Below are 72,089 nucleotides of genomic sequence, written 5' to 3'. Positions count from 1 at the left end.
TCCGCTCAGTTGCCCGAAAATGTTCGAAGCGCTTCAGTTGAAGCAGACGAAAAGGCCGGAACGGCGTATTAAAAGGGCCCGCGCTCCTTGCAACGCTCGCCTTGGCGCCTTGTGACGCTTTCCACTGCAGAAGACAGATGGCGCTTCCTCCGCCCTTCAGCAAAAACTCGGTGTTTTGGGTTTCGGCACGCCGATCTCGACGCAGACGATTACGATTTGCATCATGCACGGCTCAACTAAGTAAGTACAGTTGTAAAACTTGCTACGATACAAAAGTCACCATAATACGCAAGCTCTGTGTGCAGTTTCAGCGCAAACGAGCCAGCGGTTGAGGTAAGAAAAATTTTGAAAGTCTTTACGATAAAAACGCACAATACGGTACTTTCCGCCCAAGATTCGATTTCCTGCTCCAAAACGATGTACTCACAGGCATCCCATCTGGAGTCGAACATCTTTACCTCACCCTGGACATCAAGGGGGCATTGGACTACTTCACGCACACAGCCATCCTGGACGGCCTCAGTCATAAACTGCGGCACCCGCATCTATTATTACATCCCCGTTTTCCTCCACAACCGCACCGCCACAATCGGCATGGGCACCACGCGATCGCAACCCTTCGACACTCCTAATAAGGGCACCCTGGAAAGAGCTGTCCTCTCATCTCTCTTTCTTAATATCTCTATGGCCTCCTTGGCCCACCAACTAAAGAGGACATCGTCTACACCATGTACCATGTATGCGGACAATATTACCTTATGGTGTACGTGGGACTCCCTCGCGGCTAAGGAGGAGGCTCCTCAAAAGCCTTCCTAATCATCGGGGATTTCGTCTCCAGAAGCGCCATGCAATGTGCCCCTGAAAAAACATGCCCCTCTGAACCCATGACCGCCTCTTTGAGGAACGCTCGCTTATCCTAGGTTCAACCCGACGGCAAACCCACCCACACCCTCCAGAACATCCGGAGCTCGGTTCTCAATATCACCCCCATGATCCGCCGCATAGCGGGGCGCAGAAAGGGCATGGGCGAAGAAGACATTTTCCAACTCGTCAGTTCCTTGCTATCAGCCGCATTAAGTGCATCCTTCCATACTTCGACCTCAGCAAGACCTATCAATACAAGGCTGAAGTCCTCATCCGCACTATTTTCAAAACCGCTGTAGGACTCCTGATGTGCACGTCAACATCTCGATTGGTGAGTGGGCATCTAAAACACCTTCGATGAAATCTGAGATGCGGTCCTCTCCTACCAACGGACGCGCTTACTTACTACCTCCGCGGGACGGGCCATCCTCCAACACATCGGGGATCCCCAAGTAACCCAAACACTCGCCCTCACAGGAATACTACGCCTACCACCCGCATCCACCTTTACCCAAGCTCTATCCCCAGATACATGCACCATGAACTCCAAAAGGTCAGGAGACAAGCCCGACTCCGGCATTCTGCGAAGACAGTTCGGGCACGAGTCCACTGCTGTCTACATCGACATCGCCTCCTATGCCCACCCACAAACATATCCTGGGTTGCCGTAGACGGCACCAACACTCCATTTTTGGCAGCCTCTGACCGAGCCCCAGACACAACCGCCGCTGAAGCGATCGCCCTCGCCATAAAAATCAGTGACGCCCACTCCAACAGCGCTCACATATTTGCAGACTCTCAAGCCGCCTGTCGAGCGTATACAAGCGGCTGTGCCCCACGACAGGCGCGCACTCTCCATCAAGACCACGTCATCACCTGAGTTCCCGCCCACGAGGGCCTTGAAGACAACGTCAGGGTGGACACCTTAGCTGCATTCGATTCAGCTGTGATTCACTGCACCACCTGCACCGGTTCATGGTGCGCTGCACCAAAGCCGCGGTAGCTCAGTGGTTATAGCATTCGGGTGGTGACCCGAAAGACGCGGGTTCGATCCCGGCCGCGGCGGTCGAATTTCGATGGAGGCGAAATTCTAGAGGCCCGTGTACTCTGCGATGTCAGTGCACGTTAAAGAACCCCAGGTGGTCGAAATTTCCGGAGCCCTTCACTACGGTGTCCCTCATAGCCTGAGTCGCTTTGCGACGTTAAATCCCATAAACCAAACCAAACCAAACCAAACCAAACCAAAGACCTCAGTTCACAACGCCCTCTGAACCGCCGTCCGTGATTGATTTGGATGCAGCCTTGGTACCGCCTTGGGGCAAGGAATCACGGCACCAGCTGCCAAGGAGGTGCAAAAAGTTGCGCACATGCAGACGGCTTTCAGCAGATGACGCGCAGAAGACACATGCCCGTAAATATTGAAGGTGAATAGAAGGTGGGCGTCACCTTCACGTTTGCCACAAGATTAGAGTTTCAACCGCACTCAAATGATCCTTCCAAGTGTATTTGGTAGCTAGATTGCTATGTAGCGGTGGACATGTTGAAGAACACCCAGAAGCTTTCTCATAAGCTTTGGGAATGTGGCTGCTGCAGTCTTAGACAAAATGGCTTGAATCGAAAATCGAATAGGCCGTTAGCACGCGAGAAGGCTATTTTTTTTTTGAACCTTCCTCCATAGTGGTCGGCCAATACCCTTTCGCGAGGTCGAACTTCGAGAAAAATTTCTTTTGTGAGACGCTCGTAAACACCACATAAATACTCAGAATGGGGTCGCTATCAAGGATTAAGACGCTTTTAAGCCGCCTGAAGTCGACACACAGTAGATTCGGGCCATCTTTTTTACTCACGACAACGAGGGGTGACTTATAGGCGGACTCTATGGGCTAAATTACGCTCAGCTAAGAATCTACTCTACTTTTTTCTCAATTGACTTATCTGTAACCACTCTGCCGTGTAATGGGCTGGTCGGTGGTCAGGCGCGGCTTCACTGAAGAACATTCGCTTTTCCTGGCAGGCTGAGAAAACGGTGTCGTATAGCTCTAGTAGACGCTTGACTTGCGCCGTCTTTTCGGCATCTAGAGCCGGGTTAACCCCGTGTGTTCTGGCCCAGATGTCTTTCTTTAATTGAAAATGGGCACTTCTCCGAATTCGCCTTCTCACTGATGACCATGCAGGCGATCATCTGGTAAGGATTAGGACTCCTCGCTTCATACCTTTTCACCATGTTTATGTGAAGATCTTTTTGTTTCCTTTTACGAGCAACTCGTAGTCTACTTCATTCTTTCCTGTTACAAGAAATGGACCCTGACATGCGCAGTGAGGTTATTTTTGTCACCTGGTAGCACGATTAATGCCTCTTCTCCTGGCATCAGCTGTCGATTCACCGATTTCTTCAAACACCGGTCTTTCAAACTAGTTCGACAATCTCGATGCGGACTACTTTGCTGTTTTCGCGTCATTTGTTTTGCTGCCGTCGTATGGCGTTCAAAAGTGGACATGCAGCTGAGAGCGAGAGGTAGACCACACTACTCAAGAACTAACTCCAAGCCCTTTATTCCCCACACCCTACATCTCGGCTTCAGCCGTCACTAATGAGCGGAGTGGTGGCGACCACTGCAGCTACCTCGAAACCTTTCACTGAAACCTGCGTTTAAGCGGATTCTCTGCAGTATTGTTTTTTTTCACCTTATCATAATCTGTCTACTATGATGCGGGAATTCTTCCGAAAGCTGTTAAGGTCTCGCCCACCGCAAAAGGCTCAGGGCCGTTGCCCACTCGCTCTCGTTCTGTCCTTGCCCTGCAGCTATTCTCATAAAGTGACGCAAATAGGCATCCAACCCATCACGCTTGTCGTCAAAAGGGGCCATCAGCTTTCTTGGACAGACAGCTGTTGGGCGTAGTGCCGCAACAGCTGATAAAAATCTGTCTTACCTCTTCACCGCAAGTGTTACCTAGTGAAGACAGCTACGTCGGTTAGGCATCTACAAATCATCTAGGTAAGACATCCAAGATGTCTGTATGACAGCTAGCTAGATGTTTTAACCATCCATTAAACGTCTATGAGACGTGTTTGCAAGACGTTCAAGACGTCTAGTGTACATCTTGTCAATGCTTTTCAAGATATATCAAGCTGTTGAGTAGTCGTCTCATAGCTGGTCTAACACTCCATCGATTTCGGGTTACAAGACATTTTGCAAGATGATCTGTAACTGATGTGAGGGGGCTAAGGCCTCGTCAGGCTTCCAAGCCTTCAGCCTTATGCCACCCGCAGGGATTCATTTGTATTGTTTCCTGCAAATAAAAAGCCAATTCAATTAAATTCAATCTTGTACATGCTTCATGGATGCCTACTACTTGTCTACGAAATGAATTATGACATCTTGTAGCTCTTTATTTCTAAGCTAATGCACCATTGTTTTCCGTTTAGATGATGGCTAGGAAAATCTTGCGAAGTTGAATTCAAGAACAATAAAGATCATGCTTGACAATTTTCCTCATATAAAGGACCGCAACATGAAAGCCTGTTGAACGTAAGAACAGTTACTGACTAGCTTGCATCTGTAACTTTTATTTATGGCAATTGACAGAACAGTCGGCTAATTACACACTGTTCTAACGTGCAAACCGGTTTGAAGGGTCAGCACACGTTACGTTGTGCAAGCGTTTGATTCAGTGCTAATCAAAGATGAGACGAAGCATTTTTATTTATGTTCCCAAGGATTCAAAGAGGGCATCACATAGAGAGGATTGGAAAAAACGAAACTATCACCATACTGAAAACTGCGCAAAAAAAACGAAGACACAGAACGAGAAGGCATGACACGGGCGCAGACTATCAACTGAATTTTTATTCACATGAAGAGGCCTATATAAGTATATTGTGTCCCCAGTGAGACAAGCACAAAAAACACAACAACCGCGAAAATCAACCCAAAACACAATCACTCACTATCCCTTCGCGTGCACCGTGATGCAACCGTCAATTACTCTTCCAAAAAACTGCGCACAAACAAAACCACGACAACCTTAACGGTCACGCTGATATCACGCCAAAGACCCATATCGCCTGCTCGCCTTAAGAAAACTGGCCAAAAAGGTTATCTCCTTATCAAGCAAGGCCACAGATGGTGATGCCACACATGAATCTGAGTCTTTCTTGATTAGGTAAGCCTCCACCATCTTCCTGCATACCTGATCGCTATGTTTGAACAAGATGCTGGTCCTGTTCAAATGAGGGTAACATTTTTCGCAACCCTTGCAATGCACGGCGAGATTGGAGGAAGCCGCGCCCTTCAACGACCTACAATGCTCCGCCATCCGCTCGTTTACACAACGACCCGTCTGGCCGATGTACTTTTTTCCGCATGAGAGCGGCACTTCGTAAACAACTCCAGTGTTACACCCTGTGAACCTAGTTTCTTTCCTGTGCGCTACCGAACAACCACTTCCAGCACGACTGCCCTCAGACTCTAGCTTTTTACGCACAGCACTAGAAATCCGCGCAAGCTTATTTTTGGCCGTGAAAATCACGTCCACTCCGTACCTCGCCCCCACTTTCTTGAGCCGGTGTGAAATTCCATGAACGTACGGAATTCCCACCACACGTCTCCGTCCCTCGTCCTGCTTGTTATTGGAACCACTGCTCCCTTTCTTGGCCAGGATCCTTTCGGAGATCTGAGCCAACAACTGCTCCGGAAACCCGGCTTCCTTCAGCCTCTCCACCTGTGCCAGGAAGCTAGCCTCAACTTTGTGGTTACAGGATTTCGCAAGGGACGCTTTTAAGCAGGACGTGGCTATACCAGCCTTGACTATTTTGGAATGCCCCGAGCTAAAGTTCAACAGTGGCTTCTTCGTTCTAGGGTGATATTCCCAACACACACCATTATCCAGGTAGTCGATACTGAGGTCTAGAAACTGGAGGGTATCCGAGCTGGGCATCTCGAAAGTGAATTTGAGGCCGCCACCAGCATCTTTGAACATTTTTACGACGTCCGGGACCGCCCTGGGAGAGTTTGACTTCAAAATGGTCAAAAAATCATCGACATAGCGGAAAACTCTTAGCGCTTGATCACCAAGATCCTCCGCCAGTTCCTGATCCATCCTGCTCAGATAAATATCGCTCAATACAGGTGCAACCCGAGAGCCGATGCAAACACTCGACTTCTGGACGTACACCTTACCGCCCCACCCAACAAAGGTCGATTCCAAGTAAAAAGAAAGCAGTTCAAGGAAACTCTCTGTTGAAACACCGCATTCCGCCATAAACACCAACTCGTCATTGTCTTTAACAATGCAGTGTTTCACTCTCTTCATCAGCTGAGGATGGGGCAGCGAATAAAACAAGTCTTCCACATCGATGCTGAAGGCGCAGTACTTTTTTCTGTCCAGCGCTGACAGGAACTCAACCACATTTTCAGAGTTGTTCACCAAGAAGGGGTCCAAAAGATTGAGTGATCTCAAGTTCCTCGGTAGAAACCCTGACACAACATGCTGCAATGTATCCCGCTTTACGGCAAAGACTCACAAGCCGGGGGTCCCTTTCAGGGCAATCATTTCGGAGCGGGATACATGGCAGGACTAGCGGAACAGGACCAGCGTCTTGTTCAAACATAGCGATCAGGTATGCAGGGAGATGGTGGAGGCTTACCTAATCAAGAAAGACTCAGATTCATGTGTGGCATCACCATCTGTGGCCTTGCTTGATAAGGAGATAACCTTTTTGGCCAGTTTTTTTAAGGCGAGCAGGAGATATGGGTGTTTGGCGTGATATCAGCGTGACCGTTAAGGTTGTCGTGGTTTTGTTTGTGCGCAGTTTTTTGGAAGAGTAATTGACGGTTGCATCACGGTGCACGCGAAGGGATAGTGGGTGATTGTGTTTTGGGTTGATTTTCGCGGTTGTTGTGTTTTTTTGTGCTTGTCTCACTGTGGGCAGAAGATACTTATATAGGCCCCTTCATGTGAATAAAAATTCAGTTGATAGTCTGCGCCTGTGTCGTGCCTTCTCGTTCTGTGTCTTCGTTTTTTTGCGCAGTTTTCAGTACGAATTCCTCCCAACTAGCCCAGTTTACCGTTCTTACTATCACCATAGTTTAATAAAATAGTACAGTTACACAAAGCTGCCAGAAAACAACACTCTTAAAAACAAAACCTGAAGAAGCAAAACAGAAATTAAAAGGTGACAATGAGTTATGCACACACAAAAAAAGAAAGGCATTGAAATTGAAAAAGCAAACCAAAACTAAACTGTGAACACAGTAGTAAGTCACACAGCGAAAAACTTGGTTTACAAATGAGTATAGCAATGGTCTCAATGCTTTTTGGGCGGCTGAAGATAGCGTCCTTAACACTTTTGTTCGAAAGCTGATGCTGTCTAGTAGGTGGCCTGCGTGACGAGTTTCAGTTGGCTGATGGATCCGGAGGCACCCTAAGCTTCCTGCAGTACGAAAAAAATTTAAATTCCATGTAACGCGCTACAAGATCATCAAAATGAGTGCCTGAAATTTTGTTCCCGCTCTAAAAACAGTTTCTCTGTACTGCAAGCGACCTTATGTGAGAATAATTTTCTTTGCCCCGCATGGTGACATTGTCATGTTTAACAAAAACTAACACATCATGAAATTTGAAGTGAACAGTCCTCACAGAAGGCCTCATTAGAAACTAACGAAGGATGCGTGAATAGTGCTTTACCGAAGCTGAAGTCAACAATATAACTTAGCTACTTAATCAAATACGGATAGTGTATAGATAAAATCAAATCGAATAGTCAAAACCGAATTGAATGTCCCCATGATTTTTTATATTTGTGTGAATATTGTTACAAAATGAATATTCATGAGAATTAGCAAAGTGGCTTGGAGACGTACAGCTGTAATTAAAGGCGCAACACGACGTTAGTAGATTTTGCTCTGTGACCGTGAGATCATGCACATTGCACAATTATCTTCTGATACAGTCGAGGACAGCCACCAAACTAGTGCTACATCTCAGTTGATGAGAGGACGTGAGTAATGCGCCATGATGTCCAGTATCGGGCATGACGGCAGAGTTTGCTGAACCTTGCCATGTCCCAGTCTTGGAATCCATATGTATGAGGATCATGAATGCCACTGCATGAATGGACCGCGCAGCAGTTTAAATGGCACTGACCACTGCTTCCTGCACACAGCAACCCCAGTAGCACGCTGTGCATTGCCGAAGTGGGCTGCGTTTAGAAACAGTCACAAAAAAAGTTATGGTGTGCGCTACTCATTGCCTATTATTCAAAAGCTGAGTTACTCAATTTTTTATTTAAAAATTTCGATTTTAATAAGCTTTGGCTTTATGTCGGCAAGAGATAAAGAATGTATGTACAGGAACCCTGAGTCCTTGCACACTAGACAAGACCAACATCTGATTGCCGGTCACTGTGTTTAGATAGCATGGAACTACACTGCTATACAAAATAACACTGTTGTCTTCCCTTTGCGGTGTTCAAAAACTACACATTTCGTACGTTTTTAAGTCCTTTAACAGAGGGGAAGGTAGAAAGACTGTGCCATATATTATACAGGGTGTTTTACCTAAGACTTTCCACAATATTTGAAAATAGACTTTTTGAGTTAGAAGAGCGCTTTTTCTGGATAGAATTTTCAACGGTTTAGCTAGTTCACCAGAATGCAGCTAAGACGTGCTAACTAGAAGGCTGGTTAACTAATATTGAACAGTTGACTTTTTAGCCATTACTGTCAGGCCTTTTAATTATTCACAGGCGTACAGCCCACCGTAATTAATACTCATAACAGTTAATAATTTTGAAAACGCGGTTACTCTCGGCACTGTGGCCCAGCAAATTTGGGCTATTTCTAGGAGTTACGTGCACTGGAGAGGTTGCTTTGCCTGCAAGACTCTTCAAAACGCATTTACTTTGGCGCGCTCTAGCCGAAATTTGTTGGCTCACAGCACCGAGGGTAACCAAGTTTTCGAAATTTTAAAACCTGATATGAATATTACTTGCGGGAGGCTACACGTCTCTGAATAATTAAGAAGCCTAATCACAATAGTTAAAAAGTGATGTATTCAGTATTAGTTAACAAGCCTGCTAGTTAACATGTCTTTGCTGTATTCTGATGCGCTACACCGCTGACAATGCTATCTGAAAAAGGGCTCGTCTAACTCACAAAGCCTGTTTTTAAAAATTGTGTAAAGTCTTATGTGAGACACCCTTTATGTCTTGGTAACACTTCCTACAAGTACGTTGAACATAAAAAGAAATGCCACATTTAGTCACTGCGCCTGCTACAAGTTATGCAAACCAAAAGCAAAACATCGCCTAAAACTATAGTTTAGGGCGAAAGAAATACTGTGAACACCAAAAAATGGTATTTATTAAAATAGCTTACGAGAGCTTTTGGAATACTTTTGTTTTAAAATTCATCGGCAAACAATGAAGAAAGACTGCTGTCGCAAGAACAAACACATCAGAAAGGACTGTGGCATGGCTTATAATTGTTATTTAATCTATTCCCTTGATTGCAAGCCAGTATGCTTCAGTATCATTTTACTTCAGTAGACAGTCCCTGCAACCTGATAACTTTTTAATTTACAGCGCACAAAGGTAATTACATAGCTCTTCATCCATCAAATAGCAGATAAAGAAATCCTGGCGAAACTTCAGGGAGTTGCACGGCGGCATCAAATTTTTGCAGTCAGCCTTTGCCTCATATGGGGTTTTCACAACGTAAGTGTGGGCAAACTGCTGAGTCTCGTCTCACCCCTGACAAGAATCCTGGGGTTTACACCTGGCGATAGGGATGAGAGAGATGAACGGAAAGGCAGGGAGGTTAACTAGGCGATGCCCACCAGTATGCTACCCTACACGTGGGAAGGAGGATGAAGGGAGAGAGGAAGGTAGATTACTTTTTGGCGTGTCCGTAGTCTGTAACTAACAGGGTACTCTGGGCACACGCTGAAAGTTTACAGCCTCGAACTCCATCCTGAATCTTTCAAGAGTTTTAAAAGCGCCTTCACAGCTGTCCTCTGGGATTTCGGTTCAGTCTCAACTGAAGGCCCGTAAAACACGAAAATCTATGCAAATAGTTACAGCGCCTCCGCTCTCTTTGAAAAGCGGAGCTACTAACATGAGAACAGTTGTGAAAAAAAGTCACGTGAAACACGAGCATAAGGCTGCAAAGCACTGAAGAAGTTAAGTCTATCTCTTGGCTTTTCTCGAAAATTCTCAGTTGATGCATGCATACAAGTGTGTAATATTGCATTAGCATAATCTGCATGTCCTTTCTTGGCATTCGGCATTCAACAGCCATGCAGAGAGCCCTTTAGCTACCCTTTAATTCCGGTCTGAATACCTTCAAGTGAGGCAGATCGCTGCTCCTTCTGTAAAACGCAAGCCGTAAAATGCATCATCCTCCTGAGTACAATATAACAGCACGCACATCTTGCAGCTTAAGAACCCATCGCTGCCAACAAAATTTATAATTTGTAAGAAAATGAAGTATGAGTTCTCTGACAGATATGAAGAGTGTTCGATGATGTAATCAAGGATTTTGGGAGGGTACTGTATGGTCAGGAATTGCAATATGGAACACAACACTGGCAAGCAATTAGGAAACTCAACAATAAATTTTTGAAGAGCCCCACAGTCCTTGTTCACCGTCAGCTGGATGAAGTCAACTTAGCGTGCATTCACTAATCTTCCTATAGATTTTGTATTGAATCGAACATGTGCTGCCTTTGGTTAAGAGGTGTGTTACAGGATAACTTGATATAATCAGTGACTGGATATAAAGTTGATGCTTTCTGTTTTGTTTCCAGCAATTGGCAATGCCATCCGCATTCATGTTTCATTTATATGCATGCATATCATACCGATGCTGTCATGGTTATTTGCATGAAATTCTATATGCAAGAATCAAATGGCTTGAAAGAGGACAAGAAATGACATGACCAGTGTTGATCTCAGCTGAACTTGAGTTAGATACAGAAAATATATAGCTATGCTAAGCAACAACAAATGCACAAAATGTACAAAAAATTCATGAAAACCAAAAGTCCATGTGAGTACTACTGACCACAACCATGATTTCGGTGACAAACCCCCTGACCGAGAGAGAACAGAATTGGTTACGGATACTAACGCAAGAAAAGTATATTGGTCAAATGTTTAGGGGAATCCCCCAAGGTGGAAAGGATTTGTAATAATGAAGTAATTACTCAATGGCATCCACCTGAACGCAGCCGTACGGCTTGCTGTCCCGGTTAGCTCAATTGGTACAACGACTGCTCCGGTGAAGCGGCGGTCGCGGGTTCGAACCCCGGACCAGGACGAATTTTTCTTTAACTACGAAGTTTCTGAGGAAGCTGTGTAGCATTCCTTTGTAGACGTATGGCTGCGCTCGGATGGATGTCGATGAGTAATTACTCCCTTATTGCGAGTAAATTATATACTAGAAAAGATCGACAAGAAGAAATGGAAAGGCAAGGTAACCGATGGTCCCTTAGGGCGACGGAGTTGATTCCAAAAGAAGGCTAACAGGGGCGGCAGTGAGTTAAGTGGGCAAGGTTGTTATCGGGAAGTTTGCAGGGATAAGGTGGGCGCAGCTAGCGCAGGATAAGGTTAAGTGGAGGTCAGTGGCAGAGGTCCTGCAGTGGAGTTAGCGCGGCTGATGATGATGACAACGATTAATGGTTTGGTTTGGTTTATGGCGTTTAACGTCCCAAAGCGACTAAGGCTATGAGAGACGCCGTAGTGGAGGGCTCCGGAAATTTCGACCACCTGGGGTTCTTTAACGTGCACTGACATCGCACAGTACACGTGCCTCTTGAATTTCTCCTCCAAAGAAATTCAACCGCCGCGGCCGGGATCGAACCCGCGTCTTCCGGGCCAGCAGCCGAGCACCATAACCACTGAGCCACCGCGGCGGCGACAACGATTAATGTTGCCGACGCTGCTCAGCTAACTGCCCAGAGCGTGTGCTCTATTTTATGCTTGTGTCCTTGCTGTTTTCATATTCATGCAAAATGTTCTTCGTGAAGAAAAAATCAGGATGTAAAGTATGTTCTGACCTGTACCGACAGTTTTCATTTTCGTGAGTGCTCCGGCACGGGTGAATCTTACGCTGAGGCAAGCCAGGCAGAACACCTTGCAGTTCCTTCGACGCATCCACGTGGCGCGCAGCCTCTGTGCTGTAGCTTGATCAGCCATACTTAGACAGGTATGAACTTGAAACTTGATTACCGCAGTGTAGACAGCTGTGTTAGACATGTATCTTACATCAGAGTATTGAAGAAGCGTAGCTTGTGGGGCCAGTTGGTGCATGGTACGTAGAAAACCAGCGAAAAGGGCGCATTCACAAGGAGGAGAAGTACACAGGACAACGCTGGAAACACAACTGAAATTTCTTTACTTGGTGGATCGCCAACATCAGAACAGGGCGCACAAGCGCGAGAGCACCACAAACGCTATCAAAACAGCAAACACAAAACTGATTAAGCGAGCGAAGATTGCATGTGGCAATCTTCTTATGGGACATAGGTTGCCACATGCAATATTCGCTCGCTTAATAAGTTTTGTGTTTGCTGTTTTGATAGCGTTTGTGGTGCTCTCGCGCTTGTGCGCCCTGTTCTGATGTTGGCGAAGTAAAGAAATTTCAGTTGTGTTTCCAGCGTTGTCCTGTGTACTTCTCCTCCTTGTGAATGCGTCCTTTTCGCTGGTTTTCTACGTTACATCAGAGCGTTGAAGTCGAGAGTGTGACAGAATCCCGTTTGGCCGGGGGGATACATTTAACAAAACAGAGACGCCGACCAGTAAAACGAAAATTGAAATTAACTTTCCGGCGCCCAGAACGGGAGCCTTGTTCCCAATGGAATCACACCAACAGGGTTCGTCTTTAAAAGCTAGAGTAATCGCCGTAAGGATTGCGCGTAAATCGGGTTAAGATTGCCCTCGTTAGGATTAAGCGTGTGTGACGGTGTCTGTATCACCAGGGAGTCGAGATGAAGCCGTGATGCTATCAGTTTTTCTTTCTTGATGATTCGTGCCTTTTCCCAATCGATTTTGTGATTTTGCGTCACTGCGTGCTCTGCCAAGGCGCTATTACGAGTATTTTCATTCTGCTCATCACGAGCATGTAAGCGCTTCTTATAACTTCCAGTTTCGCCGATGTAGACACCGTTGCAATCTGCGCAAGTAATGGCGTAGATAACTCCTGGGAATTTCTCTTTTGGCAACTGGTCTTTGACGTTCATCAGTTGTCGCATTTTCTTGGCGGGCACATGGGTTACTTCCACGTCATATTCTCGTAATACACGGGCGAGACACTCACTTGTTTTCGGCACATATGGAATAGCCGCACGTTTTTTTGGGGGGAAGAGGGGCATCAGGTTGTCGAGGTCGTGACAGCTGTCGTTCTGTTCACCTCATGAAATGACTTGGATAACCACAGCTAGCGAGATCTTTCCGTGCCCTTGATTTGTCCGCAGCCGCGTCAATGGTGCTCGTGCATCTTTTCTTGGCCCGCTGCATTAAACTGCTCACAACTGCTCTTTTGTGGGCGGCAGGATGGACGGAACTGAAATGCAGGTAGCGGCCTGTGTGTATAGCCTTTCTGTATACGCTAAACGACAACTTTCAGCCTTCCCTTGAGACGAGGACGTCCAGGAAAAGTAGACTGCCGTCCACCTCTTCTTCCAACGTGAACTGAATGGCGTTTTCGTGGCTGTTCCGGTGTGTCAGAAACTGACCGCGTCCTTGTGAAAAATGCAAAAGCAGTCGTCGATGTAACGGAGGAAAATCTTGGGGGGAGGGTTAAAGGAGACTAACGCCCGTCGCTCCAATGATTCCATGGTGAGATTAGCGGCCGTCACCGAAAAAGAACCACCCATGGGAGTCCCGTGGACTTGCTTGTAGAAGTTTCCCCTAAAAAACTGGCAGTGGCTTAGCTGTGGTTAAGCCTAGATATACAAGCGAAAAGCTGCAGTTATGCTTGGTTTGACGTCTTGACTGTCGCAGCTCGCGCACAATGCACTGGGAGCACCACGATAACGGTGGAGGCGTTCGGCCGTCCACACACTGCCTGTACGGAGGCGGAGGAGGAGACGCGCGTGTAGTGAATACGGTGCTGTCTTAGAAGGTTGCTTTGGAGAATGTACTGTGGTGTCTATTTCTTTCGGGTGTACACCAAGATATGAGAGACAGGCATTTTCTTTCCTTAAAACCAATTTTCATTTCATTTCATTTTCCTTAAGGCCCTTACGGCGTGGTTCAGGTATCCACTGAGATATGAGAGAGACAGGCGTCGTTTCCTTTCCTTAAAACCAATTTTCTTTTCATTTTCCTTCCCTTACGGAGCGGTTCGGGTGTCCACCGAGATACGAGAGTTTCCTGGCGCACTGTTTGTCTTTTATTTATTTTTTATTCCTGATATTTTATTTCATTCATTTCTTTTATTCTCGTTTCTGTGCATATTTTTATTCTTTTTTTTTATTACGGAGTCGGCGGCCACCTGCGCTGCGCGTGACGTCGCTCGGTTTCGCGCATGCGCAGAAGTGGCAAATCTGGCCTCCGGCTCACGCGAAGCGCGGTGTTGACGAGCCTAGTGAAGCTTTTCGCTTCAAAACAAAGTAGGTATTGCTCAGGCAGGAAGCAAGGAGCCGGCGTTACGATTAGGCTTAATCGTAACGAGGGCAATCTTAACCCGATTTATGCGCGATCCTCACGGCGATTACTCTAGCTTTTAAAGGCGAACCCTCTTGGTGGGATTCCATTGTGAACAAGGCCCCTGTCCTGGGCGCCGAAACGACAATTTCAATGTTCGTTTTCTTGTTTCTGTTTTTTGAAACATCAGAGTGTTCTATGCTATCTTTTGTCTCCTTCCAGACGGAGACAAGTGATCTTGGACTGGCTAATGGACTGACGCTTCCTTCCCGTCCCTTGTTCATATTGTGCTGTCAACAACTGACGTTCCCTGGCCACCTTCTACGGACGACCATCGCAACAGCGCTTTGTTTACAACCGCAAAAAAAAAAATACCGATCACGTGAACAATATGAAGAAGTGCGATTTGTATTCTGAAATTGAAAGCGTATTGAAGTACGTGATTGGATCGAATTATCAGCGAGGCAGTTTGGAAGGCCAAAGTGCAGTTGTCGGTGCCTGCCGTTTTATTTTGTTGTTGTACCTAAGCTTGTAAAAATTGCCGCAGTGTCAACGGTATCCTATATTTGCAGAGCATTAGTTTTCGGGAAAGGCTTCAAAGTCGAGTTTGTGCGAAAATCATTCAGAGCTTACTCCCTTTTTTTTTTTGCGAAGGAGCAGTGTTGGAAAGAGGTGCTCGAAGAAAGGAAGGTAACAAATTAAGCACCCCACCCTCTTGTGCTCTTTGGCGTCGGCCCCTGGAAATATTCCTTCATCCAACTGTTCGGCGCAGTGCACCCGAATAGCACTGAGCACAGCCTGGCGGTGAACTAATCAGCTGCTACTAGGGAGTCCCGAAAACCATTTCGTTGCCCTTTTCTTCGGCTTACATTAAAATAGGGCACTGACTACAGGCGCAGGCAGCGATCTAGCCCAGGGAGACCGCTTGGCGCCCCTATTATCTGCGGGAAAACTGGAATGAACTTTAATCTGCCTCACAGCCCCCCGCCCCCTTTTGCCAGAGCACTCAAGTTTTACCCGTTCCGGCAACCTTAGCAACCATTCATTCGTGCAGAATTCCACTGGGACTGGCGCACCGAAGCGGCGTGCGCACGCGCAGCCGATCGATGCGGCGGAGCGCGGGCAGCGCTGGGGGCAGCGTCGCGGGACCGGCGACGAGCAGGTGAGCCCCGTTTTTCGACTATCGTCGCGGGTATGGGCCACCCTTGCCATAGGCACGCGTGAAACGCGGGACGTGTGGAGCACACACAAGGTACCCCTCATGTCTGCACCCTTAGGCGTGGGCGTGGAGGCGACATGCAGGTCCCACCACGCCGGCGCCCCACCCACCTGTTTTGACGATGCTCGTGGATAACGGCCACTTTAGGTTTGTGCTATTTGAGTGTCGACTCGAACAGTAGGGTAATACATTTCCCACATTACAAGCAGCGCGACATGGGGCATGAAATTCATGGGCTCTAGGTGCCGTTCGATAATGCTCGCGTGGCGCCGAAACCGGCTCCCTTGCTCTCCTCGGACCGGCGGCGTCGTTTCGTGCCCCGGCGCGGGCAGTGCTGCTTCTGTCCCAGTCAGCCGCTCCACTCACGCCGTCATAGGGGTATGACGCTTTCAATTTCCAGCTTTGGTAGCACCATTGCTCTGGCTGTGCACTCGCAGATAGAATGATATTTGTTGTGTCTGGGGCGTATATTGGCGTTTAAATGCTCGCCTTTGCACTGAAGTATGCCGTATTTTTGTTGACGCTGCGATCAACACTGTGTCTCAGGGTATGACTGTTCCGGCTGTCAGTGCGTCATAGAGAATGTAGTGTGGGATGTGTATTCACAACTTCCAAGAATGTTTGCGCATGCACTGGTGTGGTTGTATGAAATTAATCCACGCAGCGCACTCACGCCCCAGCACAACCTGAATCCGAAGTAAATGAGGCACTGCTATGCATTATTCTGGTGCTTGCTGTTTCTGTACTATTCATCAATGTTTGTTTAACCATGCCCTATAATATATAACTATACAATTGTTTGATTCGCTTTTAACAAAAGGTGCCAATAATAAAGTTGGGAGGAACGTTTAGAAGCACCCCAGTGCAGCTTTTCTGTTGACTTGTTTTGCATGGTTCCTTTTCCCGGCCAATGGAGAAAGCCTGCCAAATTTGAGACGGACACTGCAGATTATTTCACACATTGCGTTTCATGCATGTTTTGTTGTTAGCGTTTTCCACGCTCTCCTTCAACTTGTGCGACCTCCGTAACTTCAATGGCCTTTAGAATCATGCTAGCTTAGTAGTTTCGAGTGACAGAAGCAAGGACAGAAGTCATAGAGTTTCTACCTGAAGGAAAGCTCGTGAAGATGGCAGCTACCGATTCTGCAGCGCAGCTGTCGATATACAGAATCCACATTTTAGGTACAGCACTAGTCAGGTGAAAGAAGAAACCTCGTATTCCCGAAATTTTCGCGGTGGTGGATGAAGCAGGAGTTATAGCTGAGCCAGCAAAGCGGTCTACATCAGTAAGTCGCCGTCTTGGACGTCATCTTGCAACACATTACTGTGGTCAGCACAGTTTTTTCTGACTAAGTCGAGGATGGGTAATGTTTGAATTTGAATCCGGAAAACTGCGGTAGAGAAAATAATCGCATGCCACTCTTACGCGTATTTTCAATGTTTTTAAACATGTTTAGCATAATAATTGTGGTCTTTTGTTTTAATATCTGACGATTGTGAACGATGTTCACCGCTGGAGTTTCTCGGTTTGAAACTTCTGCTTTCGAGCCTGGTTTCGTATTCCCGAAATTGCTTAAGGGAATTGCGCCGTCATGCACCGCGATGCCACCTTGTATACGGGGCAAAAGCTCCAAAAGGATCACCTGTGAGTAAACGTGCCAAATGATGCATTTCATGACAGCTATGTTTTCTGAAAAAGCACGTGAATGAGAATCTCCCGCACTTGGAACTCTTTTTAAAGGCTGATTGCACCAAGCGAATCAACCTTGCTGCTGTTTACTTTTTCATGGCATTTGGCTTTCTTAACGACATTGCCTCAATCTGCTTGACAGAATACACATTGGTGCTGGTTACAAACGATAGCGGTGTTCTCACTTAAACGTGTTTCGTATTATGTTTTGCAGCACTAATTCATGTTGTAAGTTAAGGTGACACTGTTTCGTACGAGCATTTCTGCCTTCATCTAGCTGCTACTCGTGCACACCGGAAAACTGCTGTTGCAGTCATTCATGACGGAGCTGTGAGCGTTGCTATGGACAAAAAATCCGATTTTGAGCTCGTCCTGCGCCAGAAAAAACACGGCACTGTCGTCCTCGGCGAAGGATAAAGATTAAAATATATGCGTGAGGCCCGCAGCCGTTTAACAAACTTTCGACATTTACTAAACGAACGCTGACTATCCAAAATAAACTAGGCAGAGCAGTTTCTCTGGACATCGGCGCCATTTTTTAGGGTATTGTTTTCGTCCTCTTGGGGTCAAAGCAAATTTTCGAAGTGTATTTGCAGTCGGCAACAAAGGACATGCATAATCCCGTGCGCTGGACGGGCAAAACACACTCCAAGCGTGTCACAATCGTGGTACTTGCCTTCAAATAACAATTGAGAGGAAACAAGGCACCCCTATGAAGTTACAGTAGGTATGCGACCCTGCACACCATCGGAAATGCTTCAAACGCTCGACAATTTTCCCGTTATTTACAGCATGTTTACAGCAGCCGAGAGCTACAATGTATGCCGCCATCATCCCACAGACTACGTTGCCAGGTTCCAACTCCGTTCTTTGTCAAGATTTAGCAAGTGTCTAAACAGCTGGCGCCCCGCCGCGGTGGCTAAGGGGTTACGGCACTCGGCTGCTGGCCCGAAAGACGCGGGTTCGATCCCGGCCGCGGCGGCTGAATTTCGATGAAGGCGAAATTCTTGAGGCCCGTGTATTGTGCGATGTCAGTGCACGTTAAAGAACCCCAGGTGGTCGAAATTTCCGGAGCCCTTCTCTACGGCGTCCCTCATAGCCTGAGTCGCTTTGGGACGTTAAACCCCAATAAACCAAACCAAACCAAACCTAAACAGCTGGCAACACACAAACCACTGGATCATGGCTGCGTTCATTTGTTGCCCACTGGCTTGTATGGGCCCAATGCACAGCTTTCCTTCTAGAGTCAGTATATTAACTCTATGGGACGAAGGGCTCTTTAAGAAACTCGCATAGACGATGGCGCAATATTTCCCTCTGGTTAATGTTGAGAAACTCTTACAAAAGTTATCCGCTTGGCTTGACCTGGTCAAACGCTGGCTCATCTAGGGTCATGGGATGTCCAGCAAACCAGTGTTTTTAGGGGAGATGCTTATTACATAATCTTCCAGAAGGAAAACCTCTTAGCGCATGCGCGGCTGTCACACAGCAATTTATGCATGTGATATCTGCATCCGGATCACGTCACCTTCGCGCTATACTACCCAGCAGCGTCTTCAGAGGGCATTGCTGAAGATCTCGTACCTGGCTCCCCCGAAGTTTTCGTCTCTCGCCAGAGAAGAGCGCTGGTTCTTCTCCGTCAAAGCTGACACAACACTACACACAAGACCCGACAATCAGCCTCTCTCGATCTCAGCCTAAGACACCTCTACGCGACAGGACGATCAACGAAAGGCAGCAAAACGGAAGCACTGAACAAGACATCACATGTACACTGATTCCGATGCTGTTTGGGGTCATCAAGGCTCATGTCGGCGCCAACCCCTCGTGACGAGGTCTCACAGAAGTAGCAGCTGCCCTTGAATACAGCCGTAGGTCTCGGCCTCCTACGCTCCTCAAGAGCGTAATACCAGACATCAATAATCATGGCTTCAACAGCGACAGCTTCACCACAACTAACCATACACAGCATCTTTTGCACATGCACCATTTTCCAGTGGAATGCTCGCGGTTTACTCTCGAAACTCTCCGATTTCCGGTGAGCGTACCACTGCCCTTTTATAGTCATTTCTGAATCGCGCGTCGAGGAAAATTCTCGACTGCAAGGATACTATTGTCATCATTCACAGCGACCAGATGAGGTCAGCAGATTGATGATTGCTAATAGGCTTTCGCAAGGATATCCCAGCCTCCTTGGTTGATGGCCCGCCTCACAGTGAAAACGAATACGTATGCGTCGTAACACTAATTGGCAGACTTGAGTACATTCTCATTGGAGTATATCTTGAGACAGGCAGACCATTCGACGCTTCGAGGCTTGAAAACTTCATAGCAAGGACGCCCTCTCCGCATATTATTGTGGAGACTTCAGTGCTCACAATGAAATTTAAGGCAGCTCACATACATGTGCCCGAGGTGCCAAGCTTGCAGAACTCTCAACACATTCAGTTGAACCGCCAAACGACAGAATCTACCTCTGAGGCCTGACGACTACCAGCAGCATCGACGCGACCTTTGCAACAAGTTCAGCTGCCCACAATTTTGGCTGGTGCACGGATTTGGAAACACGTGGAAGTGACCATTACCCAGTTCTCATATCAGCTGTCCGCTCGCAGACGGCGCCAAAGACATTCCTTATAAAAGCTACAGACTGGGAAGCGTACAGGTACGCTGCAAGCAGAGGGATTACTGCCGGAACCCGGAATGAGGAATTAGTATCGGCAGTGGCTCATTGCCTGAGAGAAAGTACACGAATTACAGCTAAAAATGACAGGCAACCCTCAAATGATGAGGCATTTCAGTGGTGCTGTGCGCTACCCGCAAGCGAGCTAAAAGAAAAAATCTTTGCGCACAAAAACTTTGAAGACCTTCGTGCCTGCCGACGGGCACAACGTCACATTCAGCGCTACCTGAATGAACTCAATCGGCAAAGATGGTGTGACATTTGTTCTACGCTGGATGTGCGCCAACCAGTAACCAAAATGGCGGTTCGTTAGAGGTATGCGCACGCCACTGCAACAGCTTCGCCCCTTCACTGCACTCTCTCTGCATGAACAAAAATCCATAAAAGAAATCTTAGAAGAGTACTGCTGACTACAGTCAGCGGGGTCAGGGCCTTCGGCACTCTCCGCAGATGGCCAATCAGACATCCCACAGGCAGCAGTGGAAGCGTTGGACTTGCCTTTCAGAATTGAAGAGCTATCCACAGCTATCGTGGAATCAACAGAAAGACGACTCCAGGTCAGGGTGAAGTGACCTATGACCCCACCGCAAAGCTACCCCACAACTCCCGTCTTCCACTCCTGGATTATTACCATTCTTTCTGGATGACTGGTGAGGTCCCCACGGAATGGAAGCTGGCGAAAATTGTGCCTGTTTTGAAGCCTCGCAAGTAGCCAACAAGCTACGTGTCCTTCCGTCCCATCGCCCTGCTTAGCTGCATAGGCAAGATTATGGAGCGAATGATCTGCAAGCTCATCATTTGGTTCCTTGAAAGCCGAAATGAGTATCCTCAAGAAATGAACGGGTTCCGTCAAAATAGGTCTGCAAGTGATAATGCCATTGCCCTCGTTCATCACTTGCAGAGTATCTTCATTGTGGGTGCATCCCGACAGCCGTTTTTCTTGACATTAAAGAGCGCTTTTACTGTTTTTCAACATGCAATTCTCGCAGCCATGGCCAGTCTTGGTCTCGGGCCAAAGCTGTACAAGTAGATTGGACACTATTTAAAAGAACGGCAAATTTTTATGAGCACTTCAAACTGTCCAACAATCTTTCACGCAGTGGAGAGGGGTGTACCTCAGGGAGCGATGATCAGCCCTCTACTGTTCAATATTACCCTTATACACATAACAGGGAACCTCCCGCGAGGAGTGCTCATAAGGATTTATGCAGATATCTGCATATGGAACGTGTCACGTTCGCGCTATATTGCCCAGCAACGTCTTCAGAGAGCGCTACTGTACATCTCAATCTACCTGGCTCCCCGAGGTCTTCGTCTCTCGCCAGGAAAGAGTGTTGCCATGGCTTCCACTAGAAAAACGATGACTCGATGTCTGCTCTTCCTAGGTGGACGGTCACTATCTTATGTACGATCTCCGATCTCAGTGATTCCTAGGTTTTCTGATAGAAAGTGAACTCTCGTGGTCACATCAGATAAAAAAACTCCATGGTAGGATCACTGAAACATCGCAAGTTTTCGGGCTCATGGTGGGAACACAGTGGGGCAGCAACTGCCGATCGATGGTCAGCTAGGAAAAGCCTACGTTGAAGGGACCTTGCGCTAGTGCCTACCGGTGCTTCAAAGATAATCTACAACAAGCAAGAAGGTTCTCGAGGCCGCGCGGAACAACTGCCTGCGGATATGCCTTGGCCTCCCAAAGGGTTCCTTTGCATCAGGAACAGTAGAGGAAGCAGTCTGTCTCCCGCTAGACGTGATTTCCGCCGAGGAAACTATACCTACCCATCTCCGCCATGTCGTCCAAGGGAAGAAGCACTTCCTACACCGTGTCCACCTAACTCTCTGCAACTCTGGCTTTGGCCAAGCTATGCAACTCCTGTCTCTCCCTCTTACTAACCAGCCACAAAAACTACCTCTGACCTTTCACCCCAGGATACTCTCGCCTCTAAAGATGAAGAAGTTTGTTCCAGGAGTGAATGCAAAGAGCCGCATGCCACAGCCAGCGCTTCTGACCGTGCGGTGGTCCAGGGACCCAAGGGGGGTCTAAACACACTTGCCGTAATAAAGTTTTTCTCTCTCTCTCTCTGCAAGCTACTCTGACCTACTTAACCGAGAAATATATGCAGCGTACCCACATCTTCACTGACGGTTCAGCTACTCAAGAAAATTCTTCCTGCGGCATTTATGTGCCGTCAACAAGCCATGTCCCTTCTTGCGGGCTGTAGCGGAGGACATCCTGTAGGACAGCTGAGCTTCACGGCATTAATTAAAGAAGCTGTTTCGTTTATCCTGGGCCGAACCCCCGGACGATAGATTATCTTTACCGACTCCGAAGCATCTCTGCAGTCCCTGTCCAACCTGCTGAAGAAAACCAATCATGTGCCCATTTTCCTTGACATCGGGTATCTACACCGTTTGGCTTTTGCCGCAGGCCACCGCATAGCATTTCAGTGGTTACTAGCACACTGTGGCATTCTGACCAATGAAAAAGCAGAAGAAGCGGCCCGTAAAGGCCGCCAACATCGGAGATGCATTCGGACTTACTTCATGAAGACAGACACGTCTTGTCCAAGTCTCTTCTCTGTCCGTGTTTTTTTGCGCTTGTACGTGTCTGCTATGAACCAACTTGCCCAAAGGTCTGTGCTCCTGTTACTTCATGAAATTGGACGCATCCCAAATGGCTAAATTATTTGCTTCCGAAGAAACGTATCGGCTATGGAGCTTGCCGACGTATCCCTACCAATTTCTTTACTCAGCCTACCCACATCTATGGTCAAGACGCCCACCCAGAATTCCTCGTTATCTAGAAGCACTTTATCACCGACTTCTCCTGAACGTTGCATTTACAAACGGCTTGCGATACCGTTTCAGTCAAATGAACAGCCCGGTTTGTGACAACTGCGGCTGTATCGAAACTGTGGAACATATCCCGCTTTAGTGCCCTGCATATGCTGACGAGCGTGCGTACTGTGAACATTGCATGGGAAAGCTCCCCCCTGTGCCTCTAACAATGGACAGTGCTTTAGATCCCTTAGACTACCCCAGGCAACAGATACATGCAAATAAATTTTTGTTTGCATATTTAAAGGACATCGGACATCTTGACAAGCTCTGATTTCACCTTGCATGCTATCGTCAACCATTCTTCACGCAGTGAACTTTCTTGGCCCATTTGTCGGACTAGTAGAACGTCAAGTTGGGCGAGTTGGTATAGGTTCATGGTTGAAAAACAGCGCACAAAATACTAGACACAAGAGTAAAGGCGACGACAGGACAAGCGCTGAACTCACAACTAAGGGTTTATTGCGAAAACCTGGGTATGTAAGGAAGGCATAATACATGAAAACAAAATTGAACAAACAAAACTATGACAATGATAAAACTAGCGTGCGCCCGAAGTTCAAAATCTGCCAAGAAACGTGATCTCGTTATCACTTAAAGCAACAGAAGGTTTGCTATCGCAGCCTTGTTGCTCCTTTGCGATGAAGTATGCTTCTGCTACTTCCCGCGTGGTTTGATCTCTGTGAGAATACACCTTTGCTTGACTTAACAAAGCAGTGCACTTTTTCTTCTTGCTTTTCATCACTACGCACCCCTTACAATGAATAACAAGATAAGATTGGTCATTGCCTTTATCTAAATTGTTGTTCTGTTCTTGCAAACGCTTGTTCAAGCAACGGCCGCTCTGTCCGATGTAGTGGGCTCCGCAGGAAAGGGGAAAGCTGTAGACGACACACGTGCGGCAGTTGACGAACGGATCCGTGTGCGCGACACCGCAACCTTTTTTCTTTTTCGACACTTTCTTCCTTTCTATCGCAGCACACACTTGTTTAAGCTTGACAGGAGCAGACAGCAATACATCAACGTTGAACCTTTTTCCTACATTTTTCAGTCCGTGGGAGACCTGGTGCAAATATGGCACAACTGAGGTGCTTTTCTTTTCTTTTTCCGGACAGTTGAGTGGTGCATTCAGGGCCATCTGTCGCTTGAAGCACTTAAGTAATCTTGAGCAAGCCTCGTTCACCATTGCATCTTGGTAGCCGGCATTCTTTATCCTCATGAGCTGTGATCGGAAACTGTCAGCAACACCGTGGTGGCAGGATTTTATCAATGCATACCTCAGGCAAGAACTTACAATGCAATTCTTCACCAATTTTGAGTGCCCCAATTGAGAACTCAGCAACGGCTTTACAGACCTTGGGTTGTATTTCCAGCAGACATGCTCACGGGCGAACCGCAGTTGCAAATCTAAATACTGTAGTTCATCGCTCACGGGCAACTCGAAAGTGAACAGCAATCCAGACCCGCACTCTTTAAACACTTTGACGATGTCAACCACACTCGCATCGAACCGATCGCGTTCAGTGAAAACCAGATAATCGTCCACATACCTAGCGGTGGTGTGATGTGTGATGCGGACTATGCACGTCACAATTTCATCGCTACATCATTACTCGCCGAAGCACGTCTAATGGCCGCATTTTATCTTCTCCCCTTTTTAGTTCTTTTATTTTTATTTTACTTTTTCCGCGTCGCTCTACTTCCGCCTTTATCTCCCAAATTCCCTTCCCCACGCAGAATGACATTGCAGTGATTTTAAATGCCGGCTAAATTATGTTTTTTTCATTAAAGGGTTTCTCTCTCTCAATTTTTTTTCCTGCGCCCCGCGCTCCCGCTGCGCCGGCTGTCGGCGCGGTAGAGACGGGACTCAGCGAGAAATACGATTCTGTGGTGCTTTAGCGCAATGAAAAAGGATGCATAACCCAGACGTTGTGATATGCAAGTGTGGAATGGGATGGAAGTAAGAGCTGGAGAAAGCTGGCCGCGCAGGACCTTGCCCCATCTCTTCCCAAAAGCTTGCAACTGGTATACATGCGTGAAAATAAATGACCGAACTTAGTAAAACTGCACTCTCCCACAGTACATTCATGTATTTTTGGCATGATTATGTGCTCCGCCTATTGTGATTTTTTAAGCACCGTGTGCCCAGCTCTCTGAATCCCTACCGAATGCAAGCGCTAACCAAACAGCAGCGCTATTCCTCACCGCCATGAAGTCGCTTGGAAAGTGACCGGCCCCTTCTCCGATGCCGGAGGACCAGTGTTACTTCAGGCGCACGAAGGCGTTCTCCGTTCGGTAGCATTCGCGAGCCGTTCGTTGATGCCGGCAGAGAGGAACTACTCAGTGACACAGAAGGAATGACTCTCGCGATAGTTTTTGCTCTGACGATGCATCGGTGATCCCACGGCACGTTGCAGGAACGGGCTAGATTACGTCTTCGAACACTGTACCGACTTTATTCACATTACACGGGTCAAAAACTCTGGGCCAGAGTGGCCAACGTGAGCTGATCTCTCGTTCACAAGCACCGGCTCTCCTGTCAAATTTTGCCACAGCGAATATTTTTGCCGTCCCCCCCCCCCCCCCCCCCCCGGCACATGCACACAAAGAAAAACACCGCCTAATTACCCATACGTCTGAACAGAATTCTGGGCCCCATTTCGTCAACCAGGTTTAGACAAGCTCCTTTCAGTCAACCGCTTGGTTTCCATCAAAATTGAACTAATCAATCATACGCCGGCGTCCTCGAAGTTCTTGGCCCGCAAGCACCACGCGAACATTCCACGAAGCCGCTTGAGCCTTTAAAGTGTTAGTTCTTTCGTAACTGCCGCACCTGAGTACCGCGTTACTGAGGTTCGCTTTCTCTCAGTACGAAACTGCTGCTATCTATAACGAAACACAAGATGTTTCCATATTAAAAAGTTTTACGTGTGCAAGACACAGGGTGAAAAGGTATAGGCACATTTGCGCCTTATGTAAAAGCCCTCCCCGCATCGTTGTCCTTAGAACTGTTAGGTTTTGAGCTTGACATATCTTTCGAGCTTGACATAACCTACCCCGTATACATTTATCTCTCAATGACGACAAACCCGGCCGTGAAGACGGCTCCAGCGGCAAAGAACACCGCCTGGCCATCTTTGTCTGGCCAGTACAACACTACAAATGCGTTCTCGTCCAACTTATAGTTACATGGGAGGAGAATACTGTCCGGTCCTAGTGCTAGTCCAGTTTGCGACGCTTGCAGCGGGGACACCTTGGAGGAGCCGGAGCTTGCTCGAGGAAACAGCGCGCTGCTACTGCGCAGTAATTCTTATCGGGGACGTGTGCACGCTCTTGGTGCAGAAAGGAAAACGAAGTGATACAAGCGGTTAGGGACTGACTGCAGTTCCATTAGTCCCCGAAGTTACTTCACCGTTGGAGACTAACAGCCACTGTTTGCACTCAGTGGTTCCCATTTCTAGCGCAAAGTGAGGCCCCGGCCACATCCTGGCTGACTTTGCCCGCCCCCTTTTCCCTTGCAGTGTTGGCATGTGGGGCGGAGAGCCCCCGCCCGCGTCGCCCTGCGCGCCGCCGGAGGCCATGGCGCGCTCGCCGAGCCGCGAGTCGTTCGGCACTGACCTGTCGCTGTTGTCGCTGTCCAGCCTGGGCTCGGACCTGGGCCGGCTGCGCGTCGGACAGAGGCCCAGCCGCTGCCTGCTTCAGGTAGGGATCGATGGGCCAGATTCTTGGACACCGAGATGCGTGTACGGCATACGCGTACAGGATCTGTCGCTCATAGCGGGTACATTTACGCTCGCACAACACGAAGCGCGCCAGGGGATGCGCAGCACGCGTTCAAGTTTCCCCGCCGTGTGTGATTGTAGGTACACACTTGAGTGCGGTTACTTTACCTACTGCGCCCTAAAGAAGTGTCTTAATCGTCACTTGGGCGTTTCCAAAAAAGAAACGCCGTGAGCGCATTGAAGAAAACAAAAATGATGGGGACGCTTGAGAAGAGTGGACTGCGACAGCTTAGAAGCAGTATTGCTGCTGCATGTTTATGCGTCTATGTCACTTCATTCGTTCCATACACAGTGTTGCAATTGGCATCGTATCTTTATTTGCACACGCGTAATCATGCTCTGAGTGAGTCCGCCGAGAACCTGTTCGAAGCTGCTTGTCTCGCCCTTTCCCGGTTAGGCGCTGCCGCCTTGTTTTTCAGTTCTGAATTTTCGCGTCGCGCTTGGAAGGTGGCAGCTGAATTTAATTCAACTGCATTAATTTATTGCCACCTGGGATTGAAGCAGCACGCGAAATCGCATGGTGCTTAGTCTGTTGCATCAATACGCTGCAACATAGTTAACTATACTCAAGAACGCGGGGGAAATGCTCGGCAAAGAAGACCCTCCAGGCAATGCGTTGATCGATTGTCATGAATCATGATGTTGCGAGCCCCTTGCGATTTTACATTAGCAGATCGGCTGGAGGGCTTCCTTTGAGATCCCTGCTGGAGTTTGTTCTTTTTTTTTTTTACAGCTTGCGACGCAAGTGTTCGCAGTTAATAGTTGCACATTTCCCATATACGTCGCATCTTGTGGTGCACCGCTGCAGCTTGCGCCAGTTCCCCGTCGGCTTCGTGAAACAATTGGGCAAGCAAAATGGTTGTAATATAGGCGCCAGGAATGCGTACTGGAGGTCGCCGAGCTATGAGACTTTAATACTACAGTGAACGGTGGAAATGACAAGACGAGAAAATGCGGTTACACTGATGTATAGGTTAGCCATCTGAATTAAGTATATTGTTATTTCATGACCTTACAAATTTCATGGACTTCTTTAGGATACAGACCACGAATTTAGCTCTGCTCGCGGTCAGCTTCTTTCGTCTCATACCAAAATGGTGACAGTTGTCACACAGCCAGTTCGTATAGCCCCAAACCATTTTACTTACTTCCCCAACGGTTTTTACTCACCTAATCCCCTTTTTTTATCCGCCGCGGTGGATCAATGGCTATGGCTCTCCGCTGCTGAGCCCAGGGCTGCAGTATCGAATCCCGTTGGAGGCCAAATGCAAAACACGCCCGTGTGCTGTGCGATGCTAGGGTGATCGAAACTAACTGGGAGCCCTCTGCTGCTCCGCTGTTACGCCAATCATTCCACATGTGTAATGGCTTACCCCTGGCCGTTTTCGAAAGGTACCCGGCGACCTGCTGAGCGCGCGGCGGCCCATATCGGGCGAGGTGCTCTTCGAAGAGGACGGCGAGGCGGCGCGCAGTGGGGGCTGCTGCGCCGCGGCACTCGTCAAGAGCTTCAGCACGGGCGACATCCTGCACTCGGTGGCGACGGCCGAGCCGCTGCGCGCCAGCGTCTCCGAGCTGGCGTTGGCCGAGCTTCCGGCGCGCCTCGAGTCGCGCTCCTGCTCCACCTGGGTGGCCGTCGGTGACGTTGCCTCGCAGCTGCCCTCGCCTCAGGTCTCTACTTTTTCCCTCATTTCAGTCCCTTTCGATGTGCATGCCAAAGAATCCCGGGTGATGGAGGTTATCTTCAGGCGTCCACTGACAGTTACTGCGCCTTTCCCCATGTTGCAGACGACGATTCTTGTTCAGCCATTTTGTTCAAGAGAGATTGTCTACTCTATGGCCGAAACGCTGCCATGGTCTTCGCCATGAGAGGCCATTCGTCCCTGCCTAATCAGCTGTTTCTGGGGAATTTCTTTTTGTTTCTGTAACAACTCGTGCCTCCTCAGCAGAATGACGAAGGCAGCGGTAGTCATCGCGGCATGCCATAAGGACCCAAGTGGGCCCACCTTTAACAAAACCCGGTCGGAGCCAATAACGACACCTCCTTTCACTCTGTGAGAGTTGTCAGTGTAGAATGCATTGAGCACTGATATCGATTGCGCCGTTAAAATCATGTTTTTTTCAGCGCAAACAAACAGGCGCCGTGTTTCAGCTAAAGGTAAAAACAAAGGCTAAATTTACGCACAAAAACGCAAATCATGCTAGAACAATCAAAAGCAGCAAAATCGAAAGCCAGTGCAGGAATGGCCTGTGCTTGTGAAAGCGATTACGAATGAGGAATCGAAATGATCTTTGGTGACAGAATGGAGGTCTTACAATCTGGGAAGCTCCCGCCATTTCGTGGGAGCGTTAATTAACGCTCCTCACGAGGATGGAAGGTGATTCGCAGCAGTAGCAAGAGTGACAGAACTGCGGGCTTAGCGCGGGTTTTAATCGGCCGAAGAGTTTTATCAGGCAGATTCTGACACACCGTCCCCAGTGGCCAATGTACTGATGTCATACTCATGAAATATCAGCCATTGAAAAGGGTGGTATGGTTAGTTGCTACCCTGTCGAACTCCGCCAACATCGGCGCTTCTTTTAATGGCCGCGTAGAGATTTTGTAAGTTTTTTTTTTATGAAAACACGAAACAAAACAAAATGACGACTTTTAATACTTGTAATCGCTCTTGTCAAAACGATGAGGTAGTGAGCACAACTGTGTAATTTTTGTGCTTAAAGGGCAACTGCAGCACTTTTTTGAGAATTTCGCGATATTCAAGGATTCAAATCTATATAGATTGTAGGCAAAGCATGCCAAGTGTTTTCGCACTAGCATTTAAAATAGTGACGTAATCGACGATTGAATTTTGCGCTTCTCCTCAATGCATTGGAGGTGTGCAGAGAAATTCTGCGTGACGTCACGGAAGGTATGATTTCAAATTACCGCTGTCGTCAGCCACACCCTGCCCTGACTCGTTAGACGCTGCCAAACAACTCTCGGCAGGGTTCGCCTTCGTTGGCGTTAGTTTTTTTTCCTTCGCAGCAGGCGTTTGTGTGTTTGAAATGTACCGCTGCCTTCGATGACGTCATCATGCGCCCCCCACTTGGCGTTGTGCCCTGCGGAGAAGCTTGAAGGGCATCCGGATTTTAATTGGCGATTACTTCACTATTTCAAGTGCAAGCCCAAAAAGACTTCGCATGCTTTACTGGCAGGTTTCACGCATTCGATCCTCTTAAGCTCGTTGATTTCTAAAACCTATGCAGTTCCCCTTTAACGAATGTCTATATGAACCTTATTTTCTGAAGCAACCATTCAGTCAGTGGCACAATAAGACTGCCGTCTGATGGATGCGCGTGAACAGTGCGCACGTACGGCTTTGACAAAGCGGAAAGAAGGAATGAAATGGCCAATCAACTTTTGCAAACTTATAGTCCGACCAATTTATTTATTTTCATTTTATTTTTCTCTTTACCCGCAGCGCTATTTTGGTTTGACATTACAGTGGGGAAGGGGAATTATTACATAAGCAGAACAAAAAAGTTGGGGGTAAAAAGAACATAATGCAGGAAATACAATGCAGCATAATCTGAACCTAAGTAAGATTAAATATCACAGCAATGAGAAAAAAAGATTCGTTTCCAATTGTGGACACGACTTCTTGGGGCAACTTATTCCACTAATTTAGGGGTGTGCGAATATTCGAAATTTTCGAATATAATTCGAATATTATATTTTTACTATTCGTATTCGATTCAAAATCCAAGTATTCGTATTGTTTCGAATATTCGACCCGACGCGAATATTCGTACCCAGCCGAATATTCTACTGCGAGCACCGTCGTTCATATCGGTCCGCAAGTCCTATTGACAGAGACATAACAATATGGCGGCGCCCAGAGCAAATATGAAATAAAGATTTAACTATACGAAAGGGTTAGGACACAAGGGAGACACATCCACGACACTTGGAAGCGCGCTTCTAAGTGTCAAAGCTGTGCTTCTAAGTGTCGTGAATGTGTCTCCCTTGTGTCCTAACCCTTTCGCGCAGTTAAATCTTTATTTCAGAAATGAACCAACTAGCCCGGCAAATCATTTTGCCCAGAGCCAATTGAGAGGGCATTTTTGTGGCTGGAGAAGTTGCTTCAGCTAGAAGGGAACTAACTACTTCTGCCTGACCATGTGGAGCAGCCGGTTTTCCTTCACGGCAACCTTTTATGTTCCACTCCTCTAAGAATAATGTTCGAGACTTTGATACTTTTGGTGCATCCACACACATCTTTTGTGTTTATTTCATCACTCATAGTTGAACTGTGATGTTCTGGGATGTTCAAATAATGTTTTATAGTGGTTAAATACGTCTGTCCTTGAGTATTCGATATTCGATTCGATATTCGGAACCAAGTATTCGTATTCGATTCGTATTCGAAAAATTTGATATTCGCACACCCCTACATTAATTTATTGCTTTTTTGAAAAATGACTATTTTAATAGATCGGTCCTGCATTTTATTTCTTTTACTTTAAAAGTGTGGTCATTTCTTGCTGAAATGCAGTCAGATCGAAACAACAGCACCACTGTACACGCCTACTCTAGCGTCCGAGGTGAAGTCACGGGCTCCATTTTGTGGTGTAGAGCGTAGCTTCAGCAATGCAAAACAGAGCAATTGGCGACAAACCGATTAGATATGCTACCCAGCCTTTCGTCGTGCTATTATGTGCCACAAAATGGCCACCGTTGCATACACCCCATAGGCCTTACATCAGCAGTGTACAGGGCGTTTCACCTAAGAGTTTACACAATTTTTAAAAATAGGCTTTCTGAGTCAGAAGAGCGCTATTTTGGGCACAGCATTGTCAGCTGTGTATTACATAGGAAAACAGCTAAGGCGTGCTAACTGACAGGCTGGTTAACTAATACTGAATACTTAACTTTTCAACTATTACCGGTAGGCTCCTTAATTACTGTTAAGCGTGTAGCCCTCCATATATGATATCCATATCAACTTTTAGAATTTCGAAAACGCGGTTACCCTCGGCGCTGTGGCCTAACAAATTTTGGCTACATCGCGCCAAAATACATGCAATATCGGGAAGCTTGCAGGCAAAGCAACCCCTCCAGTGCACGCAACTCGTCGAAATAGCGAAAATTTGTTGGGCCATAGCAGCGAGGGTAATCACGTTTTATAAATCCTGAAAACTGATATATAGTTCAGTAAGGCATGTTGACGGGCTAGTTGGTTTTGCATCTTGAAACTTGGAAAAAACCACCTAGGCGCAAATAATTTCACAAGGACAAAAAGAGACGAGGAGACAACGGACAGGCGCCAACTTCCAACTGTTTATTGCTCGAAAAAACACATACATTTGTAGCCTCAGACAACGCCCACATTTACGCACCACGTGCCTTATCGCAGCCGTGACTTATCGCCTAGCACAAACATTATTGCACAGAAAATCGTACTCCGCCGAATACAACTTAACTGACGTGTCACTCACGCACAAGGCTGCCTTTTTCTTTATGTGAAAGGCTTCCAATAAAAGCCTCGCCTGCTTGACCTTGCTTTTGCCCATATCCTCGCCTTTTCCAGTCGAGGTGCACACTTGCACGTATTAACATGGCTCACCAAAGTGGCGTATTTATCTTCATTATTCCCTACCTTTTTGTCATGTTCCCCAAGGCGTTTGTTGATGCACCCCTGACCTGTGGAATGTTCTATATAGGGCAAACGGGGAGGTGCATCAACAAACGCCTTGGGGACATGACAAAAAGGTAGGGAATAGTCAAGATAAATACGCCACTTTGGTGAGCCATGTTAACACGGGCAAGTGTGCACCTCGACTGGAAAAGGCGAGTATTCTGGGCAAAAGCAAGGTCAAGCAGGCGAGGCTTTTATTGGAAGCCTTTCACATAAAGAAAAAGGCAGCCTTGTGCGTGAGTGACACGTCAGTTAAGTTGTATGCGGCGGAGTACGATTTTCTGTGCAATAATGTTTGTGCTAGGCGATAAGTCACGGCTGCAATAAGGCACGTGGTGTGTAAATGTGGGCGTTGCCTGAGGCTACAAATGTTTGTGTTTTTTCGATCAATAAACAGTTGGAAGTTGGCGCCTGTCCATTGTCTCCTCGTCTCTTTTTGTCCTTGTGAAATTGTTTGCGCCTAGGTTGTTTTTTCCAAGTTTCAAAAGCTAAAAACTGAAATGGTTATTACTTATTGTGAAACGGATATTACTTACTTAGAAGCATGGCAGCACCTGCCATCGGTGGGGCTTGTGAGACCCAGGTTGCCTTTCCCGAGCGACCAATCGTTAATTTAACTGCCACCTGCCACGGTGGACAGGTTGCGATGACGCCGCAAGGTCACGTGACCTAGGCGGCCCCCACCTGCCTACTAGGAGACCACTTGCCAGAGTAATGCTGGTGATTTTTTGCTCACAACTCCGACACCGGATTTTCTGGGCAAAGGTGCCTTTAATGCTGTCGCGTCAATAACGCCCCTTGGTCTATCTCACAAGCCCCACCAGTGGCAGCACCTGCCACCGCAGGGCAGTGGCTCACTACTTAACCGCTGCGCCAGCACGGTTACGAGGACTCCCAGGGATCTATGTATGTAATGTAGAGAATGACCTTCGGCATATATGGTAATTAACCCATTACGCTTTTGGCGTCATACCCTTAATGCGGAGCTCAAGTGTCCCCTCCAGTTCTTGCGCACTGGCGCCCCCCTATTCCCTATCTCCCTAACCTCTACGGTCCCCCTGCTCTCTAATGACTGTTGATGGGGAAACGAGGCCCTCGTTTCTCCACCTTTGTCTCCTTAATAATTGTTGCCTAGCTGGGAAATACAGGAAGGGGCTCTATGTATGGACAGTATTTTTCGCAGCCACGCAAGCCAGTCGCCTGAAATGCCCGTAATGTTTTCTTTAGCTCACACATAGCACTATCTTTTTGAAATGTCGGTGCCTTTCTCCAACACTTGAGCCATTCACGCGCAGGCATCGGAGGCTGCCGCGCCGACGCCTGCTGACCTGGTGCGCTCGGTGAGCAAGAAGGTGCGGCAGATGTACATCCGGCGCCGGCTGCTGTCCACGTACCGGGCGCTCGAGCGACTCACCCGAAGCGAGCTGGACCTGAGCACCGGCTCCTCGCTGCCGCGCGTGCAAGTCACCAGCGACGAGCTGGGCTTCCGCGCCAAGCGCACGCTGTCGCTCACCGTGCGCGACGTGCAGCGAGACCGCGGAAAGCCGCTCACCAAGTACGAGCGCAACATGATGATCTTCGACTGGCTGCAGAACCTCGACCAGTCCTAGTCGTCCACACATGTCGCGCCCCTCGCTTTGACTGTGCGAAACAGCCGGCGTCCTTTGCCTCGCATTTATCTGGAAACTAAGACAGGCTTTTCCCCCTATGCAGGATGTCCTGCCGCAACATGGCCGGGCTCATCCCGCGCACGGTGGCCGAACCGTTTGTGGGAAATAGAAGGGCAAGCAACCCGGCTGGATTCGGGAGAACGTCCTGTTTCGCATGTGCAAACAGTGCTGCGTCATCACGTGCATACTACCATCACTACTTTTGTATTCGCCGACACTAAATCCGTTCAGTATGTGTCTTTGCCCGGCACCATTACCGTATCAGCACAAGCCGCCATTTTTTGATTCTTGTCAACATGTCAAGTGCGCGTCATCAGGCACGACATTCCGGTTATCTTACACCTCCTCTGTCGTCCGCGCCAGGATCATGAAGTTGGGACAGCCTTATATGCGGGCAAAGCTGCTACAAAGGGAGTGCACCCGCATGTAGGTCTGCTGATCCAAAACCAACTGGGTGAAACACTTTGGCACTCCTGCTCTCTTCTATCCAAACGTGTCCGTTCGCACCGTGTTCCGATGGTTTCGAAATGAGCGTGTTCAGTGATACGCTTCATATCGTCCGAAAGCTGAACGGGATCAAAATTAGGCAGACAAGAAAGACAGCGCCGTCCTGTGCACCTGCCCCGCTACCAATCTATATTCCCTTCTAAAAGCTCCCACAACGACGCTAAGAATACCATTCTTGAAGAGTCCAAGGAGAGTATCTGTGGTCCGGTAATATTTTGTGCGGCGACAGGTTCAGCCACTAACGAGCAAAGCAAAGGCGAAATCATCGGCGTGGATTCCGTGAGAGGAGCCATGTCCGACCTCTCATTCGAGCACCGCGCGCATCCTGACAGGCCTGTAACGACGAGAACATGGTAGCGTCGTTTTCCTTGACGTGAAATGAGCGCTCAGGAGTCACTGCAGGACCAAACAACAAATTATGAGCTGCGACTAATGCCTAGTTTGTGGAAAGCACTGTACACGTCTCTCAGACCGCGCACTCCTCATGGTCTCGATATGGCGGTGCGTTTGTACGCGAGTGAAGGTTCCCATCCGCGCCTTCCACCTGCACTTCTGGGTGGCACGACGGCAGTTTTGCATTGAACGATAACACCACCGCTAGCAGTGCACATTCGGAGGAGAAGCGGCGTTCTTGGAACTGTAGCCGATTTTCCGGTCATATTTAGTGGTCAGCTAAGGAAGCAGTAAGTCACTACCACAGATGAGAAAACTGAACACTGAATGTTGCTTTGCGCACCGGATTTCTTGGCTAACACGCGAGCGCTGCTGTAACGGCCACACTGACGCACGCTCCAAACACAGCACAATAATAGATTGTGGCGAATACATGGAAGCGCACTTTAACGAGCTTTTGTTTGCATAGTGTTCCCGCGCTAGTATTTGATTATTGTGCCTTGTACACTACGGTCCACTGTTAAAGGGAACATGCGATCGCGTGGCCTCCGCGCTTCGCGGAGCGCTGCCGCCGAGAACTTGTGGGAACTGTCGGCACAAGACGCATGCGCAGTAAGCATGACGGCTGGTCATTCAACGCATGCGCCGCATGCCGCCTATTCTCGCCGCATCTAGGCAACAGGGCTTCGCGAAGCGCGGAGGCCACGCGATCGCATGTTCCCTTTAACAATGGACCGTACTGTACAGCATGTGATCCTGTCTCTGATATTAGGGGGTTATCCTGTAGGGAATGACAAACATATTGAAATGCTGCTGAAGAACTTCAGTATTGCAAATACCCGTAAAAATAAAAAAATATCGCTCAAAAAATCATCAACACCTATCTGTGGGAGGATCGCACGCTGCATCGATATTGGCATATGGAGTTATAATAACATTGTGTCTGTAAGCCTTTTTTTTTCTCGTTTATTTACAATGGGCACATACAAAAGAGGCGATCTGTGACTAGAACGCACAGTTTGAGAACAGATTAGTTGAAGCACAGCCACAACTAAATCAAAAATCTTCTTGTCTGTAACGCTTTGCATTCCACAATTCCTTTTACATCAGTTTTGTTTTGAGGCAGCGTTGGGTACAGTGCACTGGTTTACATCAGCGGTATCGCAATATTTCGTTGCCATTATCAGTCGACTTCTCTCTGTCCACAGACGTTAACGTTGTCACTTTCCATCGCTCGCGGCGCTGTCCTTAGTCTTCCTTCGACCTTTTTCATAAGCTTCCATATTTCGCCCCCCAGGTGAGCCTTGGCCCAAGCTTTGAATAGCTATTAATGGCGTTGATGTCGCGAACAAGTGCTTAACAGCAAAGCATTGATGACGCGGCATCAAATAAGCATTTGTTTGATACGGAGCACACGCCGATACGCGTTGCAAGTCTAACCTATCCTCTGTTATTCGCAGCTGAAATGAATGTGATAACATATCATTTCCACACTCGAAATCACTGAATGGAATTAAGACACAACACTCTGAATTCGTGCCCCACTCAGTCGCCGCTTCTTATCCTTGCTGCTCCTGTTTGTGGTTGTTGCACCGTTCCCGGATAGTTTCAGTGTATCGCTTACCGAGCCTCACTTTTCTGTAACATACGCTCAGGGTTATACACTGTAGAGGAGAAAAAGTGCCTTCGAAGTCAACACAGTCATATTTCTAACGATTTAATTTTATAAGGCTCAAAATTCCTGGAACGGTCGTATAGCAAAATCCAGCTGTTGATTTTTGAGTTGCAGATATGCAAGAGAAAGCTACGAGGCTCCTAACGCTCCTGGGAGGCGGTGCCTGTCGCACTTGCCCCTAAGTCTGGCCGGGACATTGTACTTTGAGCACCTATATTCGGCCCTCACCGAGGAGCGCCCAATACCTATTGGAAGTTCATGAACTCACTTTTCGCGGTTCCGCCTATACTCTTGTTACCCGCGGTTTCGAAGTCTTCGGCGTAGACGGGTGTCCGGCAGCCTCAAGTCTCCTGCGTGGCGATGGGCTGCGAGAGCAGCACAGTTTCCAAAGCGTAGCACTAATTGGGACTTGAGCCAAAGCACACCTGTCTGTGGCCGCACCACTGAACAGCCTCGTTTATTTCAAGGATCTTTTCAAAGCGCTGGTGAGGCACGCGTTTGCTGAGATGCCCGCCATCAGCAAAGCAGACTCGGAAAGGTGCTGGCTTGGTTGTACACGGAGGAGCGTAGTTTTCCCGGGCTGTCGGCAGAGCAGGCAGGACGCGCTCAAGTTTTCCTGGCTGCGATTTCTGCCTAGAAAAGTGATATGATTTGATTTATTGGGGTTTAACGTCCCAAAGCGACTCCGGCTGTGAGGGACGCCGTAGTGAAGGGCTCCAGAAATTTAGACCACCTGGGGTTCTTTAAAGTGCACTGACATTGCACAGTACACGGCCCTCTAGAATTTCGCCTGCACAGAAATTCGACCGCCGCGGCCGGAATCGAACCCGCTTCTTTCGGGTCAGCAGCCGAGCGCCGTAACGACTGAGCCAACGCGGCGGGGCGCCTAGAAAAGGGACACAAGTTAGCGGATGATTTGCCATCCCAGATGCACGGTATGGCAATGAACCTTGGAGTTGTTTCTAAATGATGCCATTTCACGAGCACTAGCGTTGACGCTGGGCCCGCGCGCACTACCGCGCATTTATTCAGAATGTGATCGCAAACCCCGTTACACATGATCAACGGACTCGAAGGCAGTGATCGCCACGTTGTTTTGGCTATTTCTGTATGGAGGGTAGCTAACAATTCCCGGGGCGGCACAACAGCTGAATGCTCTTATTTCTCTTTGCCGTAACAGACTGCGCCAGTTAGAGCTGCAGGAAAGTAGCGGAAATTTGCAGTGCTGGCTGATACAGCAGTGGCACAGCATAACCTGCGCCTGTGCACTTAGCCTGTTTTATGAAAGCCACTTTGTACAAGGAGGTGTAAAAAAGCAATATCTGAGCGCAAAACAGGAGCGAAGATTTCCCTCAATGTAGCGCTTAGGCACTTCGTACCTGTCTGTTTCGTTTTTGTTGTCTTCCAGTACAGCTAAGAAAGAGGGAGCTTGGCGGAAATGACGTTCGCGTTTGAACATTATTCTCTATTTATGTGCCCTTGTATCTTATAACTAGGTAAACTACTTGAGGCGGACCAGTGTTCCCTTCGTACAGTACGATTATACGATCATGCCAACGCCGGAAACCGCACCTGCAACGCGTAGTCGACAAGTGCAAGTGAAGCGAATGAGGCGTGTTCAGCCGTTGGGTATTTTCTGCTTGAAAAGTATTTCAAAACTAGTATGCGTGCTCTGCTTGTACGCAATGAAAGTTTTGACATGCGGAGTTTATACCACGGGTTGCGAGTGGTTTCTTTTTCAAATTTTTCAGATACTTTTTTTATGCGACCTCTGTTTTCTTTGGAATAATCAAGCAGTGCAGTCGTGTGAACGGTTCCAAAGCTCCGCTGCCTGCAGACGAAGCTCCAAACGAACTTCATATGGGACACCTTGCTCGCTCGTTTGTACTTTCTTTGGGCCCTTCTCGCGTCACAGTCGCAGCGCTGCTCTTGTAACACATGCGAACGTTCGTAAGAGGGGGACTCCACATGTTTCAACTTCCTGACTGGCTTTTCCATTATTTGATGGAATTGAAAGCCTGGAATGACCGGGCGCCCCCGACATATTCCCCACCAGGGTCCACGCGCTTCCGCCGTCGGTCGACTGGTCTGCCGTCGTATACAAGATTGAGAGCTGTTGTTCAGCCCCACCAACGTAACGGTCTTGCGCTACCGGACTTGTGAATGCTTCCCGATATCAAGAAGCATTTGAAAAGTGCCGCCTTTGCTAAAAGTAACCAGGCGACAACGGCAAAAATCGCGTTGGCGGCGGCGCTGCTGCTGCTGCTGCCCTATAGTCTGGTGCGAGGATAACCTGCGTGGCGTGAAGCTCTCGTCATCAGGGCGGTAGTAGTATGACGAGAAGTAAGGACAGGCTGGTTATTAAGGCGAAAGCCTTTAATGCCTCATCGTTGTCGACAGAAGTTTGTCAGCAGAAGGTTGCCAGCAGAGTTGTCACGCTTTTTCTAGCCAGACCAGAAAAAAAATCTTTATGCACGATGGGATTCAAACCACCATCCTTCCGTTCCGCAGCCGAGCGTGCTAATGCTACGCTACTTCCTGCCAACGCATATCTAGTTCTCCTTGTCTAGTACGCTGGAGAGTGTTTGCAGAAAGGCGTCGTATCAGACGGATGTCTCCAGTGTCTCCAGCATTTAAGATTCACAAACAATTGTGTACTTAATTAACATCTTAACCGCATATCAGCGACACAAGCAGCAACACAGCGCTAAAGGCTTTCGCCTCACCGTACTTTAGGCCAACAAAGTGCCCCCTGAATTTTTTTTTTTTGGCAGAGACAATACGTGCAGTTCGCTGAAACTGATGACACCACCGACGCTATCATGAGCCACCCTCATTCTTCCAGGACCTCATGCATAGACCAGTGGACTGATGGCAGGAGTGTACCGCCACTGGTAGGGATTATGTCTAGAAATGATATTCTCAGTGGGAAGAGGTAATTTCAAACTTTTACCTAAACGAAGTATCTTTCAGTTCCATCATTTATTAAAATAAGTCAGCGGCAAAACTTCTTGAAGACCCTTCGTGTATGTTTACCTCTAGGTCAACTTTTCAAGGTGCAAGTGCGTGCAAAACTGCACTGGCGCAATGTCTTGGTCACCCGAGAAGCCCCGTGCTTTTCTGGCCTGCGCAGCAGCCGCCGCCATGAGACTGAGGAGGAGCGCAAAGCGAGCGGGTCACTGACCGAAGAGGTCATTCGCTCGTCCTTGCCGATTCTGATGCACATGAGAGCACAGCTCTTCAATTCAATCACTTACGGAACTGTGAATCAAAATCCTGCTAGAACCCGCGTCCAATTTCTGGAGGTTAGCAGATTGTGGCGCCACATCCTGCTGTTGGCGGTGCCTTGCAATTGCCTTTCTTCCCCGCGTGTTTTGAAGAACTTTAGGCTGCAAGTGAAGTGATCCTCCGCAGACCTCCAAATTTTGGCCCAGTCAGAGCACCAGATTTCGGAGCCCACGTATCGATCACTGGCATGATCAATCAGCTCTGGTTGGGAACTCCCAGTTGCAGTCATTGAGAAGGTCACGACAGTTGCATGACAAGATATCTTTTTTTTTTTTTTTCCGCGAGGACCGAGCATTGGTGGTGCTGTTCCCAGTGAGCTAGGCGTCAAATCAATGGGCTCCCAGTGCCGCACTGGTTGCACAGAATGCGTTACAACTTCGCGCGTTCATGTCTTTTGATCGCTACGCTCGAATCAACGTACTCGCCGCAGGAAGGACGACATGGCGAGAGGGATCTCGTTGAAACCGCTGTACAAGCTGGCGGCAACGGAGCCAGCTGTTCGCACTTGAGAGTGGTGTCTTGTTTATGGCATCTTTGGTTGTGGCCGGCTATTTAGGGAGCGTCCCGTGGGCGAAATGCTCCGAGAACTCCGCAACAGCTTTGTTGTAATGGAGTGCGTCTCCGCCGCTTTTACTGACAACGAACCACGGCTCCCTGAGTCCAGCCTGAGCTGCAGCGCCGCCGCTTCTTGCTGTGTGGACACTGTACAAAATCAACAAGTTTGTCTGGTCACGCGTCGCATCATCGTTTGCGTCGAGACTACAACATGACATCACACGTGTTTGACACGAGCCCAAGCTGTGATCGCGAGTAGGTAGATGGCATGTTCCGTCCTGCTTGTATAGTACCGGGCTCGTTTTAATGCGTCCGCGCGCCACAGCTTGGGTATTCAACACTAGCCTAGCGTGAACGAGTTGCTCTTATGCGTTTGCCATCTTCCAACCATGTCTCACAAAAGGGTCGCGCCACTACAGCTTCTGTTATCTTGGGGTGCCGGACGCTGCACGGAAAATTATCGGCAAACGCAATCCGGTTTGACTAACTTGAAACTTTTTTTTTAACCAGCTGCAAGGCTGAGCTAACCGGCAAAGAGGACTTCAGAAAAACCTCCTGTAGTGTACACCTTATTAACCTACCTTATTACCTTATTAACAACGTGGGTTAGTAGCATTAGTTCCCTATCGGAAGCATGCTGAATGTGAAAAAAGTGCATTGATGGCTCGCTTCAGATGAAACTTTTGCTCCCAAAGATATTATGCCCGTGCTGTTGACGTCCATGTTATTGTGTTCATGTGCCGAAAAACAAATGTTTGTTGCACCATTGTTTACTGTTGTTTGTTTGCTAAAAGCATTAAGAAAGAAAGAAAACAGACACGGCAGGAGATTATCGTACCAGCACACATTGCTGTCTGGATAAGAATGAAACAATGGAAGAGCTGGTACAAATGAGTTTTGTGGGAATCAGCATGAAAATATGCGAAGAGAGACACATGATGAGTATTCAGAAAAACAAAAACTCAACGATAGTCCTGCGTATTTCTGTCTTGACGCCCTTTCGCGCTATTTCCCACAAAGCACAGGCTTGTTCTCTGAAATGAATGCGTTCATGCACAGTCGGAATCAACTTAAAGCAAGATTCAACGCTGTTGACGTCATGCTTGGAACCCCTTGAATGAATGATATGATTGAAGTGCTTGCATTTCCTCCTCGGGATCAAGTGTCCTGTAGCGTGACATGCACAAATGATGCGACATCGCGTGATCCCCACCCTGCCTCTTTCAACGTCTCGTCCCAGGAGAAATAAAGGCCATGTGCATGTTGTTAACGCGCCTCGTGCACACCACGTTGTCGGCTTCCTCTGGAGCTGCTCCAATGAAGGAGTCACGATGAGGACGGCCAGAGCACAGTACTCCCGTGGAGGTGAGCGCGTAGCTGCCGAACAGTGGATGCATGTAGCACGGCGCCGTCCTACAGGCGCACTTCAATTTGAGAAACCGGTCGTCCACTGCATAACGCAAACGCTGCATGCAATCTAGCAGCAGTAGCAACAGCAGCAGTAGCATGCACTATCATCTCAATCTGGTTCCACATAGGTTCCAGCTAGTAATTGGAACTTCAGTGAAACTATTAGAAAGTTATAAAATAAATTGAACCGGGTTTCACATGCAGAACTCAGTAAAATATGGGGAACTATGTTACAGTTAATAAGGTTTATGTGGAATACGCTTATCTGCAGTACCGCTGCGGCTATATTTTGCGGATTATTACGTTCAACCGCGTCCCGGGTACTGTCTGTTTGCGAGGGTTGAGCCTGCTGCAGGCCCTAAGAAACAGGCTGGCACCGACACCCAACGGGAACTCCCAACCACTTTTGTAACTTACCGTTCTCACATCGTGTCTGCAACGTTCTGGGCACTAATGATTCCGTACCGCTGGGCAGGGCTCAACTCATATACAACTCTATCCACGAAACGTCGCTTTCCAGTGTTAGATAATATCTAGATCAAATTAGTGTTGGCGGAGCCAGGGTTCCATCTCCATGGAACTTCTGACATGAATTAGCAGTGCCTACATGACAACATACCAGGTGTTTTAGCGAACACTTTCAAAAATTTTCTAAAATAGGCTTCTTGGGGTTAATATATGGCTTTTCGGCGTAGTGTTGGTAGACACGAGAAAACCGGTGTATCGGCTTAACTAGTAAGCTGGTTAACTAATTTTTATAATAAACTTTTTAAGTAGTAGAATTAGGCGCCTAGTTGCAATTACACATTTGTAGCCGGTCGTTAGTAATAGCCATATCAGTTTTTAAATTATTCGGCGAGGGCTGCATCGTACGAAAATACATGCGCTTTCGAAAGCATGCGGGCAAAGCAACCCCTCCAGTGCACGTAACTAGTCGAAAAAGCCAAATTTTGTCGAGCCACGGCGCCAAGGGCAATCGCATTTTAGAAATTGTAAAAACTGATATGGCTATTACTAACGACCGGCTGCAAATCTCTAATTACAGCTAGGCGCCTAACTTTACTATTTAAAAAGTTATTAAAACTTCGTTAACCAGCTTACTAGTTAGGACGATTCTCCTGTTCGCCAACACTGGCAATACTATGCCGCAGAAGCCATATTTTTACCCCAAAAAGCCTATGTTTGGAAATTTCTGAAAGTGTTCGGCTGAAACGCCTGGTATATGGTTCCCATTCTATACGGCGCTGACTGTGTATATAAACACTGGGAAGCCAGAAGATATACTCATGCTGCACTTAACCAACGGCTAAGAACTCCTCAACGGAGAAACGCAGTACGAGCTAAGTGTCACGAGTGAGTGGGAGGCAAAAAAACAAGCAGAGGAACAAAACTAAGACAGGCAGCAGACAAAGCCGCCGGGATTGGAGCGAAGCAGGCGGTGTGAAGTGCGTGCGCCTCTGCGCGGAAGCAATAATTGTTTCGAAAAAAAAAAAACACAAATGTCGAGGGGGCGTGGCTCCGGGGACCACAGGTGCACGCAATCCACGGCCGTGAAGGTGCAACGCATTCGCGAGGCGAGTATATGCCCACTCCGTGCGGCCGCCCCGTAGGGAGGGACTCGAGCTTTGATGCTCGTATACGCAACACTCACCGAGGCTGCCCTCCTAGGCGGACGCATTCCGGCCACAATTCGGACCGACGAGAAGTTTGGAGACCCTAGCGAGGTCACCTCTATCGACATCCCACATCGGCATCAGTAATGCGACAGTACCGACTGGACTGTTTTCATTCTCCTTCATTCGATCGCTGCATGGACTCAAAAGACCCTAAGACTATTTGTCATAATTCTAAAGGATTTGTCGTAATCGTAAAGGCGATAACAGTGACCGATGAATCTAACAAAGAAACGGCAAAGATGACACGTGGTGTAGAGGGCCAAAGTAACATGAAAGAATGGTTATGAGAAGGCGAAAACGGAATGAAAATACATTAAAAAGGTAAAATCCGGCAAAACACATGCGACATCATAAGATCTTCGGAAATGGCTGCTTGCATTGTTCACTCCAGTTAACATCATAAAAGGCGCCCGTACACGTGGTCCCAACTCAGGGGAGTCTTCTTAAAAACTCTTCCTCAGATTTGCCCAAAAAGACGAATGCATCGCTAACGCAATTCAAGCTATTTTTGTGATCAAATGAGCTTCCTTCAATTCACGGCCAACACGCTCACGTCTTTTGCCTAAGACAACTGTTCCCTCAAGAATAGGCCTGCACGGGTGTGTTCACAGCCCTTGCAATGAAGCGGTGGATTTGAAGCCGTTCTAGTCCCCATCGAGTGTTCATGTTCCCTCAACCTTTCATGAAACAACGTCCCGTTTGCCCATGATATGCCCTACCACATGTGAGGGGGATATGGTAAATAACCCCTTCATTACATGCCATAAGCCTGTTGGCATGTTTTGTTTCGCAGGTTTGGTCTCTTGTTCTATCGGCATTTATGCATGGACACAACGCCGCCAGTTTACAGGGAACACAAAAAAAAACTACTGGAACCTTTTACTTGGTTTGGTTTTTTTGGTTTTTTGTGGGGTTTAACGTCCCAAAGCGACTAAGGCTATGAGAGACGCCGTAGTGAAGGGCTCCGGAAATTTCGACCACCTGGGGTTCTTTAACGTGCACTGACATCGCACAGCACACGAGCCTCTAGAATTTCTCCTCCAAAGAAATTCTAGCCGCCGCGGCCGCCTTTTACTTGGGAGCTACTTGTAGTTGTCCGCAAAGAACGAGAGCGCCTGGGTCCGCTCACACGGAAGTCCCCCGCACTCTTTATTGCGTGCTTTATATATACAACACATCACAAAGGTAGAGCCCACTGCTAGTCTGTTAGTATTGTTAATCGTGTTAGTAGCGCCACATCGCGACATCACTACACTACTTTTTTCAGATTGTGAGCATCACTGTGGGAGTAGGGAATGACTTCCGGCCTAAGCCTTTCATCACCGAGACTGGACTGCTTACATTTCATGCCTTTCTTGCTTTGAAGAGGGGACTCCACTACACGCGTCAGGTCAGACGGAAAGACACCTGCATTTCGAAGCCTCACCCTCTGCAAATGGAAGCTCATTTGCATGTCATGTTATGACAACAGGAGTTCATAAGGCAGCACGTAGACCTGACGTGGCGATGGATTGCTTCACTGTCTGAGTGCGCCGATTCATAAGATAAAAACTATTTCAGAGGAAGAGGGCGATACATCCAGCAAATCTTGTACTCGCTGTGGAGAGCTCAAAGTCTAAAAACTGCAATTTATCAGAATACTGCTGCTCTTGTGTAAATTTTATTCCTTCTCTGTGCTAACTAAAAATGTTTAGAATCTCATTAACAGTGCTTAGGTAGGTCTCTGAACCCTATTTGTTCAGTGCGAAAGCAATACGTCACGAGGTGAAACTGGCTCATCGTTTTGTGTGAAGCTTGACATTGGGGATAATATTAGGGAAACCATAAATAGATAAACAAATTAAGTAATTTATGAAACAAATATTGCCGCGAGTGGAATTCGAACACGATGCGGCTCGAACAATTCAGCTTCGCTGGCCACTGCACAATGGCACTAGGCTATCACCGCAGTTTTTTCTCTTTATTGCATGGAAGTACACCCGCCCCGACAGGCTTCAAGGCCGACTTAACCGGGTCGCACCACGCAACCCGTCATGCGCAGTCCCACCAGCATCCAGCTCTCACTTTGTCAGCACATGGAAATGGCGTGATACACACGCATGCATCGAGCAAAGGCAGCCAGGCAGGAGGTCGGTCCTGCGCAGCGTACACCCCCCGCACCATAGCACACTGCTCTCCGAACAGAGGCATCGATGAACGTGGCGGCTCTGCGTGGCGATCTGTCACGCGGCTCTTCCAGGGGCTAAAAAAAAAGCCCTGTGAGCACTAAAAGATCACATGGAACCTTAGACACTTCCACTGTCGAAAAAAAAAAACTTATAGTATAGGGCGTCATCTCAATGTCCTTTTTGACACTCCGTTGAAGAATGTCAAAAAAAAAACACAGCATCACGACAAAACAGAAAGCAATGATCGATTGTTTCTGGCTGCTGATACAAGCGACAGTCTACAGATCATGGCACAAAAGTCCCTTTTTCACGAAGCCATGTTTTGACAGGTAAAGTTGACGAGTGAAGTTTAAGAAAGAAAGCCTTCGCGGTCGCTTCGACACACATCCGTTGCACCCGCTTTCATACACTGTTGTCTAGGAAGGAGAGGTAAGGCTACTGACACAGCGGTACGGGAAACAACGTCTCAATCAAATATTTTGCCGTCTGTCTTCTGGATAGACTGTACAGGAATTCTAAGGAAAACCGTACAGTGAGGAAATGGAATGTGCCGATGACTTCTTTAATAAAACCCCACAAAGGCCCCTCACTCCTATCACCACTGGGCACAGACAGAATAGGCAAATGAGCACTTAATCGTCTGTTAAGCACTGCTACGAGGAATGGATGGTTTGCTGTTTTAAGAAAGAAAAACCCTGAAACATGCTGACGGACAAACAAGTGCTGAAGACCAGTTCTATCAGCCTCCAGAGGGAGAAACATTGTCTCGACGCATAGGTTCACATTGAAAGCGCCACACAAAAGCCGCAAAAATTATATGGATTGCCTGTACTTTTTTCCTTGCAGAATGCAACACCTGCATGACATATATAAGCTTCAAAACCAAGAAGATATTTCAAACTTGTGCTCGTGCAAATAAATACAGCTCCCTGGCCATCCAAGCCTGGGTTTGTCGCCTAACTAACCAGATCTGAGAATCCTAGTGAGGCCTACTATTGCGATACTGATGCAAGGGAACCCCCAAATACTGTAAATCTTCGGAGTCTCACCTGATGCCGCCAAAAAAGCTTTGTTTTGCACCCCGTTACCTACCCAGAACCCCTTTAATTTATCAAGGTTAAGAGACGCACCCGAACTATCACAAAACTGCTCCGTTACACGCAAAACCTCGAACACACTCTATTTAAAAGAACAGAAGTGGGCAGCGTCATCAGATTAAGCTAAAATCTTAATTTTATATTGCGCCGGTGAGAAGCCACGAATCGCTCTGTTCTTGATGATGCTACGACGTAAGGGCTCAAGATATAAAGCTAATAACAAAGGCGATAGATAGCAGGCAGTCCTGTCAAACAGATGTTCAAAGTGGAATAGATTTGTTAAACTTATGATTAACAATCAGTCTTGTAGTGGCCGCTTTATAACATAGTTCTTCGCCTTCAAGCAAGGCATCACCAGTAGTTGCACTCTCTAACACAGCAAACAAAAAATCATGACGCACCTTATCAAAAGCTTTTGCCAGATCAATGTGAATAAGGGTCACTTGACTGACCTCATCTGAAACTTTCTCTAACACGGAACGTGCGATATGGATATGGCCCAAATAAATCTATTGCCACAAGCTGCAGCCCAGAAGAACCTTACCAAATATCTTATAATCCACGTTGCGTAAGGATATCGGACGATACCCTTCAACAGTTTTCAACCGATCTGTCTCTGTGCTTTTCGGGATTAGTATTGTGGGACCAGTGTGGAATGTTGGAGGCAAAACGCCCATATCATAAGCTGCACTGAAAACTTACAACAAGGCAGGTGCTAAGCTAGGCATAAAAGCATTATAGAACTCACTACTTAGACCGTCCGGGTTAGGGGACTTTGACCACGTAGGAACGAAATGGCCGATTAGGTCTCATCTAAAGTATTGGACCCCTCAATGACTGCACGCTGTTCATCTTCAAGACGAGGAAATGCTTCTCTTAAGCAACTGGAATTGAACCATTTGAGAGGGTTACTGCAACACTCTCGCGCTGTACTTTGCACATCGTCTCCTTCGTCGACTAATGCCATTATGAAACTAATATTCGCGCTTTGTGGCGGTAGTGACGGAGAGATGTGCGCTGCATGCGCTGGCGTATACAACGTTGTGACATAAACATGGCACTAGAGCAATACCCGTTGGCGTTGTCAACGCTGCTGCAGAAACGCGGCGCTAGAGTATAGGCCGCCGGCGTACATTAGGTAAATTGGCATTGACGATGAAAAAGTTAAAGACGAGCATAACTGGCTCCCTGGGTCAGTGGACACCTCGGTCGCGCTTCCAGATACGTGGCAGGTGGGGGGGGGGGGGGGGGGGGGTCCACCTGCGAAAAACTCTACTTTCGCGCAATATTTCGGGCTTATTAATGCTTAACCACCAGCAAATTTTTTTGTTATTCTTGGTTGTTATAGTAAACGTTGTTTTGGGAGACGTACATCTCTTTGGCTTTTTGACTCGCGTTCTAGGCACGTAGTCACCTATAAGTGAATCAGAATAAAACTGGGATGGTGAGAGGCATTGATTGTCACTGTCTCTATGAGAAACACACATTGGAAAATAAATTGCCATAACCGCAAAAAGACAAGCCTTTTGGCAAAGGCTTATAAATGCGCTTGCTAAGTGGGTAACACCTGTTCAAACTTTGGCATCGCGCTCGACTGTACCTCCGAACTCGGGACTCAGTAGTGTTTGTATGGTTATACAATTCATAGGGACGGGAAAAGGGCAGCTATGAATATCTGAATTAAAAATGCCAGCGTTCCGAGATAGATGATATCTCCTCACTTAGAATGACTACTGGTCTGCTTTGGAGGGAAAAAGGCTAAACGGCCGCGTTTTTTTTTTTTTTGCTCTACGTGTGTGCGGAGAGGTTGCAGAAGCCTAATAAAGGTATTTACTGCAAGCACTTGGCAGCGCTACAGGCGATCTGCTTACGTTGTCTGATGCCTGAATCCTCCACGTCGCACTAAATCCAATGCTCTAGCAAAACTTCGCGGGAAACAACACCACTGGAGAGGCTTCAGTACCGTAAAGCTAACGACACCCCAACAAACATTACAAAACGATTTTCTAAAGCGTTCGCAAATTCAGATATCATGACATATAGACAGGTCACTCGTACTGTCAAGTGTTAAAAACAGCAACGTTTGCCCTCTGACCAAAAAAAGCACACAAAAAGATGGCTAAGTTGCTTTCCGTTGCAGACAACATCAGAAATCTTGTCTAACTGTTCACACGCGTAACCCTATAAAATGTGCTTAGGCATTGTTGGACACACAAAAAAAGGGTAACGATGGTGTATTTCTCTACGTGTGTGCGGAGAGGTTGCAGAAGCCAGTGTCTAAAATATCGCAATTGCATGGTGTAACAGTACTGAACCGCTCACAGAGTTCCGGCCGTGGCCTGCTAATCAGCGTTGCTGGGCCAAGTAAAAGGTCCTTCGACTGAGAAGCCAACCCAAATACATGAAGCACAGGGACTTGGCTTGCTATGTGCAGCCATTTTCTCGCAGAATTTCCAGCAGTGAGTCGCGGTTTACCAACACACAGCTGTTTAAAATCTCAGGCAGTATCCGGGGCTGTACCTCGTGTATGTCGTGCGGTTTTTTTAGTTTAAAAGGTGTGAGTCATGAAATCCTCACCAAAAGCTTAATGGCAATCGCTCATTTAATTGAAGGGAATGACCGTACGTACACCGTACAGCCAAGGAGGAAGCACGACGAAACTATTTGCGATCGTGGCTTCTTGCTCCCCGTAGGTCTGGACTTCAGATTGTTCATTCAGCCGCTGAAATGCCGCATTCTTTCCTGAGCTTTGCGCATATATATGATTAAAACGTTCAGTCAGTACCTTTGGATGGCATGTGCTACACATCTTTAACCACAAATCGATACACCATAAATTTCGAAAGGGGCAAAAGTCAGGTTAAAAGTTTGTTTCCCAACATCTCTTCATTTCTAAAAGTAGCATTTTCTGCCGTCCCCATTTTACTTTCAGGAATATCTGTTCGCTGCTGAGCAGTCGTTTTTTTTTACAGTATAAACCTCCCTTACCAGATGGTGAAGCAAGCGTGGAGAGTTTGGTGTATTTGACTACACACGTACATTTTGAAGCACATAATGGGGCTAATCTGCAAAATGAGTGTTTCCTCCGATATAAATTTCGACATTCTCTGCAGGTCATCTTAAAATTCAGTTTTCCAGCTCTTGGGTATATCAAACATAGCAAGATAGCATAACATAATGTAACGTAACGTAACATAACATAACAAAACGTAACGTAACATAACATAGCTTTAAGGAAGATTCGATTTTATGGCCCATGTCTTGTTATGGCAGTGCTTTTAAATGATCCGACCTTGGGCATTAAACCAACGGGAACATTGATGTAATTTTGGATTCCACGTGGGCTGCTCAACATTGCTGAAAACTCACCTCCCCTTCAAATCGCACGGCGACCGTTGCTTTCGGATTCATTCAAAATAATTATTTCATTCACATAAAATTCAATAAATAAATAAATCATTGTTTATTTCACCAACAGAGTGCAGGTGGTGAAAAAGGGCGGCGAAGAAAAAGCTGCTTCTTCGCAGCTTGACAAGAGCTCCGTCTACCCCTTGCGCAGTGACAAGCTGTGTTACATGCAGATACGGGAAAATAAAAAAACAAACATTACGAAATAAATGAAGAAAGGCGACATCGACGCTCAGGATCAGAAAAAGCAGATACCAATCCGACTTGTTTTTCATAACTGTACAAAATAAATGAAAGAAGCCAATAGCCACAGAAACCAAGGGGCACAGGGGATTTTTAATTAATTTCTTTATTTTGTGGTGTTGATCAAGTTAGAATATTACTGAATATGCTATCGCTTAAAGCTAATTGATTAGAAAAGCAGAAGAAAAAACAACCACATGCCGCCGGTGGGATCCGAACCCACGACCTCCGAATTACGCCTCCGGTGCTCTACCTCTGAGCTACGGCGACGGCTGTCAAATCTTCTGCTTTCGGGGGTATTTATGTTTACAAGTAACCTAACCTTGAGAGTGTTCATCAGCGCCACCCACGTTCATAAGCGGCGGACGTAGAACGTCCTGAGTTACCGCAGGTGTGACGTAGAACGTCATCGAACGGAGAGGGTGGAAGCTGCGTGAGAACCCTCTTATGCTTCCTATGGCGTCAAGGCTACCAGAACCGAGGCCCTCGCTAAGCAATTAAGCAAACAAGGGAAGGGGAATGAGGGGCTCGTTATAAATATGAAAGAAGCCAACAGCCACAGAAAGCAAGGGGCACAGGGGATTTTTAATTAATTTATTTATTTTGTGGTGTTGATCAATTTAGAATATTACTGAATATGTTTCGCTTAAAGCTAATTGATTAGAAAAGCAGAAGAAAAAAACAACCACATGCCGCAGGTGGGATCCGGCGCTTATGAACGTCCGCCGCTTATGAACGTGGGTGGCGCTGATGAACACTCTCAAGGTTAGGTTACTTGTAAACATAAATACCCCCGAAAGCAGAAGATTTGACAGCCGTCGCCGTAGCTCAGAGGTAGAGCACCAGACGCGTAATTCGGTGGTCGTGGGTCGATGGAGGCGAAACGCAAGAGGCGCCCGTGTGCTCTGCGATGTCAGTGCACGTTAAAGATCCCCAGGTGGTCGAAATTATTCCGGAGACCTCCACTACGGCACCTCTTTCTCTCTTTCTTCTTTCACTCCCACCTCCCTCCCTTCCCTTACGGTGCGGTTCAGGCGTCCGCCGAGATATGTGAGACAGATACTGCTCCATTTCCTTTCCTCAAAAAACCAATTTAGGGTTCTCACGCAGCTTCCACCCTCTCCGTTCGATGACGTTCTATGTCACACCTGCGGTAACTCAGGACGTTCTACGTCCGCCGCTTATGAACGTTGGTGGCGCTGATGAACACTCTCAAGGTTTATTTATTTATTTATTTATTTACTCTCAGGGCCGAAGCATTACAGAGAGCAGTGGGTGATACACAACAAAAACAGAACAGGTAACGCAGCACTACAATGTAAAATCAGTTACAGCATTTTTAAACAAGTCGGCGTTTGTAATGGAGGCGATGGAAGCGGGAAGGTGGTTCCATTCCTTAACAGTCTTGGAGATAAAAGAGGCGAAGTGTAAGTTGGTGCGACTGCTGGGTACGCCAACTTTGAACTGGTGGCCGCTGCAGGATGAAATGTAAGATGGTGGTACAAGCAACGTCTCTGCGATGATGGTTTGAATGGTAGATTTTGTGGAATAGGCATAGACGGGAAATTCTTCGACGAATTGAAAGATCCGGTAAGTTTAAATTTGCTTTCATTTGAGTTACACTTGCGGTTCTATGATAGTTAGAGAAAATGAAACGGACAGCCCGATTTTGAATGGCTTCGATTTTCAGAATTAGTGAGTTAAGAGGAGGGTCCCATACAGACGACGCATATTCAAGTTTTGGCCTGACTAGTGTTTTGTACAGTATAAGTTTCAAGTTAGTGGGTGCCATAGAAAAGTTGCGACGTAAGTAACCGAGAGTACGGTTAGCGTTACTTGTGACATAGTCCACGTGAGCTTGCCAGGAAAGGTTACTGCAAATATGCACACCAAGGTACTTGTATGTGGAAATATGGGTTAAAGGAGTATCACATAGTGAATAATCACAGGAAACTTGAGTAGGTGAGTGGCGGGAAATTCTCATAAACTTGCATTTACTTACATTCAGCTTCATTAGCCAAGTGTTACACCAAGAGGAAATCTGATTAAGGTCCGACTGGAGGGTAAGGCGGTCAGCAGAGCTTTTAATTTGACGGTAAATAACACAATCATCAGCAAAGAGTTTTATGGAAGAAGAAATGTTATTAGGTGAGTCGTTAATATAAATTAGAAAGAGCAACGGCCCCAGCACTGATCCCTGTGGAACGCCAGAGGCTACACCGCAAGGATCAGAGCTATGGCCGTTAGCAGTTAAAAATTGTGTGCGGTTAGACAAGAAGCATTCAATCCATTTTAAGACGTGTGGATCAATGTTAAGTCTGCTTAGTTTCAGAAGTAGTGAACTATGGCAAACAGTATCGAAAGCCTTGGCGAAATCAATGAAAATGCAGTCAATAACTAAGTTAGAATCAAGAGCTGAAAATAAGTCGTTGAAGGCTAAAAGTTGAGTTTCACATGAATAGTTCTTTCGAAAACCATACTGATGAATACTGATAAAAGAGTTACTCTCAAGAAAAGTTATTATATGGCTATAAATTACATGTTCCAGTAGCTTGCAGGGAATGCTTGTTAGTGAGATCGGTCTGTAATTGTTAAGGGTTAGGTTAGGTAAGGTTAGGTTACTTGCAAACATAAGTACCCCCGAAAGCAGATCTGACAGCCGTCGCCGTAGCTCAGAGGTAAAGCACCGGACGCCTAATTCGGAGGTCGTTGGTTCGGATCCCACCGGCGGCATGTGGTTGTTTTTTCTTCTGCTTTTCTAATCAATTAGCTTTAAGCGATAACATATTCAGTAATATTCTAAATTGATCAACACCACAAAATAAATAAATTAATTAAAGATCCCCTGTGCCCCTTGGTTTCTGTGGCTGTTGGCTTCTTTCATATTTATAACGAACCCCTCATTCCTCTTCCCTTTTACAAAATATAGGCAGAAAAGAGTAAAAGATCAAATAGTTAAAGAAAAAAATTGTAAGCAATGAGAGAAGGTAGCTTCATGTAGTAAAAAGTACATTTCTGACACACACAAAAAAAGATGGTGTTGATGAATTGAATAATTTGCGCACTTCTGTTCAGTAGAACGCGCCGTAGAAGGATCACAAGAATAGTTCACTCGGTTATTCTGCAACGGTACATAGATACCTTGGTGATCAAAGTAGCTGTTTAGTAAGGCAAGGTGCAACTTGCCCTTTGCTGACCGTACTCTGTGCGTGAAAATGATATTTGCCATGGGGGTTGGTGTCGATATGGGTATGCGCTTTGGGTCTTTTTATGCTTGACAATAGGTAAAAAAGATTCCAGTTTTCAGTGTATTGCATTTTTGTAATACCTTAATAATTTGTGGTTATACAGACTGGCAACATAAGGTACTTTAAGTGTCTTAAAATATTCTTCTGCACGCTCTTGAAAATGAAGGTTATGTATTGCTCGCACGGCTTTCTTTTGTAAAACCATCAATTTATTCAGGTTTCTTGCTAACGTATTTCCCCACATTGACACACAGTAAAGTGAGAATAGAAAAAAAAAGTAAAATTGAACTGCTACATGCCTATAATGTCCGGAAAAAAAATAAGACACTGGCATTTGCTGCACTGTTTTTGCACTCATGAGACTGACAAGTTAGACGTTTTCGCTTTATGAGTTTGCTCTAACGAAATTGTGTGGCCACTTTCGGGATCGTGTTACATTTTGGCTCTGGTACATTTAGATCACGCAGACTTCATTGTTGTTTGCACGGAAATATTTCTGGGCTTTTTGATGGAAGCTTCCAGAGAAAATTTGGTAGCTGGCGGCAGTTCCGTCTGTTGTGTCATCCCCGTCTTTTTAACGCTATGTTTCCAAAAAACTCGAAACAATTAGCCCAGGTTTCAAGTCAGTGGCTCCTTGTGAATCTATCTGGTCTTTTTTCTTCCTTTTTATATTTCGCTGGCACCTGTTTTAGCTCTTCCATGTGCAGCACGTCTGCACTGTGCGCATTATTATATGTGCATGCTCACCGACCGATTGTAGTTGATCGCTTCCTATATAATCCTCGTGTGACTTCTTCCGAAATAAAGCTGGAAGTTAGCGCTAGTCATGTCTGTTTTGTCGTCCTTGTCTTCTTTTTAACGCTATGTTTACAGAAACTCTGAGAACCGCTAGGACAACTTTTGAAGCTGAGGCGAAAGTCGTCAGCCTTAAATTTGACGGAACCGTGACAAGTGCTGACACGTAGAGCAAACCAACAGTATCATATTGGGGACTACAGCGTAGTAGTAACACGGACGAGAGAAGGACACCAGCACAGGCGCTGACTGACAGCTGGCTCAGTTATGAACCAGGCTCGTGGCAACACCAGGAAAGAACATCCGTGGCACGATTACCACTTATTTATTTATTTATTTATTTATTTATTTATTTATTTATTCAAATACCTCACGGGCTCCGACTGGAGTATTATGTGAGGGGGGTTACATAACTGGGGTGGGAAAAAGAAGCAAGTAGAACATGGTTATTTTAACATCGTTATACAAAGAACAAGCAACCAACCAGAAAATAGAACTAAATTGAAAAACTAAATTGAAAAACGCACTACAGAACACACTTCACAAGAAAATGCTACTTATTTTTTCTTTGAAAATAACATGATCTGAGATGTGAACAATGTTGTCAGGAAGACGATTCCAATAAATGATTGCACGGGGCAGGGCTGATGAGTTGAATGCAGTGGTCCTTCCCGAAAGGCGCTTAAAACTGAGGTGATTATGCAATCGGTGAGATGTGCGGGCCGGTTTTGTAAGGGGTAGTGTGAAGGAATGATGGCTGTAAACAATTTTATGGAAGAGACAGATAAGTGCTATTGTTCTGCGAGATTCTAAGGATGGAAGGGATAACGAAGCCTTAATGTTAGTTATACTGGAATGTCGGCAATAGTTGCGTGAAATGAAGCGAGCGGCACGATTTTGTACGCGCTCTAGGGAATTAATTAGGTACTGTTGGTGAGGTGACCAAATGGAAGATGCGTATTCAATTTGTGGGCGGACGAATGTCTGATATGCGAGCTGGCGTGTGGAAGAAGGCGCACCTCTGAGGTTACGCTTTAAATAACCTAATGTACGGCTAGCTTTGGCAGCAATTTTTTCTATGTGGGTTTTCCATGAGAGATTAGATAAAAAGTGAACGCCAAGGTACTTGTACGATGACGCAAGAGTGACTGGACTGTTTTTAAGCGAGTAAGTGAAAAGGTAATTAGACCGTTTACGGCTAAATGTCATTAACTGGCATTTATCAGTGTTAAGGGACATTTGCCATGATGAGCACCAGTTATTAATGCGATGTAGATCTTCTTGAAGGGCGATGTGGTCATTAAAGGAGCGGATTTTGCGATAAATAACGCAATCGTCTGCAAACATTCTGAGTGTTGAGGTAATGCCTAATGGGAGGTCATTGATGTAAATCAGAAAAAGTAACGGGCCTATTACACTACCTTGCGGTACGCCTGATGTTACATCAATTAAAGGGGATGAATGGTTATCAATAGAAGTGAATTGTTTTCGAAATGATAAAAAGTTTCTTATCCAAGAAATTGTTAATGAATCGAGACGCAATGATGAGAGTTTCGCTATTAAACGACAGTGTGGGACGCGGTCAAAGGCTTTAGCATAGTCTAGGAATATACAGTCGATTTGAAGATTTTCGTCCATACCGTGAAACAGCTCATTAGTAAATTCGAGTAGTTGTGTTTCACATGATAACCCTTTTCTGAACCCATGTTGTTTTGAAAAGAAAAAAACCGTTGCCTTCTAAATGTAATGCCGTGTTAGATGCAATGATGTGTTCGAGAAGCTTGCAAGATATACATGTCAGAGATATTGGGCGATAGTTAGCAACGTCAGTTCGGTCACCGGATTTGAAAATTGGAATAACTTTTCCAATTTTCCACTCGTATGGTATCTCGCCTGTTGAAAGTGATTGCCGAAATATATGAGTGAGTATGACGCTGGAATGAGCCACGGTATGTTTCAAAATTTTCGAATTAATCCCGTCAATACCACATGAAGTACTTAATTTCAGATTGTTAATCAATGTCGCAACGCCATCAACAGTAACGTCTATTGGGCTCATGTAGTCATAGTCATATTCTGATGCCGATGGAATATTGGAATAGTCTTCCTTCGTGAACATATTGGCGAAAAAGTTATTGAAAGTCTGAGGGCGTTCGTCTTGAGCAATGGGGTCTCCAGCCTCATCAATGAAAGTAAAATCTGAAGAAGTTTCGGAAGGTGATAATGTTTTCCAAAATTTTTTTGGATTGTGCTTAAGGAGGGATTGCAGATCGTGAGCCATGAACTTATGCCTAGCTTTCCGTATGGCCGCGCAGTATTCTTTATCAGCGTTTTTATGTTTTTCCCATGATGCGGGTGTTTTGAGCCGTGTAGCTGTTTTAAAAAGTCGTTTTTTTTTGTTCATCAATGTACGCAGGTTCCTGTGGTACCACGGCTTAGATGAGTTAGCACGGAAAGATATGCGGGGTATATAGGTGTTCATTAACTGCGTGAGTTTATGTTTAAAGTGACGCCAGTTTTCGTTAACAGATTGATTAGGAAAGGATTGCAGAAAGGAATCACAGAATGTTTGTAAGTCGAGGTTAATGGCATCGTAGTTCGCTCTGTTATAGTCGAAGATATATTTCTGAGGTGGTCTGCGTTGGTGTGACGGCATTTTTAGAGTGAAATGGAGCAGTTTGTGATCACTGAAACCATCCGTGAGGGAGATCGGGCTTATATTGTCTGGAGCCGATGTGAGAACAAGGTCTAATATGTTAAGGTCGCGCATAGGTTGAGAAACTAGCTGAGTTAAAGAAAAGTCTAATGTTAGTTCAACGAAATTAAGCGAGTCCTGTGCCGATGCAGTTAAGGTATTCCAGTTGATATTCGGGTAATTAAAATCACCTAATAAATAAATGTCGGCCTTTGGGAAGTTACTTCTTATATCTAAGAGGTTGGCATGCAAATTTGTTACGAAAGAGTCTGAACTATCTGGTGGTCGGTAACATATGCCAAGAAGAGACTTAAGCGATGAGGACGTGATGCAAACCCATAAAATTTCTAGAGGGGACGAAATGTTAACACGAAAGGAAGGAATGTGTTTTTTTATGGCGATCATCAAGCCACCTCCTCTTTTATTAGGTCTGTCATTGCGGTAAATAACAAAATCACGAGAGTCAGGTAAGATTTCGTCGTCAGTTATATCCGAGTGCAGCCACGTTTCGGTTAAAGTTAATATGTCAGAGTTACTATCTCCAAGATATGAGTAAAGTTCGGTGCGCTTAGGAAGGATGCTACGTATGTTAGTGAAAGATATGGAAAGCGAAGGGTGGGCAGTGCCGCCGTATGAAGGTTGTGGCTGATAGTCAGAATTGTGTACAACCGCTCTTCGTTTTTGCTATCGGGTACATTGTTTGACAGTGTCAGAAGCAGCGTCGTACATATATACAGTGTCGTTCATGCGCAGTTTATCGACCCTAAGCTTAAACGATCCGCCCTCCGACTTTGCGAAATCTATCAGTTTTTTCCTGGCCAGGCGTGTTGGGAAAGAAAAATCTTCGCGAACGACATACTGTGTGTCTTTAAACTTGTGACCTTTATCTATGATCTGCTGTTTGTCCTTGTAGTGCGCAAACTTGACGATGATCGGCCTACACTTCTCTGGTTGGTATCGACCAAGCCGATGAGCCCTTTCAATTTGTGTTGGCTCAAGTGTGCAGCCAAGGTGTTCCGCACACAGCTCCAACACCTTTGTTTCTGAGCTAGACCATGTTTCGGACTCGTTGTCAGGTATACCAAAGAAAAGTAGGTTAGAGCGGCGGAGTCTGTTTTCTGTGTCGTCACATCGTGAGGTAATTATCTTTAATTGCTCGGTTATATTTGTGGGACCTATTGTAGACAGTTCTGTGGATGGCGTAGAAATGGTAGATTTCATTTCTACCATTTCGACCTCGATTGTGCGAATTCTGGTAGATAGCTGTTTTAGTTCAACGTCCACTGATGCCTGCCATTGCTTTAGTGCTCGTAGGTCATTCCTGATACCATCCTGGCCAGATTCAATTCTCTGGACTGTCTCAAGTACAGTTGCCAGGACGCTTTCTTGATCGGTACCAGGCGGACCGGGATTTGACTCTACGTCTCCAGAAAGCGCTAACAGGATGCTGCTAATACAGAGTGCCATTCTAGTTTTACAACCCGTAAGAACATGCAACCAGTGTCTGGGGCACGACACCACGAACAAAAAACGATTCGAGGTTTTAGCAGATAAAGGGTCATCATTGTAACTAACCTGGAAGAACACGAACGGTGAGTGCTTCATGTTGAAAGCGGTGTCGTGCCCCAAGAAAACGCTGTCCGGTTGAAGATTATATCCCGCGCTTCCAACACTGATAGCGGGGTGGGCGGATGTATATGGCTCCGGTTGCCAGCCGAACTTGACAATCTCGTCCAGGAAGGGCGGTTTCGTCCAGCTGTGGGGTCTGGTCGCGTTTGGCAGCGTCCAAAGTTGCAGTGAATCCGCAGTCGGTGTATTCCATGGGAACTGAAGAACCAGGAAAACCTGGAAGAACACGAACGGTGAGTGCTTCATGTTGAAAGCGGTGTCGTGCCCCAAGAAAACGCTGTCCGGTTGAAGATTATATCCCGCGCTTCCAACACTGATAGCGGGGTGGGCGGATGTATATGGCTCCGGTTGCCAGCCGAACTTGACAATCTCGTCCAGGAAGGGCGGTTTCGTCCAGCTGTGGGGTCTGGTCGCGTTTGGCAGCGTCCAAAGTTGCAGTGAATCCGCAGTCGGTGTATTCCATGGGAACTGAAGAACCAGGAAAACCTGGAAGAACACGAACGGTGAGTGCTTCATGTTGAAAGCGGTGTCGTGCCCCAAGAAAACGCTGTCCGGTTGAAGATTATATCCCGCGCTTCCAACACTGATAGCGGGGTGGGCGGATGTATATGGCTCCGGTTGCCAGCCGAACTTGACAATCTCGTCCAGGAAGGGCGGTTTCGTCCAGCTGTGGGGTCTGGTCGCGTTTGGCAGCGTCCAAAGTTGCAGTGAATCCGCAGTCGGTGTATTCCATGGGAACTGAAGAACCAGGAAAACCTGGAAGAACACGAACGGTGAGTGCTTCATGTTGAAAGCGGTGTCGTGCCCACTCCCCTGCTTCCCTTCCCTCCGTCATTCGCGTCGTCATTGGCGCTCAGAAACAACAGCTCTTTTTCGCTTAGACGTACTGGAGGCGTGGTGACACTTTTGTCACCAACGGCTTTTCGGTTCCGTTCCGGGTTCGGCTCCGGAGCGACATTCCGTTTCGGTTCTAACGGGTTCAAACGGTTGCGGCGCCCAAATATTTTTGGACTTAGATGAATTTTCTAATCAACCCTGTTGATGCTTTGTTTTGTTTTCTGTGCAACATCGGGTATGCAAACTGAAGAAGCGAAAATGTTTTTTATACAAGTTTTTTACATCACCGACTTGACGTTTCAGTGGCCCGGCAAAAAGTATGCAAATGCACGGCGAGAACCGCAAATTCCAATACAACTCAAAATTTTGTTGGCTTACGATGCTCTTCGCGTATTTCAAACTTGAGCATCGTATTTTTTCTTTCTCAGCTAATTTGTTTCCTGCGTCCAACCTTCATGTAAAAGCGGCTTTCGAAAACATCGGGGTCATGTTAAGGCATGTATCGGACTAATAATTAATAATTTAAGAGGAAAATTTAAACGCTGGAGCAACAAAGCAGCGCATGAAGCAGCATAAGCAAGCATTTTGCACCAACAAAACAACGAAGGATACTGTTTCTTAGCACAAAGAGTTTATGACATGGTGATTTCCATGGGATTTCCGCAAACTCCATTTGTGTCAGGATAAGCATGAATTGGCTTATCCAGAAAAAAATTCCACATAAGGGCACCATAAAGGTTTTAAATATACCTAGAATACTTCTGAGGGATTTTCGGAACCATGGCGTAATTAATGCAAGGTGACTGTATATGAGCAATGCGTCTCATCTAATTAGGGACAATATAGGACGAAATGCTGCGTGGTCGTGTATGGACGCAATAATTTACCATTTTCGAAAACCCAATCGTGTGAGTGTAGTCGGCCATATCAGAACGCATGCCCATTCTGTGGACAACGCCAAATTTTTTGCACATGTAAAAAAAAATCAAGCAATAGCGAAAATACCAAACATGAGCATTGGGAGGAGGTGCTGTCCAGCTCGGACCAGAGGAACCTGGTCGTCAGGGCTCAAGCGGCAGCAGCCTCCAATGGAGTCTTGGAAGGGTGACACCACTCACGCTCCATCATTTAAAATATTCACACAAATAAAATTATTACCACCGCTACCATTATAACTCCGCATAAATTCGAACGCGCCACAGCTACCCTGACAAAGCTTACTTCCTCACTAATATCGAGTCGTTCACAGCCATGCTATTCGTTTCACCTTCTCGCACTACACGTGCTTTACTAGTGTTACAGCTCTAAAAAAACGTGACGAATTAGCAAAGTTAATCACATCGCAGTAAACGTGCTTGTTTGACACTTTTTTATAATCTTTACCGCCATCCATCACTTGAAGACTGCTTCTTTCAGTTTCCCCAAGACATCCTTCCGAGACATGACCATCCTTTGATAAGTAGGCACGGCACCTGCCACTCATTTCTTCATGCCAACTGATTAATTCGCCGCACTGACAATCCAACGCAAATAGTCATCACATTGTGTTCGCTGCGACGGAAACGAACAGTGACTTGCTGCCATGCTCCCTGTCATATTCGGTGCATCTAATATTACTCCTTTGCTTCGTCTTAAAATGATTATTTTTTACTTCGTTGCTGCGTATTGTTTAATATTGTATAATGAATTCAATGTGCTGAAGGGATTCTGAAAAAAGCTCTCAATAAAGTTCCGGTGTGCCTATGATGTTAAAGCACGCCGCAAACGTCCTTCAACAAGGATTTTGGAAATGCGTTTTGAGGAAGCACAGTTATCTGTACACAAAATTTCAATTTCCTCGTATTCGCTCCCTTCCCTCTCCCCTCGTCAATGTTTGCACGTTGAAATGTTGGCACGTTCCTGTGCCTGTCCCACCCATTCCGCCCCTCCGCTACCTTCTGCCGAGGCGGGCGGGAGTTCCCCGGGGTGGGGGAGCTTACTGAACAGCCGAAGTGGCGTGGTCATGGTAGCTGTGTGACGTCTGAAGGAGTTGGCGCTGCGAACCAATGCTAAGCCCCTGCGGTTGTCGTCACTCGCACGACATTTCGTCGTATGCCAGCTTTCGCGCGAAAGCCCGGCATCGCTGGTCAACGCGAGGTGCGAAAGCGGAAATTTTAAATTATCTACTCGCAGCGTGTTGTCGCGTACGCGGCAAGTACGCTCGGGGGCCTGTACCCTACGTAATGCGGGCATTTTATAGCCAATCTCAAACACTCTTTTCAGGGAACCTTTAATAGTCTGACTGCTCTGCCACCCCCCGTATGTAATACCCTCGTTTTGAGGGCCTTTAGTTGCAACATGAACAAATAAGAAGGCCGCGACACGCCAGCGACCTTGATCTAGTGGCGAGCGATGTGGGCAGGAGATGCTTTGTTTTTGTCTCTGTTCCCACAACCTCTGCTGCTGCCCCAAGCACGCCTTTCTGCACTTATTTCCATCACCTGCAATAAACAGTTTCTGGATTCTGAAAAAGAAATACTGATACGATTTATGCAGCATTCACTCCGCATCTGCTTTTGAGGCAATGAACACTCGCGAATCGAAATGTTGCAGAACGTGGTTGGCTCGTTGCACCTATGAATAACATGTGTAGTACATTACACATAGGAGCGAGAGCTATTTTATTTCGATGGGTTTTGAGTTAGAACATTTTGAAAAATTCCATAAAAATGTTGTGCAAATAGGTGCAAGGGGGAGACAAATAAGCTCAAGGCTTGTCGTTAGTTTGGATTAAAATGTTTTAGTATTGCTCAGTACGCATTATGAAAGCTCGAACTGTGTTTCCTAGGCGCTACTATACTCCCGCTTTTGTGGTCTCATGGATTGGGAGCCATTTTCGAACTGTCAACCGCAGCTCTGGGTGGCTGAACCTGTGCAGTGGGACTTGTTCTGTTCGGAAAGGTTGCTTTGTATCGTTTCTGTTCTTGCTCAGTTCCGAAATGGAGAAGAAATTACTGGTCCGGTTCTACTTTTGGGTTCAGTTCCGCCTGCTGAAAAGAGCCTTTGTTGCTGCTGCTCAGGATTAGTAGAAAATTTGCCTCAAACCTAAAGACACAGACTATTGCATACTAGGCCTATCGATCCCGTAACTTGGGGTCTGAGACTGCAGGGTATGGTTGTGGCAGTGCTTTTTCAACAAAACATCGTTCCGTTGGCATTCTGTTGAAACAAGGGGCCGAAGTGATTTGCGCAGCGCAAGCTCCCCTCGCTGCCCTACGGCCGGCGACAACCCGCCCGGGAACCACCGCGTTTCGCTCTGATGAGTCCCCCTCTGGGTGGAGCGGCTGTTGCAACTGTCAGGGGTGCTAAAACCGAGCCTGCACATTGGAGAGAGAGCGGGGAGAGAGAGAGAGAGAGACGCCGCGATCGGGCCTGTTTCGTCTCGAGAAGACGTTATGGTGTCCGCGTCCGTGCCATACTGTCATGTATATAATATAATAAAGCCCTTTTCGTTCGCCCCACCGTTCTCTTTTTTTAGCTGGCAGAAATGTAGGCCTCACTACATTCGATGTCTGTAGGAAGCCAACCCACACCGGCCGCTACCTAAATTTTATTTCCAACCACCCTACTAGCCACAAGGAATCCGTCGTCTCCTCTCTTCTGAGACGATCAAAGGCAATCTGCTCCTGCGAAGCAGAGAAAAGAGCAGAAGAGGCCACCGTTCTCGCCGACCTACAGAAGAATGGCTACACACGTGGCTTCATTCAACGCGTTAGTCGCCGTCAGGCTTAGCGAACCGGGGGAACAGCCAGCAATGAAACAACGAAACGCGCGCACGTGGTGCTTCCATACGTGAGGGGAACCAGCGAAGGACTTGCTCGCATTCTGGGAAAATATCGAATCTACAAACCTGTTTCGACAATAAGCCGCTTCTTACCACGACCGATAGACCGCGTCCCCAGAGAAAAACAACCGGTGTCGTTTACAAAATCCCGTGCTCCATGTGCCCGGCTTCATACGTCGGCGAAACAAAAAACCTCCATGAAGGAATAAGACAACACAAAAATGACATCCAGGTAATGAATTCGGAATCCAACCACCTCGCCGAACACTGCGAGCGCGCCGACCACCGAATAGCCTTCGAGGAGGTGAGCGTCTTGGCCGTGGAGCCAAACCCTTTCAAGAGGCAACATGTGGAGTCATGGCACATCCGGCTCACAAAGGCGGCGATGAATAGGACCCCAGGAACGCACCCCTCCGCGTACGTTAGTGGACTGCGCCACGTGCTAACAAAGGGAGAGCGAAGGCAGCACCCCGCTGCTGCTGGCACACTTTAGTCACCCTGCTCCCGTCGCGGCGGCGACCATCCCCCCTCCCTTCCCCTCCTCCTACATCCCCCTACCGCTTCCCCTGTTCCCCAAGAGTGATGCCACCAACTGGCCAACATACGTGGGGACCAGTATCCCCCCCCCCCCCCAAATATCACATAGTAATTCAAGTCAAGTCAAGTCACCCCTGAAGAAGGGACCGAGTTGGGCAAAATTAAAATATTGGTTGGCGTCAGTTTTCTCTCAGCTATCTCAAGAACCCAACCAGACGGACTTACGTCGAATATGTTTTCGTTCAGGTTATCGTGTCTATAGTAGGATACAAATAAAAAAAACAGCACTCGGTAACTATACATGGTGTCCTGTATTCCTCCTTAGACCAATTACAATAGTAAACGAAATCAGCTTTTTGATCTTTGGCTCTATCAAACAAGCCAAAGGAATCAAAATTCTACCGCTTACAATTTCGTCTCGGGGTCAGCGGAGGAATTTCTTGCGGCGGTCTTTGCAGACTTAAGTTATATCCGTCTAGAAAAGGGTCTTGATTGTTTAGAATCTAGTTGGAGCGCTTTGCAACCAAAGCTGGTGCTGATGGAATAAACAAGGTAGTGTTGGAAAGAATCGTCTGCGCGTGTTAGTGCCTGGATATCAATGAACGGCCGGTGAACTCTAGGAAAGGGCAAACGGTAAGGGGCTTGTGGGCACATTGGAGAGCCTTATAAGATGAAGGAGCTCATCGAAATTTCCAAGTAGTTGTGCATTACTTTGGGCTCCGCAAAAAGAAGGAATGTGATTCATAAGATCATGCGGATGAAAGGCGTGACAACTTAGGTAGCCAATCACGCCAGGGCTGATATTCATGAACGTCGCGAGTGCGAGGAAGCGGAAACGAAGGAAGCCGAAAGGAAAGAACAAGAACTCCGTGAGCGCAAAGAGGCAGAAAGAAAGGAACGCCACGAGATCAGAGAGAGTCGTCCCCGTCTTGTTCAGCCCAAAGAAACGGAAAGAAGATGTACAGAGAAACAGACAACAGCAGCTTTGTTAGAAGGGCCCGAGACAATAGCAATCACAGATGCAAGGCGCACTCGATGCTCGTTAGAGCCGAGTTAAACTTGAGCGCCTACAAGCTAAGTCATGCATTCGAGACGTAGCAGCCTTCCACGTGAATTTTGTTAATTTCGCTTGGTAGCATTTTGTTATTTCGCGAGCAGCTAATTATGTTCCTGAGATAGCTAGGGGAAAAATTGATAGACCTCATTTGCAGCCTCAGCTGGGTGTTCGCTGGTCCATGCGATTTTAAGAAACTCAGTTTTTTTTTCGGTATTCTCTTCCTTGTGTGTGTCATATGCCACGACACGTTGTTCATGTCCACACTTTAAAGTTCTGGTATCTCACATTTGTCTCTTGGTGAAGAGGGAACGGAAAGAGGGCAGAAATATGAGTAATAAATTTTATTACGTTCAAGTCTTTTGGTCTAACGGCTGACAAAGAGAGAGTTAAGTGATTCGTGGTCACTCATTTTACAGCAAAGCGTGATCGCTCTTTGGCTGTTACTGTTCGCCGGCCGCATTGAATGAAGATCTCCTTTTATGCCTTCACATGCTATGGCCTACGAGCCCACTACTCTCTTCCTGAGAGAAAACAGCGGCTTCACTTGTCAAAGCCGCATCTGCCTCAGGACTGGAAACGGCCAGTTTGCTTTGGTTCCTAGAATTTGGGCTCAAACTATCCCTCGAATGCTTATGTCTTGCGTATTTTCACTTTTCGCTAGGTTTCCCACCAAATTCTTTGGTCATCTAAACCGAAGTAGCCTTTCTTTCTTAGCCGACACCTGTCCCATAGCTGTAGTCGTGTCATCAGCCGACCGAGTGGAGCTCCTTGTTTCCTTGCTGACACACGGCTGGGGAAGGGGGGGGGGGGGGGGGGCTGCTCATTCTGAGCTCGGCGTCTCGTGGCTATTTGAAGCGTTAGCCGCTTGATATCCCGCTCGTGCTGGCGCGCCTTTTCTCGCCGATTTTCTGTTCCGTCTTCCCGCTCTAGGTTTCGCTTCTCCCGTTCCTGTTCTTTCCTTAGCTCCTCCTGAATGTCTTTCCAGCACTAAGCTATCTCCTCCGCGTCCGCGCCGCTTGCCTCAATGGACTCAATTAAGAGCGGTTTCCTATGGGTCGACCCAAAATCGATTCCCAGTTTCTCTCATATCAGCGCTATAGGCCCGGTTTGGGCAACTTGTTCCAGTACATGACTGCTCCCAAGCGACTGCTATTCCCTACACTATATACCTGGTCAGAAATATCCCAGGTAATCTCTGGCGCCACCTTCCATTACCTAGGCCAACAAATACCCTCAATTTGTACAATCTGGAAAAACTCCAAGAGAAAACACCGTGCACTTACCCATACCAGAGTCATGCAGGAAGCCGCGCAAGCCATTACACTTCGGCCATCCAGTTGTTGCAGCGCAAGTTCGTATGTGAATATTGGACAGGAGCGACGCGGCCGGAGACGGGAGTAGCGAGAGCTGGAGGGTGACGACGAGAAGAGACTATACTTGTTTATTTACCTTATTCACAGTACTCCGAGGTACATGAAGGTATCATAAGGTACAGGGGCGATGGAAAGAAACGCGAAGAAACGCATTGTCCGCGTTTGTTTCCATCGCGATAGTACATGGGCTACCTCACAGCCTAAGTATGCGGCGGGTTTTATGCACTCTCATGTCCCTATCTTATCCTTATTGCTAATGACATTGCCCTCTTTGGCCAAATATTGCCCTCTTTGACTTTTAGCGCATACATCTGGTTTTTGCATGTGCCTAGTTTCCTGTTCAGTACTTTTAGGCTACCTCCGTTCTTTAAACCATGCTCGATTTTTTCCATATTAAACTTCCTTATGTCTGCTACCTATCGCTTATTTATTAACTTTGATAGCTCTGCCAGTTCTGTTTTGTCCATAGGTTTAGACGCTTTCGTGCTTGGGCGTTTCTTAACGAGTTTTTTTTTTGTCTCCTGAGATAGCTTGCCGGTGTCCTGTCGAACCATCCTACCGCCAACTTCTACTCCGCACTCCTCAATAATAGTTGTGAAATTATCGTTAATTATTTGGACATTACGGTCGCCTTCCTCAGTTAGAGCCAGTTAGAGATCTCACTTAGAGATCTGTTCTGCAGCGATATCCTGAATTCCTCTACTTTCCCTCTTACCGCTAACTCGTTCACTAATTTCTTCCATTCCGTCCTCAGGTCTAAGCTAATTCATCATCATCATCATCAGCCTGACTACACCCACTGCAGGGCAAAGGCCTCTCCCATGTCTCTCCTATTAACCCTGTCCTTTGCCAGTTGCGGCCACCGTATCCCCGCATACTTCTTAATCTCATCCGCCCACATAACTTTCTGCCGTCCCCTGCTACGTTTGCTTTCTCTTGGAATCCACTCCGTTACCCTTAAGGACCAGCGGTTATCTTGCCTTCGCATTACATGCCCTGCCCAAGCCCACTTCTTCCTCTTGATTTCAACTAGGATGTCATTAACCCGCGTTTGTTCCCTCACCCACTCCGCCCCCTTCCGATCTCTTAACGTTACACCTATCATTTTCCTTTCCATAGCTCGCTGCGTTGTTCTTAACTTAAGCTGAACCCTCTTTGTTAGCCTCCGCGTTTCTGCCCCATAGGTGAGTACCGGTAGGATACAGCTGTTATATACTTTTCTCTTCATGGATATTGGTAAGCTACCATTCATGACCTGAGAGAACCTGCCATACGCGCTCCACCCCATTCTTATTCTTCTAGTTATTGCCCTCTCATGATCAGGATCTGCGGTCACTACCTGCCCTAAGTAGACATATTCACTTACTACTTCTAGCACCTCGCTACCAATTGGAACTGCTGCTCCCTTGCAAGGCTATTGAACATTACTTTGGTTTTCTGCATGTTAATTCTTAGCCCCACCGTTCTACTCTGCCTGTCTAGCTGATTGATCATGCTTTGCAGTTCTTGTCCTGAGTGGCTTAGCAAGGAAATGTCATCAGCGAATCGCAAATTACTCAGGTATTCTCCATTAACTCTTATCCCCAACTCTTCCCATTCCAGTCCCTGGAATACCTCCTGTAAGCAGGCAGTGAAGAGCATTGGCGAGATTGTGTCTCCCTGCCTGACACCTTTCCGTATTGGAATTTTATTGCTGACTTTATGGAGAACTATAGTAGCTGTGCAATCGTTATAAATATCTTCCAATATTTTTACATAGCACTCTTCCACACCCTGATTCCGCAATGCCTGCATGACAGCTGAGGTTTCCACTGAGTCGAATGCTTTCTCGTAATCAATAAAGGCTATATATAGGGGTTGGTTATATTCTGCGCATTTCTCTATCACGTGATTGATAGTGTGAATGTGGTCTATTGTCGAGTATCCTTTACGAAAGCCTGCCTGATCATTTGGTTGACTAAAGTCCAAGGTTGGCCTGATTCTATTAGCGATTACCTTAGTAAATACCTTGTAGGCAACGGACAATAAGCTGATCGGTCTGTAATTCTTCAAGTCCTTGACGTCTCCTTTCTTATGAATTAAGATAATGTTAGCGTTCTTCCAAGCTTCTGGTACTGTCGAGGTCACAAGGCATTGCGTATACAGGGTGGCTAGTTTTTGTAGCACAATCTCTCCTCCGTCCTTCAGCAAATCTGCTGTTACCTGATCCCCACCAGCTGCTTTCCCCTTTTGCATTGCTCCCAAGGCTTTCTTTACTTCCTCCTTCGTTACTGGCGGGATGTCCCACTGCTGTGCTCCACTGCCTCCCTAATTCAGCTAATTCAATACCTTTCTATTGCGTGGTCGCTAAACGCACCTTTCCTAGGACTTCCACATCCAGCACGATACCAGGGTGAGCCCATAGCATGAAGTCTATTTCATTTCTAGTCTCACCATTGATGCTTTTCCACGTCCACTTCCTTAAAGCTAAAGTTAAGTTAATCTAGCCGAAAATTTCTACAAAAATGCAATCAGAACGTTAATGAGAGAGGCAGTAGCGCACGGCAATGGGACATTCCGTCAGTAACGAAAGAGGAAGTAAAGAAAGCCTTAGGAGCAATGCAAGGAGGAAAGTATCTGGTGAGGATCAGGTGCCAGCTGATCTCTTGAAGGTTGCAGGGCAGATTCTGCTAGAAAAACTAGCCACCCTGCATACGCAATGCCTTATGACCTCGAGCGTACGAGAAGCTTGGAAGAAAGCTAACATCATCTTAATTCATAAGAAAGGAGACGTCAAGGACTTGAAAAAATTACGGACCGATCAACTTACTGTTGTTTCCTAGAAAGCATTTACTAAGGCAATCGCAAATGAGTCAGGACAACCTTGGACAATCGTTGTAGCGTAACACACCACAAGGACACAGAACGAGAGGACACACACACAGCGCTACGCAACAGACGTCAAGGAGACAGGACACGTTCTGTGTATTTCTAATGTGTCGCGCTACAACGATGGTTTTAGGTCAGAACCAACAAGCCCAAGTTGCAACCTTAGGCTTCAATCAACCAAATGGTCAGGTAGGCTTTCGCAAACGATAGCAGACAATAGTCCGTATTTACATTATCAATCAGGTGGTAGAGCAATGCGCAGGATATAACCAACTTCTATATGTAGCCCTCATTGGTTACGAGAAAGCATTTGATGATGATGATAGTGAATTTTTATGAGGCAAGGGCATCTGTGGCCAAAAGAGCGCTATGGCACAACGTATTTTCGTTTGCCCAAGATGGGGTGAAAGACCCATTTCCCGAGCAATTCACCGTAATTAAGCCGAGCACCAGGCCAGGGGAAGCTTGCACCCATTGCATCACCGGAGGGTACCCGGCGGCACCCCGCACCTCCCGCATGCGAGGCGGATGCTCTGACCACTAGGCCACCGTTGCGGTCAAGAAAGCATTTGACTCAGTAGAAACCTCAACAGTCGTCAGTCATTGTGGAATCAGGGTGTAGAAGAGCTTTATGTGAAAATACTGGAAGATATGTACAACGACTGCACAACTACTATAGTCCTCCATAAAGCCAGCAATAAAATTCCAGTAAGGAAGGGTGTCAGGCAGGGAGGCACGATCTCGCTAGTGCTATTCAGCACCTGTTAGCACGAGGTGTTCTGACGCGTGGATTGGGAACAGTTGGGATAAGAGTTAATGAAAAATATCCAAGTAATTTGCGATTCGCTGATGACATTGTCTTGTTAAGTCACCCAAGATATCAGCTGCAAAGCATGATGAATGAGTTAGAGAGGCAGAGCAGAAAAATCTTCAAATTAACATGCAGACAACCAATGTAATGCTCAACAGTCTTGCAAGAGAACAACTCTTCATAATTGGTAGCGAGGTGCTTGAATAGGTAATGGAATACGTCTAATTAGGGCAGGTAATGTTCGCTCATCCCGATTATAAGAGGGAAAAAACTAGAAGACTAAGAATGGGGTGGAGCGCATAAGGCAGGTTCTCTCAGATCATGAATGGCAGTTTACCAATATCCCTAAAGAGAAAAGTATACAGCACCTCTATCGTACCGGTACTCACCTACTGGGCACAAACGTGGAGGCTAACGAAAAGGGTTCAGCCTAAGTTAAGGACAGCGCAGCGAAATATGGAAACAAAAATGACAGGTGAAACGTTAAGAGACAAGGAGCAGGCAGAGTGACGGAACAAACGCTTGTTAATGACACCCTAGTCGAAAGTAAGAGGAAGAAGTGAGCATGGGCAGTGAATGTAATGCCAAGCCAAGGTAACTGCATGCTTGTCCTTAAGTTTAACGGAGGGAATTACAAGAGAAGGCAAGCGTAGCAGGGGGTGGCAGAAAGTTACGTGTGCGAATGAGATTGAGAAGTTTGCAGGGATGCGGTGGCCGCAGCTGGCAAAGGACAGGGTTAATTGGAGAGACATGGGAGAGGCCTTTTCCCTGCAGTAGTTGTAGTCAGGCTTATGATGATGATGATAATGAACCTTGCGAGTGTTCGTCAGTGCCACCCTCGTCCATAAGCGGCTGACGTAGTACGCGCTGTATTACCGCTGGTGTGACGTGGAACGTCATCGAACGGCGAAGCACTCGTTAATCAAGGCCCTCGTTAAGCAATTAAGCCGACAAGAGAAGTGAGATGAGGGACTCGTTATACACATAAGAGAAGCCAACAGCCACAGAAACTAAGAAGCATAGATTTTTTTATTTGTGGTGTTGGCCAATGGATATTATTAGTGAATATTTTATCACTTAAGTATGGTTTGGTTTGGTTCCCAAAGCGACTCAGGCTACGAGAGACGCCGTAGTGGAGGGCTCCGGGAATTTCGACCACCTGGGGTTCTTTAACGTGCACTGACATCGCACAGTACACGGGCCTCTAGAATTTCTCCTCCAACTTAAAAGATAAGCTGGTGAAAACTCTCAAGGTGAAGTCACTCGTCAGCAAAATACCCCCGAAAGCAAAGTACTTGACAGTCGTCGCTGTAGCTGAGTTGGTGGTGCACCGGACGCGGAATTCGGAGTTCGTGAATTCGATTCCATCTGGCGGTCATATGGTTGTTTTTTGTTATGCTTTTCTAATCAATTATAGGTTGAAGCGGGTTTTACGTATTGGGCCTCAAAGAAAACACGATGGCGCTGCACTTTTGCACGAGTGAAAGGGAATTTCCTTTCCTTCCTGGCCCCTCTCGCCCGTTGTTTCGGAGCGCCACATCACGCGGAACGTGATGGGCAGCGCTTATCTCATAGCGCTTGCGTCTCGGTTATCTCATGAGGGATGCAGTCTCGGTGGGCCATCAGCGCTCATTCTTTGTGATCACGCCCGGGATTCGCTTACGCTGGCCCTCACAGCGACGTTTTTGAGGCTTCCCAGTAGTCGTTCTATGACGCTGTTGCCCCTCGCCTTCCTCCCAGCTAGCCTTTGCCTCGCTGCCCTTTATAGCAGCCATCTCCGTGTGCTTTCGAATATATATTGTCACTATGTGCGCGAGTGGCCCTTAGACCGGTACGGAATAGATAGCGAGCCGGGTTGGCCGTTCGGGGCGTTTGAGATAAAATTGTATATTTGGCAGGAGCCTCCGACAGGTGTCGCGTGTCGTGT

General features: G+C 46.9%; 1 protein-coding gene across 1 annotated transcript; it reads left to right on the top strand.

The window, feature by feature from the left end:
• Positions 1-11,680: 11,680 nt before the first annotated feature.
• On the top strand, positions 11,681-41,762 carry LOC149349417 (uncharacterized). Its single transcript, XM_089578346.1, has 5 exons — positions 11,681-12,071; positions 14,735-15,674; positions 26,464-26,644; positions 28,117-28,392; positions 33,695-41,762. Exons 2-5 carry the CDS (start codon positions 15,619-15,621, stop codon positions 34,007-34,009), a joined length of 828 nt encoding a protein of 275 aa, XP_089434472.1. The 5' UTR covers positions 11,681-12,071; positions 14,735-15,618; the 3' UTR covers positions 34,010-41,762.
• The last annotated feature ends 30,327 nt before the right edge of the window (positions 41,763-72,089 follow it).

This window comes from Amblyomma mixtum, chromosome 3, assembly GCF_055824585.1.
Source record: "Amblyomma mixtum isolate Tamu chromosome 3, ASM5582458v1, whole genome shotgun sequence".
Classification (NCBI taxonomy): Eukaryota; Metazoa; Arthropoda; class Arachnida; order Ixodida; family Ixodidae; genus Amblyomma; species Amblyomma mixtum.
Note: the sequence above shows the minus strand (reverse complement) of the source record. Positions and strands in the feature narration are given on the sequence as shown.

Coding starts and splice junctions, on each gene's coding strand:
- LOC149349417 (XM_089578346.1), top strand. CDS start 15,619: ATGCGGCGGAGCGCGGGCAGCGCTGGGGGCAGCGTCGCGGGACCGGCG. Junction 26,645..28,116: donor CCAGCCGCTGCCTGCTTCAG/GTAGGGATCGAT, acceptor CGTTTTCGAAAG/GTACCCGGCGACCTGCTGAG. Junction 28,393..33,694: donor CGCAGCTGCCCTCGCCTCAG/GTCTCTACTTTT, acceptor ATTCACGCGCAG/GCATCGGAGGCTGCCGCGCC.